The sequence below is a fragment of the Haliaeetus leucocephalus genome, unplaced genomic scaffold (assembly GCF_000737465.1).
Source record: "Haliaeetus leucocephalus isolate CR32 unplaced genomic scaffold, Haliaeetus_leucocephalus-4.0 Scaffold932, whole genome shotgun sequence".
NCBI classification, from domain to species: domain Eukaryota; kingdom Metazoa; phylum Chordata; class Aves; order Accipitriformes; family Accipitridae; genus Haliaeetus; species Haliaeetus leucocephalus.
In genome coordinates this window covers 2,465,668-2,537,756 of record NW_010973368.1, presented here as the reverse complement: position 1 = coordinate 2,537,756, position 72,089 = coordinate 2,465,668, and the positions used below count along the sequence as shown (strand labels likewise).

The window sequence follows — 72,089 nt, the reverse complement described above, 5'->3', positions numbered from 1 at the left end:
CTTGGAGGAGCCCTTGGTCAGTGCCATCAGATCTGGGGCATCCCTCGTCCCCTGGAAGCTCAGTGTCCCTGTAGGAGAGCTCTGCATCTTCCCTCAACACCCCCCCCTCCACCTCTTTGCAAGGCTTTCAGACACCTGGGCAGACCCTGCCCAGGCATTCACCTCCACCAAGAATGTGGGGAATTGCTCCTTTGCAGACTTACCCCTCTTCTTCCCACTGCTCCCTGCCTCCCCAGTGCAGACACCAGCTGGCATCGCAGCCCAGATATCCTTTTGCTGCAGTGCTTCTTCCTCCTTCTCCTCCCAAGCTGGCTTCCTGCAAGAGAAGGAAGGAAAAGACGTGAGCCTCCCCCCGCCCTGCCTTTGCTCAGCAAGCACCCCTCCTGGAGCTGGGACAGGGTTTGTGGCACCCCTGCCAGCGGGCCTGTCTCCTCCTCTCCTCCAGGCAGCCCCTTTCCTTGGGAACAGCCTGGCTGGGGGCCCTTGGGCCATTTCCTTCTCTTTTAGGTGAGGTGGGAAAGAAGAACGGAACCAACATGTCGGGTACAAGGATCCTCGTGTGCATCATCTCAGGAAGGAGCGTCTCCCGGCCTTTGCAGTGGGGACAAGCACAAAGGCTCATCCCTGCCCAGAGAGCTTAGAGTATCTCTCCAACATTCATAGCCACCTGACATTTTTGGGGAAGAGGGACAACAGAGAGGAGCAGAACCCTGCTCTGCCCTGTCCTTCAGACAGTTTTTTCCTCCCTTTATACCAGACATTTCTGTTTAAAAATAGTAGATGAAACTTCCTGCTATTAGAGATGAACCTCTGTAGATGGAGAGCTCATCTACACCACACAGGTCTATCTCGGGAAGTTACTCTTAAGTAAAACAGCATATGAGTTTCCAGTGCATTTTTTTGTTTTGTATTTTCTCCCCATGAGAACAGCCTTAGTAAACAGTACACTTATGAGACCACTAAATGAAGTTGCACATACTACTTGAGAAAAACACTTCACTGCAAAGTTGTTCGTATGTTATGAATTTACATTTTAGGAATTGTAAATAAGCTCTTTGGTACACTGTATCACTATCAAACAGATCAGGAAAAGCTGATAAATAGGATCGCTTTTCCAGTAACAGGTCAGTCACACTATTCTAGTTTTCATAAACATGGGAAAAAGGAATGGCAAGGGAGTATTTGTCATTCTGTAGCTTTGACTCAAAATTTAGTCAAGCTCCTTTCACTGAATTTAATGAATTCTGAATACAGATTTTAATGTCCATTATATGCACATATGCACACAGTCACAAAAAACCCAGAAGACTGCAACTCAGTTGTCTCACCCAGCAGAGAAACCAGGGTTGCAGCTCTGAAAATGCCTGATGCCTGCTTTTCTTTTATTAGAGCTGACAAAGACTTGCTCTGGAAGGTCACAACCTCTGCTTGCTACTCTAAGCTTGGGGTCGGGGGTTTTTTTCCTCAGAGCAAAAGCACTTTACCTTTTTCACTCTTCGCAAACAAAGCACTGTGTCCATTTTGAGAAGGGGGCAAAAAAGGCCAGAGAGGAGGAATGTCTCATGAAGCAAGGTGTGGCCACCTTTTAGCTTTTCTGTTTGAATTCCAACAGATAGCAATGATAAGCCTTTTCATTTTGCAACAAAAAGAATTTACTGACTAAAAAGAAACATGCTGTAAAATATAGCTGCTGGGAGCAGTTAAAAGGTTCCATACCATTTGCCTTCCTTTTCTGAATGCCTCATTTTGATTAAAAGTACCTCAAAAGCAAGAGAGAAAAAAAAATCAGGACAGGAAAGGGGCAGTTATTATTGCATGTGTGTATACATATATACATGGGGGTATGCTTGTGCACATGTTCATATACATGTGTTTACATTATAATATTACAGTTTTATGTTACACAAGTGCTTGTGAGGTATGATAATCTCAGTTATCATTTTATTATAACAGAACTGTATGTAGCATATCAAAAAGGAAGTGAGAGAACAACACTGTCAGTTAAACCCGAGGCATTAGAAAACTCCAATGTAGCGCAATTCTATCCACACAAGGGTTACGAGAGCCAGAGGCTGCTGGTGTAGCCGGTTTGTTAGCGGGGAGTAGAGCTGTTCCACTCAAGATTGCAGACTGCCATCTTCTGGTGGTCTGTCTTAAAGTCACACTTTGTAAGAGTCGTCTTTTGAGTAAGGTGACTTAAAACACCACCTTTATTCACACTGACTTCTTCAGAGCACATTTTGCAAGCCCATTTTTTCCACTATATTTTTTTCCTGATATCTCACAGAATGGCTCAGGTTGCATCCATATCGCTTTTCAAGGTTTGGTCTGTTGCCAAATCAAATCCAAATTCAATTTGCGTCCACATGAGCCCGTGCTCAAGCACTGGCTTGAGCCATGGGTTTGAAGACATAACAGGTAATATTCTTTCTACCCAGGGATGCTCCTACCTTAAGCATAGTAGATGGCCCAGGTGTACCATGGCTTACCAAAGGGCTCACCATACCAGCCTAGACCATCTGGTGTTCCATCTGCCCTTGTGGCAATGGTATACAGACAGTGTTACAAAAAGAAGACAGTCAGAGTGTCCCATAGTAAGAAACATCTTTTGTGTTGAGTCATAGGCAGCCTTTGCTCAGTAATATCTATATAGCACTGCGTGGGCATTATACCCATCCTGCATCCTACTTCTCACAGTGTGCGCATAGAAAGTTCAGGCAGTTTTATAGTTGAGCTGGAACCTGGTTTTGGCTCAGCCTTATAAAATGCAGTACAGGTGTAGCATATGCATAAATCATGTGAAAAAATTGACATATTTCCCATTGAAATTAGAAATGCATTACCCACAGTTTTCTTACTCCCTTCCACTAGAGTGTATTGCATTTGTTTTAATTTGTTGAAAATGACAAATCTGCTATCATTTGGCACAGCCTTCAAAACAAAATATGTTTCTGAAACATGTTTCTTAGGGAAAAAATGTTGAGATAAAAATAACACAGAAACTAAGATTCGATTCATCTCCCTAACCACTCAAAAAGAAAATTCACTTCCATATGCACATCCAGAAAGGCAAGACTAAGACCTGATTGCTCTGCTCTAAAACTACAGACTAGTGAAAAGCCCATAGCAGCAGCAGTAAGATTATCCTTCTCTATGAAATGTAGTTGCCAGTCTTCCCCCACTTAAATGAACAAAGCCAGCAGTGCATTATAATTTACTGCATTATTTCAGGCCCAAGAAAAGTAAACTGAAAACACTACAAGCTTAGATATAATGATAGACCACTTGCATTCATTATATTTTGACAAAGAGGTTTCCCAAATTACCTTTTAAAACTCCCAGGTTTTCTTCTAAAGAGTAGCATCTTTCCTGCAAGGCTTGTTTTCTACTATAGCAGTGCAGAGTTTGGTTCACTTTCACACATTTTTCACTTTCACTGTTACAGCAATCTTGTCAATCTGCTATCTCAGCCATATAGTCTTCAGCTTCAGCTACAAATTTATTTTCTGAATTGACTGCACTTCTCATATATGTGGCCAGTTGGGAAGGACTTGTATTTTTTTGACAGGTATCCTTCCCAAAGACCTACTTCTCAATTAAAAACAACCCCACCCACACACCCAAACTATCTGAAACTCAGAAGAGTGGCTGACACTGGAGTTCAGCTGAGAACACAATGTTTTTATTTGCTTCTGTTCTGTTTTATTTACTGTTATTGAAGTTTTCAGTTTGTCACTTTAATGTCAATTTTCTTAATTATTGTCCTTCTCTGTAAGCTACAAAAGGCTATGTACTTGTTCATGCTAACTCCAAGGTGAACCTAAATATTTTTCAGCAATTATTTCAAAAGATTATTTTAAAGTAAATTTTATCTACTTATTTTACAAAGGTGGAGATCTTGAAGACATAAGGAAATCAATGACATCCATCATCTCAAATTCGTGAAATAACAAACTGCAAAATTTGAGCCCCTTACTTTTCTCTCACCAGCTACCCATCTCACTGCCACTGATTGTCACATTCTCTCTCAGACTATTAAAGTGGGGATATACTATTGCTATGCAAATGTTTTTTTGACTTGAGTTGTAAATAAATTAGATTTAGTCTCATATAAACTAAAGCCTGATCAATAACTTTAGGCAAAGATCTGCTGCAAAACAACTGCAAAAACCAAAACAACTTCCCCAAATTTATAAATAAACTAGCTTCCCACTTTGCTTCAAAAAGTACCACTTTCCTTTGCTTTTCAATGGAGGTAACAAAAGATCTGCTTCATCATCATTTTGGTGGTGCATCCCATCCAAGAGTGTAAATTTTAAAATATTGAAAGAAAATGCTTTAACATTCAGTTGATAGATGTATGTAGGTAACTTACTATTCTGTGAAAGGTTATTCAAAACTTCCCATTCCCTTATTGGGCTTCAAATGGAAATATTTGCTTTGGTCCTTTTTTTATAACAAGTTATCTACTTCATTCTCCATTAATCAAACAGTGTTACCTGTTTCCCAGTAATGCGTGTATTATCAGTATTTTAAAGAGGGAGGAAAAACCTGAATGCAACTGAGGTTCCTTAGTAACTGTTTTTTTCTAACTACAGTCTATCAAAAGGATTTTCTAGAAAAAGAGAATGAAAGGAAATAAATGCAGAAACAATGAAGCTCAGATTATCATTTTAAATCCAAAAAGAACTAATATGATCACATAGCAAAGGACAAGAGCTTCTCTTAAACTGCATTTGTGAAGCAAAATCACTTTGATAATCCCCAGTATGAAAATTTACTGGATCTATTATTAGCAATGGAAGTAACCTCAGAGTTTAACACCTGTCCCATACTGGGTTCAGTAAAATTCAGAATGCCACAAATCTACCATAGTCCCTACCAACAGGGAAGTTCAAGTGCTACTGTTCAGCCTGCAAAATACAACTGCAATTTATTAGTGGAACAGTGATTCTTAGAGTCACTAATGACTCTATTAATCAATTTTTTTTAAAAAGACATAAAAGAAGTGCTATTATACAAAATATTTCTACCTACTTTTAAAAGCCTTTAGAAAATATAAAATTTCTTTTAGGTCAGAAAGGGAACTTAAAGATTTGAAGGAAAAAGGAGCTGATAATCTATTTTTCAAAGAATGCAGTAAGCTTTGATCATGCAACTTGAAATTTTCATGTTCTGTTGTGCAAATAAATTCTCCATCCACTTTCTTTAAAAACCATCTAACATGGTCCCCGAATTGTGAATGAGAGTGATGCTAAATGATGAAATTGGAAATACAACGGGACACTAGCCATTTCCTAAGCATTGTGTAATAGATGAAAAGCTCTAAAAATTTAACTCCATGCAGCCAACCATAGAATTAATAAATATTCAGTTTTTAAGTATTAAAAAATAGACCTACACCATCCAGAATTAAAAAAATTACAAGCAGAAGACAGATTACAGTAGCCCGTATTATTTAAGTCAAGTCACTCTACCAATAGTGAATGATTGCATAACTGCATCATCGTGATTGCATCTGGTTTCAGTTTTTAAATGTGAAGATAAAAATCTTTTATGTGTCCATTTCTGTTTGATGTTCAAGAGAGGTTAAACTAAAGAAAATTTACATTGAATATCACAAGAAAAGGATCCAAGGAAAAGGCTCAACTTCTCTTCATTCAGATTTAAGTTTGATGATGCACTATACATGATGAGGGTACCACTATCTCACAACCCATCAGCAGGTAATTCGTAAGGAGGTCAAAGAAAGGAAAAGGCCATAGAATCATGCATAATTTAGCAATTTCATCAATAAACAATTCTTCAGATAATAAAAAAGAGCACTGAAAGAGGCATGTGGAGAAGGAGAAAGGGAACAAAAATACCACCAACACCATCTTGTAAGCAAACTTCGACTTCGTGTGCCTATAGGAAACTAGGTAAATAATCCCCCAATTTGCATCAACCACCATGATAATCACGCATGGAAATACAGACACACGCATATTTATACTTTGTACATTTGATCCACTTGGGTAAGTGTTGTGGTTTAACCCAGCAGGCAGCTAAACACCACGCAGCCGTTTGCTCACCCCCCTCAGTGGGATGGGGGAAAGAATCGGAAAAAAGGCAAAACTTGTGGGTTGAGATAAAGGCAGTTTAATAGGACAGAAAAGGAAGGGAAAATGATAATAATGATAAAAGAAGATACAAAACAAGTGATGCACAATGTAGTTCCTCACTACCCACTGACTGATGCTCAGCCAGTCCCCGAGCAGTGGGTCTCCATCCCCCGGGCAACTCCTCCCAGGTTTTTTTGTTCAGCATGACATCATATGGTCTGGAATATCCCCTTGGCCAGCTGGGGTCAGCTGTCCTGGCTGTGTCCCCTCCCAACTTCTTGTGCACCCCCAGCCTCCTCACTGGCAGGGCAGTGAGAGAAGCTGAAAAGTCCTTGACTCAGTATAAACACTGCTCAGCAACAGCTAAAACATCGGTGTGTTATCAACATTATTCTCACCCTAAATCCAAAACACAGCACTACATCAGGTACTAGGAAGAAAATTAACTCTATCCCAGCCGAAACCAGGACAGTAGGTAATGATACCACAAAAATAAATAAAGTAAATAAATAAAAAAGAACAAGTGGGGAGAAGTAGTGAATCATTATTCAATCACCTTGGACTTCACAAACTTATCTTCAGTAACAGTCAACGTTAAAGGCACAAAAGCAAAACCTCTGAAGAGTAAAAACTCTTTACAGAAACGTGTAGCTACAATGGTCTAATCAGACCTGACATAGTTATTCTGATTCTTGAATTCTGTAATAGTCACAAAAAATTCTTCCTATTTTGTGTTGCAGTCTACCAGATATTTTTTTTTTATTGTAGTGTGGTAAAACTAATACTTCTAAAAGCTATTACTAGCATTTTATATTTCAAGTTACTGGAGAACAGAAAAGCAGAAATTGGTTTTTGATCATCCCATGGTCATGTGTTTTAATTTAATTTTAAGAAAAACTGTCATTGCAAATATATTTCTAATAAGTAATGCTCTAATGTATAATACTAGAAAGAAATATTAATATGCAACATCCTACAATGTCTAGAAATAATTTATTGATTATATCTATAAACATTCATTTTTAAACATCAGAGACACTCATCATGAATAAACAAAAATTAAATACAAAATTTTTTGAACTTGTTTTAGCTTTTATACATCTTAACTATGATGCATCTATTCCAGTCAACCTTATCACCACAGACCTTGCAGGTGCATAGTCTCATCATGCTAGACATTAAACAAGATAAGAGGATAGTCAAGGAGAGTAGGGATGAAGTCAAATGCATTACTGAGTTAACTGCTTTTAGATGTGATAGTCTGAATTTCCTTTCCACAGTATTTTTTTTTCAACCCAGATATCATAAGGTGACAAGCATAGGAATTTTTACAATGTAATGTGATATTAGAAATGCAAAAATTTAGATACCAGAACAAAGCTAGAATTCCAGTCATTGTCTATCGCCTTGACTAAACATACACTGCATAGATATGCAAGAACAGATATTTTTACAGAAAGAGCCTACAGCAATGTGTTAAGTACTCAGAGAAAATAAAATGCAATTCTTTGAGACAAAGCAACAACAACATTTTTTACTTTCATCTCCATAGCACATAAATGAAAAAATCACTTAACTCCAGGAGTACAAAAAAAGGTCAGTTATAAAGTTAAATGGACCGACGTAACTCTTTAATACTGATTTTATATAAATTAGATGATTTAATTTTGATTTTATTCTGAATTATTCTCTACTATCTAGGGATTATTCCACATACAGAACATTAAGTAATTACAGGCACATACCAGCATGTGTTAGGTCTATTGTTTTGTGAAGGCCCCTCTCACCTTTCCCTTTGGCCTTTTTTTAAGAGGAAAGTTGATAGCATTTTACATATAAACCTAACCTGAAATTACACGTACAATTCCTATACCACTGGGATTATGCATTGAAGTGCCATTTGTGCCTTTAGAAATCTTTTCACTGTATGAAACCACAGGACTGCTTGCATGCTGAATAAGACCTTAACATTCCTCTTTCTTCTCTTTTCTGAGACAAAGGCATCTGTTTTGCTTCATCCTTTTGCTATCTGCACCATACTATGCCAGACTTGGGGGTTTAATTTAGTACATGGGTAGGGCCTGACAATTTTTAAATTTTGGTCACATAGATTTACATTTCAATCTCCACGTTTAGGTGAGAGCCTGTTCTTAAGCCCATTCTTACAGTTTAGAACACAAAACTATGATCTATTACTTATGCACAAGCTGGCACAGCATAATATATTTAATTGGAAGCAAGTAGCCTCAACTATTTACTCACAAACTGAATCATGTCCTTCTCAAATTTCAGTTCTTGGTGTAGTTCTCACGCACTGCAACAGATAGACCTTGCACAATGGCTTTCCCCAACCACGTGAGTGACAGGGAATAGGAAACCTTATGAAGAGGTATAGAAGAAAGATCAGGAAGAAAGTGAGACCTAGTTAGCAGTCACAAGCATTTGGTAGCCATCTTAGAATATTTATTTCCCAGATGGTCCAGGTGACATATAATTAGCATCACTGTAAGCATTTATATCTGGGGGGAAGGGAGAGTGTACTCTCTTTTATCCTTCTATAACTAATACAGCTGAGGTCTTTTGCCTATAAATTCCTCTTCTCTGTCCTTCATTTTGCAAACAACACAATGAATTATCTCTTGACACTAACAAATAAAGAACAATCTATATAACTCATAAAAATTAAATGTGGCATTCTATTCTTAAACAACTCTGGCTAGTTTTGCACAATCAAGGTACTTATTTAGGAGAATAAAATGTGTGTAGAATATATAAAAATGAAGATAAATTATAAATTTTTCTTGCATGTCAGACTTTTTTAATTATAGGTCTGAGAAATCTGTAAATAGAACCCAAGTAGTTTGAGAACTGGTATCTTTTCACATGGAATCAATCTGTTCTTGAATGCTAATTGCTTGTTTGTAGTCTTCTACAGCCTCTTTATAGAAACCCAATTTACCAAGAATATCAGCTCTAAATTTATACATCAAGGCATCATTAGGTTGAATTGACAATGCTGTAAAAATAAGAAATAGAATGTTAGGCTTTTTTTTTTTTAACATTATCGCATGATTATAAAGAGAAGCATCATCCAAAAACTTTTGTCAGTGCTCAAATTCTCCTCCAGACACGCTTTCACAAGAGAAAACGTATTACATACATTAAGTTTACATCAAGAGGTAGGCAACTTTGTTATGTTATTTATACTTCGGGGGTTTTTTTCTGGTTTTGATGCCATTTATGAACCCCACTTTAACTTTGCCCCAACAGCAGAAACTATGCTTTCCTCCGACATACAAGCAAAATCTTAGAGAACTACTACCATCCAACTTCTGGAACATGGCAATGAACCCAGTATCTTATTCAGTTTCTCCATTGTATGAAAAGGATTCAAGTACTTGTTGGAAAGCTTAATCTGCTGTTTTAAAATTCTGCTTCAGAGAGAACATTTTTTTGAAAATCAGTCAGCTCCCTGGTCTAGTCAATTTTCACCACCTAACACTATGAAAACATTAGTCATGAAAGCCATGAAGTAAAAACACTATTTTGACAAATTTACCTGTAAAAGTAAACTAATTTCTAAAAAAAAAAAAAAATCTGAAGAGAGTTATCCTTTCAGGAAAGATGATTACCTGTGCAATCAAGTGTTGTCAAATCAAAGTCACATTATTATAATACAAACTAAACATAGCTTTAGTTACTGGAAGAAGTTTGCCTGTGTATCCAGAGTTGCTGAATCTCGTGTTAGTAGCAATGACAAAAGCAGCAATGGAGTAATACAGTTCAGCTGTTTTGAACCTGAACAAAAGCTTTGGTTTTTACTAAGATCAAGATGAAAGTTTGATTTAGTTCCTCTTCTCTATGAAACATGTCTATTCCCAACAGAAAAGCTTATGGAAGCCAAACACTGTTTCAAAACTTATTCTACAAAGAGCATGTTCATTAAATTTCATGTTTATATATAAAATAAGCTACTTGAATGCCATTTTCTAGGCACCTACATATCTTAACACATACACACACACACAAAAACTCACAAAAATTTTTCAGATGTGGTAAATATAGTATTTTCCCATTAATTTCTTGCCACAATTTCATTTAGAATGGGGCTCTGTTCAGCTGCTAATGACACATATTATATGAAACAGTTTATCTTCTAATTTACATATTCTTCCAATTTTGAGAATGGAAAAAAAACCACAATTAATTAGCATGTTTACTTTAAATTCCTCTTTTTCATCACATCATAATATCTGATCAAATTAGGCAGAAAACATACCAGCCAAAATAGACACACACTTTCTGAATCATGAAATAAAGCCAAGTAATTTATCGTCATAATTGTTAGTATGCTACCAAACATAAACATGATAGGTAAATAAAGATTACCCGTTGAAATGTCTTTCTCAGCTAGTTCATATTGCTTCAATCCATAATAGAAATTTGCCCTGTTAAAATACACTGCTGCAGAGAATGGGCAGAGACAAATTGCCTTCTCAAAGTCTTCTTTTGCTTCTTCAATATTGTTTAGTAATGCATTTGTAATAGCACGATTCATAACAGCAGATTCATTTCTTGGGTCAATTTGTAATACCTTTGAATAATAGCAATAGGCCTGCAAAACACATGAATTGGAGACAAAGTACACTGTTAAAATTTGGGGAAATGGCTTATGTACAACTTGTAAATTCCAGTTTGTTTCTTTTAGCCGTTAGTATTCTTAAGTCTTTACTCATTCTATTCAGCGTTCTTTGCGCACAGAAGAGACACAGCACCAGCACGTTTATCCACAAATAGGTCAATCACCATCCAGACAGACTTTTGAAAAGTAACAGCTGTTTATGCTGAATTGTAATTGTAGCAGAAGAAATAAGCTACACACTAAGACCAACTTGAATTAACATAGAAAATAGTTTATAATGCAACACCTATTCTTGAACTCCTTTCTTCATAATTAGACAGCCTCTGTGAGACAGTAAGGAGTCACAGAAACACAGTAAAAAGGAAGAACAGCCTACACAAGACCAGTCATGGAAGAATGATATCAGATGCATATGAGAAGAGATTATATGATCACAGAAGAAGCCATATGCAGGGTACTGACCTTGGACTCCTAAGGAATTTCTGATCCAAGTCTAACTAATGCTGAAGAGCAACAAGGAATCTAACTCAGAGAAACACACAAGAACATTAAATTTTTTTCTTACATGACCTATTTCTTGTGCTTTATGAAGTACAATCTAGGTTTAACACCATATGCCAAGTCTGTACTATACATGACGAATTCCTTAATTAACTACAAGCTGAAGTGTTTACAGATGCAACTCTAGGAGAGAATTAATTCAAGTAGATGAAATGTGCCGAAGCGTCCATGCTGGTTCTGGGTTTCCACAGCTGCTGGACCACAAAGCTCCAATCAAACAAAAGCCTGAGCCTATGCCCAGGAAATGTGACTGGAAAACCAAATAAAAATCATGGCACAGGCCTCCTCACGCAGAGAAAAATAAATGATCCTTGCCTTCAAGCAGGTTTCAGATTCTCTCACAAGAGGAATTTCAGTATCCAACTCTTCTGTATTTGAATATACCCACTGTATTTAAGCAGAATTAGGTGATTTAAAACTCCAAAGTTACTGTGGTAACAGCAGGAAGATCTGACGTCTTGATTGACGGTCATCAGCAGGAGATTCTTTTCATTCTCCTTGTTATGGTGCTATAGTGAATCTGGGCAAGTTATTTAATGTGCAGGAATTAGGCTGGGGGGGAAGTTACTGAACATTAGTGAGATTTTGGTATCTCAATTATTTACAAATTTTTGTGACGTGTATCCTAGGTGTCATGAGTCTTAGTTCATTCATATCAATGATAAAATACACAGTAGTAGGGCAACTATTTGTTATTAATTACTACAGATCAATCATCTGCTGGTGGAGGACCATGAAATTCAAAGTAAGAAAGCCTCACGTTAGTTATACTTAAAGACAGCTTTATACCAACAGTATTTATTCAAGTAAAAAAGTTCTGAAGAGAGTATAAAGACAGAGTGTAGACTTACTTGTGAAAACTGTCGATTATGGAAGTAGATATTTGCTGCATTGAAATAGGCTAATGCATAGTTTGGGTCAACAGAAATTGCTTGTTGATAGTCCTTCATGGCACAGGGTAGATATCCCATTAACTGACTGATGACACCCCGATTTGTTAGCAGTGGAGCAGTGGTAGTGAGCTGAAAGGAAAACATAGATACATTCTTACTCAGGGAAAATTTACACTTTTGCAGTAATTTATTCTGGCTTTCAAAGAAACATTTACTTTTAAAAATATTTGAATTGCACCTTCTAATCCAAATTGGCAACTATTAATGTCAGTATTGACTGGCTTCATAACAACAGGTTGATTTTAGTAATATCACTTTAAGTTAACATCTACCTTTAGTGCGGCATTTATATCTTGAAATGCAGCAAAAGTTTCACCCATTTGAAGACAGACTGAAGCTCGTCCATCATATGCAGCATGGCATTTTGAATCAATGCAAATGGCAACTGTAAATTGGCTCCATGCTCTCTGAAGCTTTCCAAGGGCCTAAAATGAATTGCAATATGTCCATAATAAGAAACATAAGAAATGTAAAACATACTAATGGTCCCACTTAAAAAATTACAGCAGAGAATGGAAGCATGCTTATATTTACAAATGCAGTTAACTAAATTTTTTTAAAAATTAGTTCAAATACCTTGTTAATTTTCAAATATCTTGTTAATTATGCAATACTCATTGTCTTTGCAACTATGTCATGTATCTGTCACAACTGTTTTAACTGCAAATATTACCTCTTCTACATCACAGAATCACAGAATGGTTGAGTTTGGAAGGGATCTCTGGAGATTGTCTAGGCCAATCCCCTGCTCAAAGCAGGATCAGCTGGAGCAGGTTGCCCAGGACCATGTACAGTTAGATTTTTAATATCTTCAACCATGGAGACTCCACAACCTCTGTGTGTAATTTGTTCCGGTGTTCAATCAGCCTCACAGCAAAAAAAAAAGTTTTCTGATGTTTAAATGGAATTTCCTGTATTTCAGTTTGTACCCATTGCCTCCTGTCCTGTCACTGTGCACCATTAAGAAGAGCCTGGCTCCACTTTATTTATAGTCCTTCATCAGATATTTATACCTATTTATAAGATTTCCCCCTTGAGCCTTCATCTCTCTTTCCCTTCTTGTATGACAGATGCTTCAAGGCCTTAATCATCTTAGTGGCCAGTATGTTCATGTCTCTCTTGTATTGGAGAGCCCAGAACTGGACACAGTACTCCAGATATGGCCTCACCAATACTGAGTAGAGGAGAAAGATCATCTCCCTTGACCTTCTGGCAATGTTGCTTCTAATATAGCCCAGGGTATCACTTGCCTTCTTTACTGCAAGGGCACATCACTGACAACTTCAGCTTGTTGTCCCTCAGGACCCCCAAGCCCTTTTCTGCAAAGCTGCTTTTAAGCCAGTCAGCTACCAGCTTGTAGCGGTGCATGAGGTTCTTTCTCCCTAGATGTAGAACTCACTCTCCTTTGTTGTACTTCATGAGGTTCCTGTCTGTCATTTTTCCCAGCTGTCTAGCACGTCGTCCCTCTAAAAATGGCAGCACAACCATTTTGTGTATCAGCCAGTCCTCCCAATTTTGTATCATTTGCAAACTTGCTGAAGGTGCACTCTACTCCATCATCCAGGTCATTAATTAAGATGTTAAACAGTATTGGACTTCCTACTGCCTGCTGAGGGTACCTCACTAGTGACTGGCCTCCAGCTGGACTTTATTGCACTAATAATGACCCTTTGAGCCTGACAGTTCAACCAGTTTTCATTTCACCTCACTGACCACTTATCTAGACCATACTTCACCAGGTTTTCTATGAAGACCTTATGAAAGACTACTGAAAGCTTTGCTAATGTCGAGATTAACAACATTCACTGCTCACCTCTCATTCACCAAGCTATTCATCTCATCATAGAAGGCTATCAGGTTGATTAAGCAAAATTTCTCCTTCATAAACTCATGTGGACTACTCCCAATGACCTTGTCCTTCATGTGTTTAAAAATAGTTTCCAGAATTATTTGCTTCATCACCCTTCCAGGGACTGAAGTGAGGCTGACCTGCCTGTAGTTCCCCAGATACTACTTCTTGCCATTCTTGAAGACAGGAGTGACATCTACTTTCTTCCGGTCTTCAGGAATGTTTACCGATTGCTATGACCTTTCAAAGATAATTGAGAGTGGCCTCATAGTGATGTTGGCTAGCTCCTCAGCACTTGTGGGTATATTCTATTAAGTCCCATGGGCTTGTGTATGTCTATTTTGTTTAAATATTCCCCAACCTGATCCTCGTCCACCAAGGCCAAGTCTTCCTTGCTCTGGAAGGAAGGTCTGGTCACAGGGACTTGGGATTCCTGAAAGCCAGTCCTACCAGTAAAGACCAAAGTGAAGAAGGCATTGAGTACCTCTGCATGTCCTTTATCACTGCACCTCTAGTCACATTCAGCAGCAGGCCCATATTTTCCCTAATTCTCCTTTTGCTACTAATATACTTGTAGAAGCCTTTCTTGTTGACCTTCATGTCCCTCACCAGATTCAACTCTTGATGGGCTATATATTAGCTTGTGACCTGAAGACTTCACATGACAATAAAATTAAACCACGAGGCTGTTCAGCAAAAGTACCTCCCCTGGATGGTCAAATGGAATTCTGGTATACTGTACATTGTGAAGGAGTTAGCACAATCAAGAAAGTGCTTAATTCTGGGCAAGTAGGCCACTTGGGATCACAGGCAAAATGTAAACCTTTTGCCTAATATATGTATTAATTAAGCAAAGGTGGAAGGCGAGTCATCTATTTCCTCACATCAAAATACTTCTCCACATGTGTCTATGTTTAAGTCCCAAAAGGTATAAGGCTTAAGAGAAGGCATCTAGTGAGAATTAGGCCTCTCAGAAATTAAGCACCTGCCACTATGTGAACTTTATGGGTTGCCTCCTGCACCTAAGATGTCTAATTCTCACCCACGTTTTATTCCTACCTACTCACCAATGTAGTCACTCCAGATTTTTCTCTTGCACAGTACTTCCCAAAGCACTGTGAAAGCATTAGTTAGAATTTAAGTGAATTGGCAAAGCTGTAAAAGGAAATTTGCGTGACACCTATGCAAGACTACCTGACACAGGCTACTAACATTAATCCCTCATTTACACTGGCAAAAAATAATCCGCAACAAGAACCATGACAATTCAAGACATTTCAGACAACTGGATATAATAAAGCACAGTAACTCAATGACAGAAATTAGACAGAGACAAAACCTGCCAAGTCATATCATATATCCCTTTGCTAATATAGAAGTTCATTTTCTATGTAGGTAAGCAGTTTTCAGAGATCATTATATGTAAGGCCTTTACCAAGGGATTTTAGCAGATTTGCTAACAGTGTAGTTTTGATAATTACATACAAGATTTTGTTTTACACAGATTTGTCAACACTTTGGCTGCTTTTTACTTCAGTAAAGAACTCATACACACAAAACATGCCAGTTCTTAATGTTAGTTTATCAGAGAACCATATACGCAAATCAAACAAGTGTAAGGTTACTTGATATTCCATTATTCAAGAGCAGAACTCCAACAAGATTGGGCACAAAAGTGAAAAGTATAATGGTCTATCCATTTACTTAAAAAGACAGAAGATGCCATAAGGTTTGTCTAAAGTACATGGATGATTTTATGTTTATTATGATTATTTTACGTATTATATAAATGTATGCATATGAGATTGATGTTATTTTGTTTGATTAAACATAACATTGACGATGAATTTTGGTGTGTTACCTTAAAGTTGTATCCTAAGCAAATTCTGGCTTTTATACACTTTGGATTCAGGTGAATTGCTCTCAAGAAATCTTTCTGTGCTTGTTTACAACCAGCCTCATGTCCATTTTCCATGTACGAATTTCCTCGTCCAACATAGGCATCCACAGAAACAGGATCTAGTTTGAGAGCCTGGTCAAATGATCTCACAGCTTCTTCAAACTCATTAAGTCTAAAAATAGAGATATTAATGTTTGCTGTTTAAAGTTTCTATAAACAAAATTCATAATTTATGAATAATCAGCAAATACTACCCCATAATGCCCATTGAAAGTAGTTCAATTCTGACTGAAAGGGACACTTTTCTTTTTTCCTTAAGTTTGCTTTCTGTATGTGCTCCCTGCTCTTTATAACATTGAAGGTAGTCTGTGTAAGACCTTGCAGACTTCAGTTTGAATTCCTTAGCCTGAGAAAGAAAACAGCTAAACTCTCATTAACTTTTGCTGGGCCAAGATTTCACTTTTCCAACAGTTGCACTCAACAGAGAGACTTTATCTGAGTCATTCATGCTGTCCAAATGTCATGACCAAACATGTTTTTGGTAGTCTTTTCAGACACAGATGTTTCAGCCATAAATAATTTACTTCTAATACAAGCCTTCTCTCTGTTTTTTCTCATTCCAATTCTTGAACTTATCCAAACGATGCTAAACTTGCAGGGTAAAGAGACGATATTCAGGGTTCTAAGCAAAGACCATGCTGGTCTAAGAGTAAGCCAAATGTAGAACTCCATTCTTAGATAAAATTTGATGCACCTGAGGTATACCAAGTAGGAGTAAAAAGGACTAAATACCTGTCAATGAACGCTAGTAAGTATCTTTACACATAAAGCAAAAACTTTAACATGTCAAAGTACAAAATTGTTTTACCAAGAAGATACTGAAAGATAAGGTATTGTTCAAATATAAGCTACACGTGTCTACCTGAAGCACAGCCTGACTTCTTTACCAAAAGAGGAAAGATTAAATATATTTAGCTAACAAATAACTTTAAGGGTTATAAACTAAATGCTTTTTAAAAGTTGCAACAACAACTGAGGGCTTCATTCCAAATTTTTTTGATAGGCAGTCATGAGGTTAGAGACTACAGGATGAATCCCAAATGCATCTTAAAATGGGTTATATAGCTGAGTTATATAGTTACTAGGGACTCCTTTTGCCAGTTGAATACAGACATGGGCACCAAAATCATAGGCTTAGTTCTTAGAAGCAGGATTCAACATTGCTGTATGAGTTCTACATCATCCAGACACTGAAAGATGGAGTCAGTTATGCCCTAAGTCCAGGCATAGTAACACAAAAAGTTTTGATGCTACAGTCCTGAGTATGTCCACCTCCACACTGCCTTAGCAGCAACAAGGTTAAGCAGTGATCAGTGGCAGAATAACTGTAGAATAAAATAGATTAGACTAAACCAATAGGTAGATAGCACTTAAAATTTCCTTTTTATTATAGGTGATATTTGTGTGAAATAGGAGCTATCAACTCCAAATGCCACTAGGATAAGTAGACTAAGATACTAATGTACATCTTATTTCTTCCAATGCATATCTATTTTAAGTGAGTAACAGATTTAATTTAGTCTTTCTAAATAAACCTCATCTTGATGAAACTACAGTTTAGAATTTCCAAATAAAAAATCCAGGCAAGGAAGACCATTGAGGCTTTTGCTTTTCTTTAAAGGACAAAAATGCATATTTAAACAGAAATTGCACCCTAACTAATTCTGAACAAACCAACCCAACTCTGTTTATCTCAGAATTCTTTGTTCTTCATTCTTTCTCTTGGTTCTATTTTATCATCCTAGTATTTCCTCCTGATGCTGTCATCAACACATAGTAGCTTGATTCCAGAAGATTTTAATACCAGTTGTTAAACTTGCAAAGTATCTAATTTTCTTTTTCCCATTCCTCTTTACCATTTTCCCCTCCCACAGTTCTCAGCATACTCTATACAAAAAGGTGAAAGGGAATATAAAGCTCAGGAATTATTTCATTTTTCTACTCTCCATCAGACAAAACTACATATCTTACCTATGATAGCAGATTCCAATAGCTTGAAAGACCTGGCTATCATATGGACTAAGCAACGTTGCTTCTTTAAAGTCCTGAAAAGAACAGATATCAAACCATGCAAACTGATATTGTTTCACTTCACCTACAACTGTGGTTTTAGCTAAACAATTTTATACTTCTATATAAAAACAGAGATGACATCTGACAAAGGCATTATACATTCAGAAGTACTGGAGATGTATTTAACTGCTTTTATACTTCTTGTCCCAGACTTTGAAAGAATAAAAATCTTCAAAGTTATGTGGTATCATGGTATTTCCTACAAAGCTGGAGGCAACATTTCCAGAAACAAAACCTTCCAGAAATATATTTTTTGTTTGTTTTTAATGGAAATACTGTACCTCAGCTGCTATTATTAAATACATATATATTAAAAATATATTGTGCTATATTCAATTTCAATAGAATTATCCCAATAATAAAATTATGTAGTTACTTTCTGTTATTACTTTGACAAATGGAGTAAACCAAACTCATATTTGCATTAGGACACTCTATGCACAATGTTCCACTGAAAGACTTCATAGGGCTTCTGACTTTTGCCTTTCACTAACATTCAGAACATTTTTCAAAATGCTTGCGGTTTTGATATATGTGGTTCAACTGTAAAAACTGTACAGGTGCTTTTAAAATCAAATACAATCATTTCAATTATGATGTAAGGAAGCCCTTTAGGCTTCTGCATGGGAAAGCAATCAGTATGTAGTAGGAGTGGTTTAGCTGATGCATCCACTGAACTACAACTTAGAAAGCATTTACTTGTTCAAGTTGCAAAAATAAAATTACGTGGAAGATTTTAGTACTTTTGGAATTGCAAAAGTGGCAAAATAATGATATGCATATATATATGTATATGTTAATATTTTGTTAAAATAAAACCTCTCTTTTGGTGAACATGCTATCATAAAATTATAGGTCTGTTTTTAAAAAACTACTGGGACACACTGTTCCCATCCAGCAAAGCCTTTCAAAGAATACCCAGCAAAGATAATGGGATTCTTCATGTGCACAATTTGGAGTATACACTCTGCTCTGTGTATGGAGCAGAGCAAAATCAGGGTCAGAGTTCCAAGGACCAGGTTTGGTTTACTTAAACCAAAGGTGCTATCCTTACAGGTAACTGCACATTTCACAGAATCAACAGGAAAAGACACTTCTATGTAGCAATTCAGATCTTATATAGACTGAATTTTAACTTTTCCTTTTTCTTCCAGTGTACCCAATTCAGGAATACACTCACTTCAAGTAGTATGTATCTGTACTTAAGTAATTACGTCCTAATTCAGCCAGCACTATATGCGTATACAGATGTACTCCTTGCAGTAAAATATTATCAGAACTGACACATAAGAAGGTCTCAAGCATATTTGTAATCACTAATGTTTTTCTTAAATAAGCTGTTATTTTTTGTGTCTGTTGTTCAATTACCATTGTGTATATTTGCCTTCACTACAATCCATTCAAAGAATTTCTTGCTCATCCTGCTGGTTCTGCCCCAGTCTCTTTCAACTGGCCTTACGTATCAGTTTGTACCACCTCAACCTCTTTTCTGAACTATTCTGATCAACTGCACCTTGAAGCATAAAAGACCAATAACACAATATTTCTACTTAAATTATTTCTGTGCAAGGTCTACCAACTGTAAAGAGCTTTTGTTGTGCACTTCCAGGTCATTGGAACAGCATTCATATTCTTTCTTCATTTTTTATTTGCAAATAAGAAATATTACTCAATTTTTAGAATGCCTATACTGAAATTGTTGCTATCACATAAAGAAGGTAACACATTTTAAAGTCACTAGTCCACGATGGAAGCAATGAATGCACCAGTTACACTAAAAATAAATAGCAATGCTTTTAAAAAAAAATAAAACTTTTAGAAAACTTTAAAACTATTTAAAATTTAAAAATTAAAATCCCTGTGTGTGAAAGAGTAATGTTTAACACTGTTAGGTTTCAAGCCTGCTATTGCTATACCAGATGGAGTCCCACGGAATGAAAGTCATCTGCACTGTGAGTCAGCATCAGAAACACATACTATTTTTTTTACATTTAAGAAAATTATATTGAGGTTGCACCCTTCCTGCCCTTTCAACAAAAATGGTCAGTTACACACACACACACGTACACAGAGGAACAAAACAAGCCCACTCAGTGAGAACCTCAATTTGTTTAGGCTTCTGCAATGAATTAGTACTCATTTGGACTCAACATAAATTACTTCAAGATTAAAAGAGAAGGAAAAATCAGGTTCTTGCTTATTAAATTTTGTGCAACTCCCATGTTTAACTCTAGTAGCATAAAACTGTAAAACAAGTAAAACTGCATTTTATTTGCATCTTCGCAGCCAGGCTGGTATTAGGTCTTGAGCAAATGAGAACTGGGCACAAACTATTTCAGAAGAATATAAAAGCTGTCAAGCTGGTCTTTATATCAGCAATGGCTTATGTTTAACAGAAAACTCTAAATTTCCTTTACTCAAAGAAGGATTTCTGTACCTCACATGCATTAGTATAATCACCAAGTTCCACGTAGAGTAGTCCACGATTAATTAACACTTTGAAAGCTATTTCCTTACTCAATTCAAGCAGAAGAAGAATTCCATAATCTTTCAAGGCCTACAAAAACATAAAATGTATTTTAAACCATAATTTATTCAGAGGGATAGGATGATACTTCAAAATTTAAAAGACACGCTTTCAAATTCCTGCAAATCATGTGCTTAAGCACAGACTTCAGTGTGGCTATTCCAATGTTTCACTGTTTCCACATTGAATTTAACTGAATTTGGAGCCTCCTGTAATTACATAGATACCCATTCCTAAAGAACGGAAGCAAAGATAATGCAAATATATTAACTAGACATAATTAAAACTTATTTTGCCATTATATAAATTTCAGAGTTAGAAATAAATCTTAATTACTTCTACTGCTAAATTTTATGTCCAAATTCTTATTAAAAAATACACAACAAATTATTCTAGATTAATTCATCATTAATTAATGTCAAAGTAAGGTACTTTTAAAATTAAGCATCTTCAAATATAAGTTATTGTTATTGAGAAATCTAAACACTAGTTGTATTAACTAAATTTGGGTGTAAATTTTGTAAAAGAGCAAATAGTGATATGATTAGGTAGACTGAAGAAGCCTCAATTCTCAAATTTATCAAAACTGAACAGTATTTTAACAATGCTTGATCTGAAGAAGTTCTAGCCCAACTCTTTTTTGACCTGAAGATTGAACTCATATAGTATACTTAAGAATAACTAGACAGTTTAGAGGTAATATGACAAAAATGTCCTTGATTGCATTATTCCATCTACTAGCCACTTAAGAGAAGTTCTATTCTTTGTCACTTCTAAACTAAGCTAGATATTAGAAACAGCTTTAAAGAAAACAACCCAGTTCTTGTTAGATCTTGTAAATTTCTTCTGTCAATAATATACTACATTTTTTCTGCAACTTCCCTTGTACTTTAAGTGGCTTTTCTGGAGAGTGATAGCAAAGAACAACTTTCATAATACCTTATTTATGAAGGAACTATCATTTTCACATCTTAAACTTCTACCTTCCGTTACTGTAATCACCTATTTTTCTTTACCCATCTGCATCATTCTTGGCCAATTAACCTCTAAGCACAAGTGGCCTTTGCCCAAGGTCGACTTGACTTGAGACATCTGAGCTTAAATACTTCAGAACTAACTCTGTCTTGGAAAACAGGCCTCATCAAAAAGACAGTTCAACATCGTTGTGTTCCCAGCCTGATCCTTCATAGGGCCTTTGTGCACCCTGTTGTGCCTTTGCTTTATAACAAAGGTAGAAAGCAGAAACGCTCAGAGGCAGCTCGCAGGCAAGTTGACAGAAGTATCAACATGTCCAGAAAAACAGGACTATGAAAGAGGGTTGGATGTAGTCCAAATCCCCATTTTGAGGTAGTCTTCTTCTGGATATAGTTCTTATATTTTCAAAGGGATATCAAATGCAATTAATATGATAGTAGAGACCAAAAAAAACATTTATTTTAAACAATTTCCTGAAGAGCACAATCATTCAGGAAGCCATTGCAAGAGGTCATAAATTTAGACTAATTGTCAATAACAGGTTACTAGCTAATACGAACAATTGAGTGCTCATGTGATGTTGAAAAAATTAATACCATACTTTTTTGAAGTCCTTTATTTGATGATAACAGACGGCTCTGCTATAATATGCCAAAATGCAGGTTTTGTTGAGGTCAATAGTTTTTGAAAGATCTTCAATTGCAGCTTTAAAGGTCTGCAAATGAAAAAACATTATGAATAAATTGTAATTCAGAGTTCATGGTACTACATATGCTTCCTCAAATAATAGCATATTGTAAAATCTTATTTCACAGTTCTACATTTTGGTTCTTCATTAGTACTGGAAGGCATCCAACCATTTCACTATGTCCTCTATGGACTACTTACTGCAGTCCTTACGGCAGTGGGAGTACTTCTTCAGAAGCTCTATTTGTGCAAAGACTGGGCAAACAAACATTCTTAGTGTTTTCTTACATCACATCCATATACTGCAATACATAATCGATCCTTAATTTTACTAGCTTACATTTTATATCTTAACCTAACATAGAAAGTATCTTTTGTGGAGTTTTGGTACTTCTGTCTATCACTAGGTAAGAATCTATTCCATGGAACTTAAGAGGAGAATAACCAGATAGATTTCCAGTAGCTTCTCCAACCCATCAATCATTTTCAGTTACACAGAACAACCAGAGAGTAGCTTCAATAGGGAATGGGAAGTATAATAATCAGGTGGAATTCCTGGTTTCCATTAGCAACACTTCTACCATTATTTCACCATTGTCAAGTGTCAAGTAAGGCACATTATAAGTTTTAAGGGAGAATGCAAAAGTACAACAACAAAGACAGTCCCACCTTATTCTGATACTTTAAAGTTCCTCGGTAAAAATAAGCTCGCGCACTGCTAGGCAGAATTTTGATCGCCTCATTGCAATTCAGAATTGCCTTAGAGTATCTACCTTTACTTCCATAGTAAGCAGCACGACTCATATATGCCTGTAGAGATGAAGACAGAATGATGACATGGTAGAAAACAGCTTTGTTTAGCATTATAAAACAAAGGTTAAATAGAAGACAGAAATTACAAGTTTATAAAAACATACATCTTACAAAGCTTGTAATTTCTTTTATTCAATGCTTGCCATGTGCTTGCTGGCAGATTACAAGGCAATACACCCATAAATGCAAAACCTTTCAGTCTTTGAACCCATCCAAAAAATCTCCCACAGAACCAAACTATCAGGAGTCTTTATATTACCTGGAAATGTGATGGACAAAGAGCAAGTGCTTGATTGAAATCTCGGATGCACGTAGCTTGTCTGAGCTGCATTCTACACAGCCCTCGCTGATAAAAAGCATCAGGGTAACTTGAATGTAGTCTGATAGCCATACTAAAAGCATCATGGGCCTAAAAGGATGACATATCATCAGGGTTAAATATGGTCTGTTTGTTCAGCTGAAACCATAGCCTAACTAACTGATTCTTTTGTACAGCTAGATATGACCTATTTTTGCAGTTGGAACCCACCGTGTACCTGCATTGTTTTTTATCACTTTCATCCATTTACTGCTACTTAAAATTTTGTAACATTTAACACCCTACCTAATGCAATCATAACCTCAAGGAGGCACAACCTAACTCATTTAATAATCTCATTTCTTCAGTGAGACTGCAAAAGTTTAACCACGCACATGGTCTTCTGTCTGTAAGAGATGAAGTAGTGAAGTTGTTTATTTTGACGGACAATGGATTAACATGGCTAGTATGCAACTCCTTTAAAATACATCCAGATACTTTTTTCCTCTACATTGTACATTAGGTTACAAAGTCATGGGCTTTTCCAGGATCTACAGCTGTAATATCAGATGTACGTTGACACAGAAAGTCACGTTTTGCAACTGTCATGTATTACCACATTAGATATCTCAGACAATTTTGACAGCCTTCTTCCAAAAGAATATCACTTTTGACAAATGGGGTTGGAAGCAGACAAGGCAAGAAATTGTTCTCTTCCCTGTGAAATTTTGTTATTTCAAATGTTTCTAGTTTCTTTCTTGAGCCTTTTAGCAAATCAAAAACTGAAACATTTATTAAAATATCAACACAGAAAACATTTGCATGAACTCACACTAGGCCTGCCACAAAGTTCATTGGTAAGCTTTCAATAGTTTTCAACAAAGTCTCTAATACAGTTAAAAGTATTGATTTGTTGAAAGAAGGGAAGTATATTTTTCTTAGGTAATGCAGTTTATTTCTTAAGTGTCATACATAAGTGCCACAGAGAACCAGCTAGGGGTGTTATGAGCTACAGTAATATAGAAAACCGTTAACAAATTACAAACAACTCCATAATACAATAAACTAGGAATTCCTTTGTCCAAGTTTACTACCAATTCACTAAGCCACCAATACTCCTACATGAGTGTTGTTTGTCTGTAAGATCTGTGAAGACATTGATAAACACAAAAGAAATTAACGTTCTTTATTCCATCAGAATGGCAATTAATGACATACATTAAAAAAGATCATAACATTAGTGCTGGAAAAATGACTCACATGTTTGCAAGACAGTCTAATGTACATCATGAATTCAAAAGAAAATTGCTAAAGGCAGTGGAGGCTGTTTAAAAATGTTGAAATAATTCGCTCAGTTATGGTGGTTGTTTACAAGCAGTGGAGTCAAAGGCTAATGTATTCTATATAATTAACACCAACCCGTAATAAACTTTTTTGTTCCATGTAACACAGGCCTGTGAGATAATACATTTCTGCAGTCTCAAATGTATTAGGCAGGATTTTTGCTGAGGTCATCAGGAGCTTCATAGCTTTTTTAAAACTCCTCACAGCATCCTGCAATACAGAGAACATTAATAGTTGTAAAGCACTTAACTGAAAATCTGCAAGATTTTTTAGACATTTTAAATTTTATTTTTTTTTTTTTAGTCTTTCTTTGGAACGTTATGGTAAAAATGACTAGTCTAGTGTTCTTTGATGTTGCTGGAGTTGGACACACTCTTGATTTCTGAATGGTTCATATTAATAACTGATTAGAAAAACAGAAATATTGCTGAGTTTTATTTATATATGACAAAGTAGCTAATGTACATGATCTAGAAATAACATCCAGTTCATTTATACCATTACTTAGGTACATATTTAATTATAATTATTTATTCATTTTACTTATATTTATTTCCTCGGGAAGAAGAGATATACCTTTTGATGGAGTCTGACAATAATGAAGTACTTGTTACAGGTTTCTTTATGTAAATAATGACAAACTATTTACTCCATAGACAACACACTAAATTTAATAACCATTAAGAAATATATCAAAAGGATCAATCCTGTATAGGTATTGAAGGAACTTAAGTGAATAGCCTCTCAGAATTTTACCATGTCTCATAGATCTGGGCAGTAATTTATGCATATTTAATAATGTTTTGGTTTAAAGGAGAGTGTAAGGAGAACAATCAAAAAAATTAAGAACAGTCCAAGATAAGCCATTCCTTAGCCTTTGAGGATTATGAAGGGACCACAGTTGAAAGTTTCAATATCAAGAAGAGTAAAAGAATTACAGCATTTTGTTTCTTAAGCAAGTCTTTCGAGCTAAAGAAGTATTTGTTTAGAAAAATCAGTTTGAATACCAGTGCCCATAGGGCTGTCTGCAAATACTACACCTGTCTCCCTAAGTTGTCGGGGTAGTAGAAGTTTTAAACAAAACAGGTCTGCATTCACTGCTATTTAAAAATCATTTTTTCTCTATACCTACATCCAAAAATACTCATATTTTAAAACGAAAAGGAACTGCAGATACTTGAACTCACTCACATATAATTCTAAAGGCACAGCAGGGCACTATAGCCTGAAGTCTGATCATCTTCCTATATCGAGAGTATTGTGTTATTCCTCTCCAGAAGAGGTAGCAATGCAAGTCCTCACCTCTGGGTGAAGCACTCTGAGAAATCAGGGAATGACTCTAACACACATCCTCTTAACCACGACAACTGAAATGAGTTGTATTGGAGCGTACTAATGATCAGTATATTTGACTTAGCATTCTTTCTATAACAGCAAAACTAGTAATGTCCCATTATGGTTTCAGACAAATAAAACACCCACGCCTAATGAAAAAAGCTGAATGGATCAAGAGGTTTTATCTGGTACAAGCCCAGGGAGCAGGAGCATAATTTTTGCAAAGTGAACGCCTTTTCATTTAAAAAGAACCTGAAAACATGAGGCTAAGAGGAAACAGAAGGACTATGCCTTTCAAACACAGAACTCAATAGAAAGGTAGATTCAAGGTTTTATGAATCTACCTGTTGCTTGCTGTTATTGTGTTTAGGGAAACAGGACTCTGGACATTTTCTATAAACAAACAGGACTGTACAAAAAGAAACAGCTAATCCATACTCCCAATTTCAACAATTCTGCAGGCCTCAAATATTGGCTAACTGCAGGACTCAGAGTAGTGACAATATTGGTTAAACCCTACAACATATGAATATTCACAAAGTTGAGAAAACACCTGTAACTATACATTATACATTCAGTTCACATACCTGAATTAAACTTTTGTACTGCATTTTATTAGACAAAAAATGCTAGACATATTTCTGTATTATTTTATTTCAAAAGAAGCAAAATCACTACATATAATGGACCTCAATCTACATAATTGTATCTTTTAATTGATCACCTTAAATGTTTTAAAACTAAAATTGTCTAATTCATGCTGAACTATTAGTGCTGTTGTTGAAAATTCTTACTCAGGTCTTCTTATAATTTAAACAATGAGGTACTCTGAAGGTTTATTTATCTATTAGCACGTTTCATAAAATCTTAAAAGAATACAGAAAGAAAAACATTGTCTTGCTTGGCATATATATAATGTAAACTTTTCTAACCTTAGTTTTCTTGGCTTTCATTTGTATTTTTCCTAAAATAACAAACATCGAAGGCTCAGGTTGAGTTGCAGCAGCTTCATGTAAGCACTCTATGGCCTTATTGTGATTTTGACAAAATGACTGAATGAGTGCTTGCTGAACAGGCTGAGACATAAAGGATTCTGGAAGGAAACCACCATGAAAAACAATAATCTCTTTTACTTCAACCTATATGTTTTCCAGTATAAAATACCTTTAAATGATATGCAAACTTTAAAATACTATTAAAATATTTGGAGTATCAAAGATTGTTTTAACATCCATAAAAATACAAATGTAAACAAAATTCCTACAAAAGTCTGAAGTTGAAGTTTATCAACGTTTATCAAGTTTATCAACGAGTGTAGTTTGATTGCTAAACATCTGCAAATATTTACCTCCCTTTCCCCACATCTAAGAAGGCTTTGCTCTGCAGAAGTATCACCATATGCCTGCTTTGTTTTTATATTCTTGTGTGCCCTGTGTATCCACTCTTGGTCACTACCAGAGACAGGAAATTAATCTTATACAGTATGGCTATTCATATGGATCACCAAGAGCTTCAGGATGCACTGAACACTGCCATTTTATGCCCAGCACATAACAAGAAACTACTGTACTGCAACATTTTTACTGTTCAAACACATTGGGAAGGTTCAGTTCCAAAGCTATTTGATATTTTGTTAGGAAAGACTGTACATAAGAACAGAACAGAATCCTTACTCAATATTCCTTTAAAGCAGAAATTACCAATATTGAAAGGTAGAAATAAAAAACAAGAACTCAAAAGATAAAGGAAATTCTGAAATCACAGGTGATAATACAGGCAATAGTGCACAACATTATTACCTTTAAAGGCTTCAGACATGCAAACAAAATACTCTAGATAATAAGTTCCTATATTTTAGCTGATTCATAGTAACTAACCTATTTGCATGCTTGAACTTAATTTTTTTGAACAATTCCTTGGTTACAGACTGTTGCCATGGTTCACAACTACCTAGGAAAACTGATGGAAATTGACATTACCTTCATCCATTTCTGCAAGTTGGTGAATACATAAACTTGCCAGCTCATCTTTCTTCAACTCCATTAAATACTGTCCCCTGTAATGAAATATTTGTTGGGTGTAATTAGTAAAACTATTTCCAGGCATTTCTTTCAAAGTGCAAATACTACTGAAATATGTTTTCACTAGTATAAAAAGAGAAAAAGGAAAAATAATGCCTTCCAATAAAAACATCCAAAGTTTTTCCCTTTTTTTAATCAGAAATATCTGAAAAATTTTCAATTTTTTCTCTCACATCACAGTACCAAGAAATTATATGCTTACCTCTCTTCAGACTATAGGAGTTAAAAAATACATTTTCTTTGGATTCCACAGATAGTAATCCTTACAATCTCAAGAATGGCAACAATAATCTTAATAATATTGTTTGTAAAATCCACCACAGACTGATAGCTGATAGATACATTCCGTTTTCAAGGACAATTTTTTGCCTCTTCAGATATCGGCATCAGTATAAGAGGTTATGCTAGCCAAACAACACTGAGAGACAAGCTGAGCAAACCCACTCCTAAAACTGGGAAAATACAGTATTATTGACTGGAACATAGTAACTAATTCTCTTAATACACCTGAGGAATAATATCCTAGCATTTCCTCCTTAGTTCTTACAGCTTTTCAGGGGAGGAAACAGGTTTATCTAGTAATTTATTTTTTAGTCTTGGTAAAGGTCACTACTTCTCACTGGGCTGAAGATGGGGAAGAAGAATAGTTCGAACCTAAATTGGCCTGGACTTAATCCTCCACATTCTTTCCATCATGTGGATTCTGCAGACAAATCAGTGAAGGACCCATCCACTTGGGGAAAACATTTAAAATTATTAAATTTTTAAAGGTTCAGACTTGCTTTTTTTGTCACGGCACCTATTTACTTCTTTTTCCCCAGAAACTACATGTACCTCAAAGAGCAGAATCCTGTATATGAAACAAGGTTCCTCCCTCCAAGGTAACGATTACGATAGTTGGGTGACACTATGCAGATTAAGTTCTTCAGGTCTGGAAATGCTATGAAAATACTACATTTTTTTAAACCCATTCAGAGCAGGTTTCAAAGAATACAAGGCTATCTCCCAAGAGCATTCCAAATGGAATTTTTTTTAGAAGTGAGGTATCTGTGCAGTTCTCAGCTAATCACTTTCCTACCTTAATATGCAAAGTTGTGATTTATTTGGATAAAGATGAATGGCTCTGTTTATATCCTTCACAGCATTTGGTAAATTATGAATCTGCAATTTATAAAGAACAAACAGCAATTCAATTGCTAATATGAACACAATTCGGAAACACAATTACTATTTCTATAAATGTAGTTCTGCAGGATGCAATACCCACATAGTAACAACTCACAAGGCACATATGCCCTCTATAAAGGAGCTCAACATGTTTTTAACAAAGGTCTGAAACATTTACGCTACAAATTTCCATACTTTCCCACAGGGTAAATCCAAACTCCAGACAGTTTCTTTACTTTTCCAAAATCCAAAGAAGAGTCTGGACTATTGGGAAGGAGACTAGGTCATGAGATCCACATGCACATATGTCCTGATGAATCTTCATTGCTGTAATGAATTTGTATTTATTTTTTCAAGTGTCTGTGCATGTGGTCCCATTCAGCGTGCATCAGATGCTAAGGAGAAAGGAGATCATTACAGTGAAGATCCCAAGGACTGATTCATCCAGCTCGGATAGCTGCTAACTCAAACTCTCACTAAAGAACAGCATTGATGGAAGGCATGTACTGAGCTTTATTTTACTGCTTTACATTGAAATTTAAAAAGAAAAAAAAAGGCCAAAAAAAAACCCCACAAAAAAACACACACACAAAAAAAACCCCTACAAAAGCAACCTGAGCATTAGTGGATGACCTCCAATATAAACTATCAGGCACAAGTTCTTAAAAGACAATATCAAAAAAAAGTATATCACTAATCCACTTAGACTCTGAGTTAAAAGCCATTTCCTTTAGTTGTAGAAGAAAAAGAACAGTATGAGCAATTTCTCAAAACATTTTGAAAACAAACTAAGCACTGTGAGACACAACAGTTGTTTGAATTCTGCCAATGAAATCTACACAACTTAGGTCACTTTGAATACTCCATTCCTTGTACTCCTGAGAGGGTCTCAAAAACCCAACTGCTAGCACAAATTATTCTCACATCCCATGCAGAGGTAGAATACACTCTGTTTCACAGTAAATTAAAATACTGAAGATGTTTTCACTTCCATTTATGGGGAAGAAAATTTGAGTTTCCTGAAAAATAAGTATTCTCAAGAAAATTCTGTTTAGAAAACACTGTATTTCAAAATATGGGGGTTTATATTTTAAAAATACATACTTAAAAAAAATAGTTTTGAAATATATTTCAAAAAAATTTATTAAAGCTCAGATTAGATGTACACTGATGTAGAAAAGATAAAATGACACTTGAAATATTTTGTGTCATTGCATTACATGGCAACAATATTCTACAATTGCAATGCATGTAATTCCATTATGCTGACAAGGACTACTTGAAACATATAGCTATAAGCAGGTTCTAACACCTGTATAGCACCAAGGCATAAGTATTAAAATCCCCACAACAACAATAAATATAAATAAAGCTATATTAAGTGGCAAACAAAAGCAAAAGGAATTTATTACCTTATGATATGCTTGCGCTCTGCATACATAGGCTCGAACATTGAGAGGATCAATTTCAATGGCATTAGTAAACTGTCGAATAGCTTCATAGCATTGATCAAGATGCAAGAGCAGTATCAAACCAATATTTAGGTAAGCAAAGATGACAGACCTAAAAACAGAATATTCTTTCCTTTTGTTATTGCACAAAATATGTCATTGTATTAACCACAGCTTACACCAGCTTCATCTACTTTTATGACATTTACCACACATCTATTTTGTGATCACACTGAGCTAAAGAACTGTAATTGCCAGCAGAGGAGATAGCTCATTAAAAAAACCCACCATTTCAGTAGCTTGAAAGCTAGAAAGCTTGAAAGCTTCATTAGAGGCTCCCTGTTCACCAAAACCAAAAAAAGCATTCCAAATGTGAATTGTGAAGAAATGATGACAAGTCTCTGTCGTAGAAGCTGGACTAGAAATAGAGCTAGCTGGTAATTTTGTATATACTGAATAGACCGAGAAATACTGAATTCTTCAACACTAAAAACACATTGTGGTTTTAAAAGACTGACAAAGCTTACACATTTGCCATCTAGCCTGTCCCTTATTTTCTATCATTTCACTTGGCTAGCTGCTAGGGAGACCTGGGTTTCCAAGATCTGCAATATCTTGTGCAGCCCACTCTTGCAGACTGTTTTTAGGCAAAGTTCAAGACTTCTTATAGCAGAACCAAGACAAAGGAAGAGCTGAGGAGTCTTTAGGCCTGCCACAGATTAGAATGGGAGCCTTTGCTCAAGACAGGACTGTTGAGGTTGCCCAAGACTGAACAAGAACTCAGTACCTTTAGAGTAAGGCAATTAATGCAGCTAACTGGTATGGGAGGCTTGTTGCATATTGTAATGCCATTTGCATGGCAGGGCTGCTACAGATATAATCTGTTTCTTAAGTATTTTTAAGTGGTAGGAAGAAATGCAATTCAGACAAACATCAGCTTCAGTCATCAACTATCAAGGACCACAAACAGCATTTTTAAAAATTTTAGTTCAGGGACACCATTTACTAGCTTTTGCTAAAGAAACCATTGTGGCATTTTCTTTTGGGGAAAAAAAAGGTAGTTTGACTTTTTACCTGCATTGTGGACATATTCCCTCCCAAAAGACTAACGAAATTATTATTGGCGTGAGTAGTCAACTTTACTTAGGACTTCAGTTTCATCTTTTGTCTGCCAGACCTGAATAATTTATTTGGCAAGTTGCCATGTAAGGCAAAATAAAATTTAATTTTTAAATATATTAATAATTATTTTTATTATACTCGGACTATAGTAAATGAGGCAAAAGATACTAAAAGAAGACATTATGGTTTTGTGTGGTTTAATTCTAGTCTATTTGCTGAATAATGGTTCTGATTCTACTTTCCTTTATTAGTACTTTTATGCCCCCCAGATAATCAGAATACAAACAACATATATTAAAATTCTCAAGTCCAATCACCTGTCCAAAGCTAGGACACTTTCAAAGTCACAGATTGCCAGGGACCATTGACACTGTTCTGAGTAAACAATCCCACGATGAAGAAAAGAACAGAAATTTTCCTGAGTGTCATTGATGAGTACTGTGGGAGAGGGAGAATAAAAATCAGCTGTTCAGATATTCACATATATTTCAGTTACTCCATGCAACTTATTTGCACATTACTTCTTACTCTAGTTTTCTTAGAGTTTTATAAAATATCATAGATAAACCGTAACAAAACATATTAGATCACAACAGAAACTGTTCATTGTGGCACGAAATACCTTCAAGACATATTTGTAATTCTCAGTTACACCCACTTGAATTGTTAAAAGTGAAGCAGAAAAGCTTAGGAAGCAGAGGCAAAATAACTGAAGAAAAACAAGCAGCAAGAGTCGATGTCTGTATTGGGTCTGGCTGAGATGGAGTTAATTCTCCCCATAGCAGCCCTCATAGCACTATGCTCTGCATCAGTAACTAGAAAGGTGTTGATAACACACCAGTGTTTTGGCTACTGCTGAGCAGTGCTGGCACAGCATCAAGGCTGTCTCTCCAACATTTTCGCCCCCCTCAATGGCAGGCTGGGGCTGGGCAAGATCTTGGGAGGGGACATAACCAGGACAGCTGACCTAAACTAACCAAACAGATATTCTAAACCATATGACGTCAGCTCAGATATAAAAGCTAAGTAAAGGGAGACAGAAAGGAGCCATTTTTGTTTTCTGGAGCAACCACTACGCGTACTGAAGCCCTGCTTCCCAGGAAGCGGCCAGACATCACCTGCTGATGGGAAGTCGAGAATAACATCATTTGTTTTTCTTTGCTTTCACTTTATTAAACTGTCCTTATCTTGACCCACAAGCTCTTTGTTATATTTTCTCTCCCCTGTCCAGCTGAGAAGGGGGAGTGATAGAGCAGCTTTGGTGGGCACCTGGCACCCAGCCAGGGTCAACCTACCACAATGTCTAAGAGCAAACTTAATAGAAATGACAAAGAGCAAGTTATTACCAAACACTGAATGACAACCATACATTTTAATGTTTGCAACATGAAATACCTGTGTTACATTGCAGTACAGTAATTACTAGTGAATTGTCATTCTTTTTAATGATAAGCATACACACCATTAAAAGAAACAAACAATACCAGAAACACTGAAGTCCTGCACAGCTTTTTTTGGATCAATTTGTCGTAGTATGCAACCTCTATAGTAGAATGCTAACCAACAAGAAGGGTCTAGATGAACCGCTGCTGCTAAGTCCTGTATTGCATTTCTGTACTGTTGCTGCTTAGCATATGCTCTTCCTCGATATAGCCTAATAAGGAAGAAAGTTTCTCTTTAAATATAATTTCCCTTAGAAAATTATACCTACAGAATGAAGTCACAATGTGAAGTCATAGACTATTATTTGTAATATTAACAGGTTGAGTCAACTTAATATCAAGAGTTCTTCCACTGTTTTTGTCATGCTACCTTCAAGTAATTATTCAGGAAAAAACTGTAGAAATATAGAATAAACATTCAATTTTATTTCTGAATTTAATAAAGCAAGTCTGAAGTAACAAAGCCTGGTAATCTATACTGTATAGGCAGATCACTGCACTTGCATAAACCAAGTTCAATATAATAGAACTCTGTATCAGCTTTGGACATCACAGAGTTGAATGGAACTCTCCAAGTTCCATAGTCTATTCATGCAGCAGTTCCTGTATGGGAAATATCAGATTTTGTTAAATCTGATTTAAAAGAAAAAAAAAACCTCCCCTCATTACTATTAAAGCTTTCTGAAAACATCCATTCTATTCTTCAATATTTCTTTCAAACAGACAAGTTAACAAAATCAGATCCTACTATTTTACACTATTCATCCCTCAAATTCAGGAAGCTAGCAATATATTTAAACAAGATAAATCACAAGTACAGGTGAAAAAGTGTGAATAGACAGCAATGGCTGTCAAATTATTTTATCAATGCAAAATGTAATATATAAAACTTATCTTTTTGTATTACTGAAGATAGCTTTCACATATTAAGCAGGTCTTATGCCACATCCCACTTCTATGTAGAGTTATCATGCAAAATATATACTAATCCTTTTTCAATCTAACACAGTAAAGTCAATTCCTCAAGAATTTAAATCACGTGCTTAACACAAACACAAGGCACTTATACTCACTAGGACTATTCACAGAGCCCACACATCAACATGTAAGCCTCAATGAACTAGTGGATTTCAGGAAGCCAAATGCAGCTTTATGTTGCTTCAAGATTTTATTTCAAAGTCAGAGTCTTAAGGAACATCTGTAAATTACTTTAGTAGCACAGGAACCTAATGTCATAAGAAAGCTTTGCATGATGCTGTGGTTCCCTGTGATGAAGGAAACATGCTGACAGGTAGAAGATACACATAGGGGAATGCTCCCCTAGCCACTTCTATTCAGTTTGGATGGGGATCAGTTCCAGAATAAGACATCTGAACTTAGGTGTCAATTTGTAGATGTCTGCAACATATGTTAGGTGTCTGACTTTCCACTACAGTTGACAGAGATCTAGTCAGTACAATCCAAGGAGATGAGACCAGTTCAGTTCATCCAAAAATATACACTTACTCTCTGTTTAGCTGAACAGATCTCCAGGCCTTATAGAAGAGTCTATATTCAGTCTACCTAAAGTCTACTAACTGTATTGATTAGACTCCTTGGTGATAATGGCTGCTTAGACACCTACATCCCATGGATACAGCAAGCTGACACCTAAATTCTGGTATCATAATCTGGCACTGAATATCTGCTTTTATCTTTATTTTACCTCTATTTTCATGAATCCAGAATAGAGTATAAAAAGAATGTAAATCTTTGCAGGAATGGTATTAAGTAGAAGTCACATTTTCTAGTAGGGAAATCATATAATTTTTTTTGTTGGTCTTTGTAAGTCAAACCTCAAAATCATTGTTATAATTCAAAAATAAAGATGCTTCTCATCAATAGTTCCAATTTTTTTTCACAGAAAACATTAATTCAGCATAATGCTAAAACTAAAAGTGTCAAGGCAACCAATGGAAATTAGGCATAGAACTATGTAATCCTTAAGGACATTCTTCACTTTGAGCATGTATTTAAATCCAGTTCTTTAGAGCAAAGCACATATGCATGTGCTTAAGTCCAACTTACTCTATATTTGCATTACTCCACTGAGATCTAAGCACATGGTTCTGTGCCTAGTTAAATTAAGGTCTAGGGACTAATCCAAAGTCATTAAAAGCAATACAAAGATTCCCCAATGAATATCATGGCCTAGAAGTCTTATTCTATTTCTATTAGACACTCTTCAGAAATGCAAGTGCTTTATTATTGTTTAATGCATATTCAGTCTTTTACATATTTATATTCTTTTAATAATCCACTTAAAATTCAAATACTTTTGTCAAACTATATATTCTACCTTGCCTGAGCATTGCTGGGGTCTTCCTTGATCACAGCTGTAAAATCCTGAATAGCTGTAGGCAAAACTGAACGGTGAAAGAAATGTATTCCATGTTTCATAAGTGCATCTGTTCTTTTAGGGTTACACTGAAAACACTATAATGAAAAATTATAATGAAAAATAGTACATTATGTTACTCCTCCTCCTTCTTATTTCTAATGACTAGAAGTCTTAACCAAGCATAAAAATAATATATTATTTTATTCTCAGATTTTCTTTTTTTATGCCTTTGTCCTTTAATGTCTATTGTCATTTCCATTAACTGTAAAGTGAAATAAAAAAGTAGTGATGCAAGCTTATTAATGGCTGATAATTTGTAGACATTCAGTAATTTATTGAATTAGCTGGCAGGAGTAACAGAAATTACTTATTTATTTCCATAGCACTGATTTTTTTTAAACATCATTTATTTGAAAGGATATCTGTTCTTCAACCTACTTACCAGATATATCCAAATACAGTTTACTTTTACTAAGGCTACACAAAGTTACTACATTATTGTAACAACACAAAAAGTGAACTTACTTTGGCATAATCATCCATGGCCAATAACAATTGATTTTCCTCAAAATACAACTCAGCTCTCCTAAAATAAATGTCATCATCTGTAGGGCTGCATTGTATTGCAGAGCTATAATTGATGATTGCCAATGTATTATCACCTTGTTTCCTGTAAATTTCAGCCATTGACAGGTATGTATCTGAAACAACCACCCAAAATATAAAAGGCACTATTCAGCAGTCCAGAACAATAAGTAATTTCTTCTTTACAGGGTAATTAACACAAGCAGTAGAAATAGAACAGTAGATTATAAAACAAAATAAAAAGAAGTCCTGCTTTAATCTGAGCAACAGAACTCAGAAGTTTAGAGCTATAGCTGTGTACTCAATCGTGGAGCCCATGCAGCTGTAAACTGATAGCTCTTGCTAGATTCATGGGTACTAAAAATCTTTGCTCTCTGTAGAGCTCTGTAGAAATGGCCCATCAAGCCATTTAGTGTTGACCACAAACAAATATAAAGAGATTTAGTTTAAATGGGCCCACGCAATATTTATCCCGCTATATTGGGTCTGGTCAGGATAGAGTTACCTTTCTTTATAACCACCCATAGGGTGCTGTGTTCCAGATTTGTGACTAAAATAGTGTTGATGACACAATAATGTTTTAGCTCTTGCTGAACAAAGCTTGCACAGTAGCAAGGCTTTCTTTTTCTTTTTCCCCCACTCTGCCCTCTCCCCAGCAAGTAAGCTGGGGGTGGGCAAGAAGATGGGAGAGGACACAGCTGAGACAGCTGACCTAAGTAGGCCAAAGGGATATTCCATACCGTATAACGTCATGCTCCGCATCAAAAAAAAAAAAAAAAAAAAAAGGTAGAGGAAGAAGGGGGGTGGGGGGAAGGTTTCTTCCAAGTCCATGTCCAATCAAAATTTCCTTTGTTGCAACCTATGACCATTGCCTCCTGTTTTGCTGTGCATCTCTCTGAAGAGTCTGACTCTGTCTTCTCTGTTACCATGAATTATGTAGCTGAGAACAGATTTCCCTCTTAGCCTTACCTTCTCCCGGCTAAGTAACTCATCTCCCTCAGCCTTTCCTTATAGAACTTAGGCTCCAGACCACTGACCATCTTAATGGATTTCTAATGGACTCTCTACAGCTTGTCTCTCTCATACCAGGGGTTCCAAAACTGGACAAAGTATTGGAGGTGCAGCATCACAACCTGGGAAGCACTTCCCCTGACCTGCAGGGTCTGCTCTGTCAACCAGGTGGGATCTTCCCCTTTTAAGCTCCTCCTTCCCACTTTAAAGAGTATGGAAGAACTGGGCTGACCTGATGCACAACAGCACACTGTCTCCATTACAGGCTTGTTATCAGCTTTCCCCATTAAATCAATGGATACAATTTCCATCAGTCTTCCCTTTTTCTTTTTTTTGCATTTTTTAAAAACACACTAAAATTAAGTACTTTTTTTTGCCTTAGAAACCCAACTTATGTTCCAAGCCTTTGAAGATTCATGTCTGCTTTATATAACATGCATAAAACAACTGACAAGGTTAAAGACATACAAAAACATTTGCAGAACTAAGGCCAAAGGCAACTAGAGAAAAAACACTATGAAAAATTAACTCTTAAGTTACACTTCAGTAGTTACTTACCTGCTTTATTTTTGCTCCATTTAGTTATAAAATTCAGGTCATCAAAAGCAGCAGAAATTCTGTCTTGAAAGAGGTAAATCAAATGTCTATGCCAGTAAGCATCAAGCAGCAGTGGTTCTAGGCTTATAGCCTATAAACAAAATTAGTAAATATTTTTTTTATATTGCAGAAGGAACTTGTCAAATGTGCTAACAACAGTACATAGGAAATGAGAAAATTTTTGCACTGAAATTGTTATTACTATTTTTTAAGAAAATTCCTAGACTGACAAACTTTAATTTAACCTAAAAATCTGAAAAATTTTACTAATGTCACTTGTTTCTTTAAAAGAATCATGTACTTACGCATATGCAGAATCAGAGTCCAAGCTACCAGAATATTCAGCACAAAATATTAATCAGCTGGGATATTATCATGCTTGATGATTTCTTTAAAATAGTTATCTGAACTATTTCTAGAAATCAGAATTCTTCTATTTGAAAGTGTGGTGGTTTAACCCCAGCCAGCAACTAAGCACCATGCAGCTGCTCACTCACTCCCCCCCACCCAGTGGGATGGGGGAAAGAATTGGAAGGAAAAAGGTAAAACTCATGGGTTGAGATAAGAACAGTTTAATAGGACTGAAAGGAAGAAAATAATAATGATAGTAATAACAATAATAAAATGACAATAATAATAAAAGGATTGGAATATACAAAACAAGCGAAGCATAATGCAATTGCTCACCACTCACCAAACAATGCCCAGTTAGTTCCCGAGCAGTAATAACTCCCACAGAGTAATATCAACATGAAAGATCTGGTTAAATCTTGCATTATCAAGCATTCCAGTACAAGGATTCTGAACCCCAAAGCAGCTGCTGAGGACTGCCTCTCCAAACACCAAATGCTATGTTAAAAGCCGAGATGTTGGTTAAGGAAAGAAGCACACCTTTTGCTCTACAACATTATATATAGGATGAAGTACTTTGGGGTCCCAATCTGCTTATGACTAGCTGTGTGTAATAAAAATGTTAAATGACAATGAAAATACTATACCGAAAGTACAACACATAACTTCTCTACCCAGGTTTCACAAACATACAGAACTATACCTTTGCTTAAAGAATGCCTTTGAAAGCTTTTACAGCTTCCAAGCTTAAATTCTAGACTTTAAAAACCTTCTTTTTATTTCTGTTTTTTTCAGCAACATTTTCATTGTTTTGGTTGTTTCTTTCCAGTTGTGCAGGGTATTGGGTGGAAGTAATGGCAGGTTTGTAGCACTATAAAGGGAACTTAAAAGTGTTGAAAAAATAAGCATACATAGAAAAACACTAGTAGTATTGTATAAAATCTTATTGTCAAATGATAGTTTAAACAGGAAATAAACAACTTTCAAATTTATTTGCTTACTATGCTTTTGCAGATATTAAAAAAATATTTGTCAGCTTTGCCAGCAACAAAACTTGAAGCAAAAGACTTTCTGTCCTTTTTGTCTATCCTACCTACAGCTCTATTTAGGACTGTTGTATCCTGAGCAAGGGTCTCCAAAGAAACATTATGGTGCTTGGAGAATACTGGGGTAAATAAACACAGTTTATTAAGAGCCTTCATTCTTGTGGGACTAAACTTGGATCATGCTATCATACAGAGGTAAAAGGTGGCAGCATTCAGCTAGTTATCAGCTCTCCTGCTTCTAGTTCTTCACCTGTTGAAGGACTCGGAAACTCAATTTAAAAAAAAAAAAGTGCTTGATAGAAGTAAAACTTGGCATTAAACTTACTTTATCCAAATCATCCATAGCTGACTTTAACTTGCCTAACTTTCTTTGTATTGCTCCACGCCTGCAGTAGTGAAAAGCTGAAGGATGCTCTTCCTTTTCTATTAGCTCAGACAGTCTTCTTACTTCTTTTTCTAAATCTTCAATACTAACTGTTGCTCCTTCAAGAAGAACAGGCTGTATTGAGTCAACTAGTTCTATTTGTACATTTGCTTCCTGAAAGTCCACCATCTCAGTTCCTTTTAGTAATTCAGTATCCTTCTCCTCAGAAGCAGTCCCACTAGGAGGGAAAGTTTCATCAAACCAGCAGTTCCATATTCCACTGACCCACATGCGAGCAGAAGTTTCTTCTGGAATTCCACCCCTCACTTTTGCAAACTTTTCAAAATCTAACAAACAAGGGATGCTGGGGCTCTGATATTGTTTGATTGCTGAAGACACCTTGGTACTGAATTTATCACGAATAGAAAGCCTTCCCAGAGACACAGACCTAAGGAAAAATATATTAACAATTAACTAAAGTTTCCCAGATATACTAATGATATAAAATTGCAATCTGCCAGTCAACAACTATTCAAAAACCTGTTGTTAGCTCTCTTGTTAATGATAATATTTTAACTTATCAGCCATTTATCAAAAACCATTACTGAAGCCGCAGGTAAGCAGAATTGTTCTGAATCATTCATGTCCCCAGAATGTTCAGCACTTATTTGCAGTTGCATGCTTATTTCCTCCAAAAGCTTCTAATTTAGGTTTACGAGGACAATACTAAACCTAAGAAAGGATGATATTTCATAGTGGACAGTTATCAGCCTGGCTAAATGATGATAAATCCTAGATGGATGAATATATCAATGATAGATCCCAATGATATTAGGAAGAGGCCATGAGAATATAAGCAGAAGCACCACCCAGAAGTGAAAGCAAGCACTTGAATTTACAAGGACATTTCCAAAATTATAATCTGGGAAAATTCGTAGCTTCCAAGATGAGAACCTTCACAAATGTTCAGTATCAACATCTGCTCTGAGATATCAAAGTGAAAGAAACTGAAGACTTTAACAGAAACACTAAATCTTTATCACAAACAATACTAGCCTTGCTAACACAGAGAGAATACCAGAAGGGAATACAGACAAAATATTTTATACATATATATATATTTATAATACTGTGTACCTAATATTTATAATATTTTGTACATAAGGATCCTACCAGGAAAAAAAGGAAATTAAATAAAAAATGTAGCAGGTCCATGCATGAGAGACATGCAAAATAGTACAAAGATGAAATCTCCTTGGTTTAGCAAAACTGGTATCAAAGCCTTAGACAGCAAAGAACATACAGTACCCCAGTCTAAAACAAGACTTTGGAAAGAGGACACCTTCTCCCTTAGTCACAGCTCACTAGAAAAGTATTTCACACCATTTAAGTATCTTTGATTTTCTTAAGAATAAACCTACTGAAAGGTGCCTAAAAGCTGAAAAAAGAAGCAGCTGAATGGAAAGCTGGCCTGAAGGACCAGGCCTGAGCATCAGTGTAAGTACAATGTGGACACATATGACTGTACACAAAAATAGACAACATTTGAGGTTTTTTTGCAGGTCACACTTCAAGCATAAGTATTTAAGAAATATCAAAAATCTAGCAAGAACATGAATTTCTTTTCTTTTTTTTTTAAATACTTGAATATTTTCTAAGGTATCCCATATCTGAAGTATGTAAATATTAAACATTCACTAGGAAAATATTTAGAGTGATACACGAAAACAAAAGGTAAAGAGCAAACTACTTGTTTGATGTAATCTACAAATTTCATGGTACAAAGGAGGTTAGTCCAGCCTAGCATTTTGGTTTCCTAAGAACTTAGAATTTTCCACTTGTCTTTCAGAAGCTTGACAATTTAATCATGCATTTATACTTAGATAAAACTTTTTCTGTTGTTGCATGAAGCAACACCATTTCCATTTAAAGTATAATATATACTAAATGTTCTAAAGATACCTGAGCAGTAAGTATTTTTTCTTTGCATTAAAAAAAAAAAATTATTCCTAAATAACTAAATTATTATTACTTAATTTCAGAGCAATATTTAATATTAAAAAAAAGATAAAACCCATCATTAGATAATACAGCCACAAATTAAAAAACATTCTTTAAAAAGGCAATACGCTAATTAAAGAAAACCTTTTAAGAATTTTTGGGGGTTGACTTAATTTCTTAATCACAGCTTCTAATTTTCTAGGGTTTATTATTTTCTTTGATTTCTTTGTTTTCTTTCTTCTTGGGAAAACAGTGTATTTAATCCCAGCCTTTTGAGATCGCTCCACAAGAACAATGTCATTCTCATTATCCTCTTGTCCAGTCAAAGCAGGCGTTTTTTCTCCTGGCATGTCTGTCTGCATTGACTGAGGATCGTCACAGATTTCATTCAACAGATGCTTGGTAGGGGACCTTTTCCCGATCTCTGTCTCAGCCTCTGACTCAGCTATCCGTTGCTTCATAACTTTCAACTCTTTCATGCTGGTTTTGAAATTAGCTGACATATTTAATGTAGTTTCATCTTTGAAAGCAGTCATCTCCAGAGCTGAGACTGATCTTTTAATCAAACTTGTCTGTTAAAAAAAGGAAACAATTTATTTAGATGTTCATTTGAAATAAGATTTATATATCACATTTCCTTAGTTGTAACAGACTGGATTTTATTTTGTATAAAATTGTAAAGAAAAAAAAGAGCAACATAGGGACTACACTGCTGAAAAAAATTATAGTATTTAATGGGAAAAAAGATCTGCATATCTCAGGATATATGTCAAAGCAAAGAGATCTGAAATATTAATCCAAAGTTATTTGAAGCTCATGAAGGGCTAAAATCAATCTTCTCTAAAAAGTATCACAAGAAATTTGAATTAAATACCCCTAGTCCTTGTAGGAAAGTTAAATTTTAAAATCAAAAACGTATGTCACTGGTGGTGACATTTACAAAAAGATGAACTGAGACATATTCATGAACTCAGAAGAAAAGACAGGAGGACTCTGTATAATGTTTGGAAATACAACTGTATTACATGGAAACACAGTTAATATCTGAATGGAATTATGCACCCTCATACCTTGTGCCCCCATCCCTGAATTGCCTGATGAAATCAAAACCAAAAGAATAACTATTATCCTCTGGTGTTTAATTGTTATTAATTACTAAGCAAATACTATCTGCAATAACAAATGTATTGCTTCTTAGTCTTTCTGTTAATTCCAGTTCACTAACTTGCACTATAATACTAGGCATAACACATCTTTGCCAAAGAAAATAAAATGCAATTTCATGTCTACTGCCTGAAATTTACAGAGAGAAACACTTGTTAGTAATAAATAAAATAAATGAAAAAATAAATGAAGCATTTAAAAATGTTGAATAATTTTTAATTAGACTCAAAGAAGCACTTTTTCAATGCTTGGTTACAGACATCTGCTAAGAATTATTTAATTTGTATATTCATTAGAAAGACCCTGCATCAGCCTTGTGGTAATGCATTATACCCTGTGGAGTTTTGAAAAGATAAAAAAAAATAATGTCACAAGTGTGCCACTTTTGTTTAGGAAAATTATATTTTTTTTAAAATCTAAGCTTCATACTGATTTATTTAAAAGCTAACTCAATGTAAAGCTATCATTTATCACTACATGTATCCATCATTAGCTGTCATCACCAAATCAAATAGTTTGATTGCAAATTGCATAAATATTGAATTGTTACTTGATAAATTCTTTTCATGAACTATGCATAGTTTTGCTAAAGGATGGCTAGCTGAATTCAACAAGACTACTTCTATTTGAACATGAAACTAGTATTTTAAAAATCAAACATCAATGCTTAGTTCAAGTTGCAAATCTGGTGTTTAACTCATAATTGTATTTATCATTGCATACAAACTGCTGCCATGCTTCATGTCCGTCTTTAAAACAACATGGTCACAACATTTTAAGCAGGTCTTTATGGACTATATAGAAGTTTTAAATAAATACATACTCCTCAAATTCTTACTCAATATCAAATTTGTTAATAAAATATTACTTGTATAATGCTACCAAGGTCTTCTTTGCATAGCTGTAAAATTTACATGGTTTATTGCTGCTTTATGTATTTTGTGAAACAGCTAACATAACGTCAATAGCCATAAAAGTACATAGCACTTTACAGATTGGAAACTTGACAACATTGATGCCCTGATACATCTGAAATCCAAGGACCTAATACTGCAAATCTTTACTCAGATATGTTGTCCCACTCATTTCAGGTTAGCTAGAGTACAGAGTAGTCACACTTATCTCTATCCAAATGCCTGTAAAGTTAACAGGGGTTCTCACTGCAGAGCTACGTTATCCTATTTAATGTAACCAATCCACCTGAAAAAGACCTCTGAGACTCTCACTTTTGCATTTAGTAGGAAAATATTAAGTTCAATTCAGTTCAGTGGAAGAATTTCTTCCACAAAATCACAGTTCAGGAACAAATACAAGTAAATATAAAATAATATAATACCTCTGAGCTCTCACTGTCAGAAAAGTCAGGCAAGGATTGGCATCTTCTCAGTAAACTTTTTGTCTATAGATAAAACAAAAAGCAAAATAAGTCTGAAATAGTCTGAGCCTAATATGAATAAAGCTTTCAGATACATTCTGCTTTTAAAAGCAGGGATTGATGAAAATAGAGCTAATGTCCAAACAAATCTGTATTTTCACAAAAAAAAACCAACCCCACCTTTGCCAGAGTGAAGTGAGGACTGCATTTCCCTGGATTTCTGGATATCTTAAGACCATTCCACTGCCAGATGTCCAAAATTCTGAGACACATTCAACATGCTCATATAAATTAATGCTAAAGAGCAAGCAGTCAGTGGACATAGATGGTCCAGTGCTGTAGATGCTCCAATCCCAGAACACACTGTGAATATGCCATACTGTTGAACACCTTGTTAATTTACTGCCTGTATAGAGAGGTCTTTCCAATGAACATTCTGTAACTGGAAAGACCCACACTGCAACTTAGAGCCACACTTAAATCTTTCACTTGCAAATCACCTGCATAGAATTGTTTGCCTATCCTTTAATATTACATTCACAGAAATTCTAGATTAAAAAAAAATCACACACTTGGAAACATCTCTTTACCCCTATTCTGCTTCTTGACTCTTGCAGCTTTTTAGATGTCTGGGCATAGTGCAACATCCCGTAAGCCGCTTCATTGAGATATGTCATATTACTCAAAACCTGTTATTTATAATCACAGGCCCGCCCCTAAATCATCACCTAGTGCTATAATAATGCAAAATAAGAAGCGTCTTTAAAATATGCAATGACTCCTTCCAAGCACAGTTTCAAATTTCAGAAAGTGAGATTTAGCATTTTCTAACTATTAAAAAATGAACAAATACCATACCTAACATAAAATTGTTTCTAGAAGTCAACTACATAGAAATGTTTCGTCTTATGACTAGATCTTCAAACTATGAATTGTTTTGCTAATCTTATTTTTCAGTACTACGTTAAAAAAAATTGTATCATAATACACACCAGCCCATAATCATAGAAATCATGATCATCTTGCTCAGCTTCTAACTCTTCATCATGATCAGTGAAAAAGCCTTCAAATACAACATCCTCAATAGCATTGCTCTGAAATATTAATATATTTGCATATTTGAGTATGTGCAATACTATTATTTTAGTCAGCTATAGAAAACATAGTAACAGATAAATAAAGCCTATAACATATTTGAGCTAAAGAGTAATGATGAGCAAGACCAACATCACAGAAGCCATTTATCCTAGGCTTCTGATGGAACACATTCTTTAATGTGATCAAGAATTACATGGTGCAAAAGGGGCAGAGACCTGAGGAAACCGATTATTGCTACCTGGTTCTCTAAAGTTTTTATCTTTAGCTTTGGTAATTTATGTCAGGTCGCAGTAGTCCATACAGTAATAACCACAGCTCTCAATTTGGTCATTGTAAGGCTAGGAGATGGGGAACTATATCAGGTCTATTCCTGCTATCAATTAATCCATGCATAAGTGTGCTTTATCTCTTGCACAGGAGTGTGAACTGGTCATGAAATGCTAGTTTGTCTGTAACCTTTACCATATGAAGGTGCAGAGTGCTACAAATACAGGCACACAATAGGCATGCTCTTTTACATGAATGGCTCATCTCTCGCAATAATGTAATCACAGTGGAGATTTTACATTCAAAATATTTCAAAACGCAAAAATTTTGGCATTTTCTAAAATGGACTTTGTTAAATATAAGAAATATTTTATTACATTTTAGTAGAAATCACTGCCAGCATAGCATAGCAGAAGAAAAACTATGCAAAAGTATCTTTCAACATAAATGTGAAGACATTAAGCAAGATAACATAATAGCACATGGTAATTAAGAATAATTACTACCAGAAACTTTACTATTGCAGAAAATGAAACAATACTAATCAATACATACTATTACAAATCGTACAATGACTTATATACTGTGATTACAATACACAAACACAAGAGTGCTAATAAGATAGCAGCATAAAATACAACTGTTACAGTTAACAAATATAATGTTAGAAAAAGATGTATATTTCTGCAAAAGATAGGAACACTAAAAATACTTTTAAATATTTACCTCATACGTAGGAAATAAAATTTCCTTTAATGAAGAAATTGGAGCAAAGAATTTTGGTGGAGCTGGAGCCCAAAACATTTTTAAAGCTTCTGGATAAATGGAAACCTTCAAAACCAATACAATGCAGTTATCAACTAACATAAACCCAGTTTATAAATGTCTGTACTGAATCTGAACTATTAGGTGATGAAATGCTGTTTTCTGCTAACCATGGTTTTGTCAAAAACAACCCCACCAAATATAATGAAATCCTATGAGGTATAGGGCTCCACAGCCTGAATTAACTACCTGGTTTGCTCTTTTAGTGTTTTTGTTTGTTATTAATCAGCACATTAGCATATTCTATTACTTCAGAGAAGGAATTAAGAACTGAGACATGAGATTTCAGAACAAACCTCCCCATTGATGAAAAACTCCATATACATTTTAATATTGCATATTGTCAAATGTTAAAAAATCAGCAGAACTTTATTTCCAAGGTGTTCTGTTCTTTTGTTGCATAACAATTAAAAAAAAAAAAAACACTTTTTTTTCCCCCAGATTTTGTGTCTTCATTTGTAGGACTGTGCATATACAGCACACATTTATTAAAATTATTTCTTACTTTCTCTCCTAACAGTTGCAGTTGTGGCTTTTTAAGACAATATTCAGCAATTTTTGGGCATTCCGTTAGACTTTTTGATGTATGAGGGGGAAGAAAGTGAATCCCATCTGTCCGATTATTCTGGAATTGCTCTGAAATAGGAACTCCTTCATAACAAACTCTGCAGGAACATAAAAGATGAATAAATTACTCTGATTATGTGAGATAATAACAGCACAGAAATAGCTTAGTTGTTAAAGACAAAAAAAATTAGGTAAAGTTTAAATCAAATTAGAAATAAATTATGAATAAAACTTTGTTTTATAAACTAAAGATTGAAATTACATACTATACAATGGAAACCTGGTGTCAAGCTTGTAATTTTTTTAGTCACACACCAAATAATTTTAAGAAGACTTTCAGGATCAGGTCCATGGTGTGTATTATAGAAGTCACAAGAAAAATATAACACTAAGCTCTAAATTAGTACAAAATGCATTACATGCATAACTTCATGCATGGCAAATACACCACACAAGTGCTGTGCTTAAACTCAGATATACTTAAATGCCAAAAAGAACTGATTTCACCAGGAATGTCTGGCTGGTTTTGAACAGCACCTTATGTGATTACTTGGGGATTGGATTCTGATTTTTTTTTTTTGTCCTTTTTTTAAATAAATCTGCCTGTGGCAAACACCTCACAAAAGGAATATTTCACTTCAGAAAGCTGTAGTTTGAAGTAATTATACATCCCAATTTCCTATCTATCTACAGTTTCAATTTCCAAAAACAGTGAACACTTTTACACAACACAGTAACTCATAAGTATGTTTATATATGCATGTGCATATATATATATATATAAAAAAAATCCTGTAATAACTGTTCTACCTCTATTTTCTTTGTTCCTGGCACCTCTAAAGGGAAATTCAGATTTGAAGGATCTATTACTACTACCAAGCTGGCAAAACTATTTTAGATATTAGTAGCAACAACTATTAACACTATCACTTGAACAGATATTTTATAGGATTTATATATAAAATTATAAATGAATTTTTTATTTAACGGAGAGAAGGTTACAGTTATATTTTTTGCTATTCTTCTTGTAGCTTGTTTTATAATACAAGAATTAAGTTCTCACTTATATAATTCTTACTATACTACCAATTACAAGCACAAAATGCAATAAATGGTGAAATATGTAATGTATATACAAAAGAACGAGAAAAAACACTTAATTTCATACATTCAGGTATCCATATAAGTATGTAAATTAAAATGCACATTACATGGAACACACTTTTCTCAACACATTGGCATATGTCAACACTGACATCTACTGGTGTTAGTCAGGTTTGGGGTAGTTTTTCTGCAAACACTAAACAATGAAGTTTCTCTGTGCATTCATGGAACTAAAGTGTGTAACTTCTGTTATTTGCAATTTCACTGTTAGACGTATATCTGCTATATTGATTCTCATTTATGCTAATTGCAATGTACTTCCATTTTAAGACCTATGTAAATTATCAGAATACTGTATAAACGGGGGGGGGGAGGGTCCTCAACATAACTGAGAACCAGCCATTTGATTTAGCAAACAAAATGCCTTCTGAAGTACATTTGGAGGTTAAAAAGGAATCCTTAAAATGTAGCACTAGCCCAGAAGCTGTAGTTCTCATACAGAGAGAAAGATTATAGATCTGGGAGTAGTTCTTGAACTCCTTCTGGAATGTTCCTTTCTTCAAGTGGAAGCTTTGACAAAAAAAACTATTTCTTAAAGAGAAGAAAAACAGGAACTGAAAACCTAACTTTTGACAAGTGTTTAGCCTTCCTAGTTTTTCTTTACATCTAAGTATTTGGTGGTGAATTGGGCTTCCATGTCAAGGCTTTGGTAGTGGGGGGGCTACAGGGGTGACTTCTGTGAGAAGCTGCTAGAAGCTTCCCCTATGTCCCATGGAGCCAATGCCAGCCGGCTCCAAGATGGCCCCACCACTGGCCAAGACCAAGCCCATCAGCAACAGTAATAGTGCCTCTGGTATAACATACTTGGGGCAGGGGGGGGCGGGGGCGGGTGGAAACTGCGCAACTGCAGCCAAAGAGAGAGAGGAGTGGGAATATCTGAGAAAAACAACCCTGCAGACACCAAGGTCAGTGAAGAAGGAGGGGGAGGAGGTGCTCCAGGTGCCGGAGCAGAGATTCCCCTGCAGCCCGTGGGGAAGACCATGGTGAGGCAGGCTGTCCCCCTGCAGCCCAGGGAGATTAACAGTGGAACAGATATGCACCAGCAGCCCGTGGAGGACCCCAGGCCAGAGCAGCTGGATGCCCAAAGGAGGCTGTGACCCTGTGGGAAGCCTGCACTGGAGAAGGCTCCTGGCAGGACCCATGGATCTGTGGAGAGAGGAGCCCACGCTGCAGGTTTGCTGGCAGGACTTGTGACCCCACAGGTGACCCACATTGGAGCAGTCTGTTCCTGAAGGACTGCACTCCATGGAAAGGACCCATGCTGGAGCAGTTCATGAAGAACAGCAACCTGTGGGAAGGACCCACATTGAAGAAGTTCATGGAGGACTGTATCCCGTGGGAGGGACTCCACGCTGGAGGAGGGGAGGAGCGTGAGGAGTCCTCCCCCTGAGGAGGAAGGAGTGGCAGAGACGTGTGATGAACTGACCACAAGCCCCCTTCCCCATCCCCCCTGTGCTGCTGGGGGGGGCAGGTAGAGAATTAAGGAGTGAAGTTAAGCCTGGGAAGAAGAGAGGTGTGAAGGGAATGTGTTTTTACCATTTGGTTTTATTTCTCATTATCCTACTCTGATTTGACTGGTAATAAATTAATTTCCCCAAGTCAAGCCTGTTTTGCGTGTGATAGTAATTGGTCAATGATCTCTCCTTGTCCTTATCTCGACTCACGAGCCTTTCATTCTATTTTCTCTCCCCTGTCCAGCCGAGGAGGGGCAGTGATAGAGAGGCTTTGGTGGGCACCTGGCATCCAGACAGGGTCAACCCACCCCAGGTGGTTCTGACTCTTCAAGGGGGGTGTCTCCACAAAGGAATGTCAAGTGAAGTTATACAAGATATAAAAAGGTAAAGCAATCAAAATATTCCTTAGCATTTGGCGGTTAAGAGTGTTTTAAGTGAAAAACATAAAAAGAGCCCTCTTTTAGGGCACTTTTGCCATAAATAGTATAAACTCCTTGAATTGAAAACTAAGTAATCAACTGTGATTTGATGCAAAACAACATTCAGACTTTTCATTTCTGGAAGAGAGATGCATCATGGAGGAAAGCTCCAAGTAATAATAATACTGATATAATCGTTATGTTTCCATCTGCTGGTAAAAAACTGTAAAATCAGAATGTCTCAGGGAGATGCAGGCATTCCTGCATGAAGGAATCTTAACAAACATAACATGAAGCTACAAATCCTGTTAAATTTTTTGTAGGATATCTGCCAGGAACAGGTTTGACTATCCATATATACCTTTCATAAAAATATATTTAGCTTAATACTTGTCTTCATGGCTAGAAAAGTAGCTTTTTTAATTCTCAGATAACTAATGCCTGCCGAGTATACCAAGATTAAACACGAGTGCAAAAGCAAGGCATTTTTGCTATCTGATGAAATAAACTTAATACAGTCAGTCCCAGGAGAGAGTTGTACCTGACCTTGGGAAGTTTACATCTTGATAAATTGATACATCCTGCTCCACAAGACGTTTTTTGCAGACATCAATGAAAAGTTATATCTATTTTTAAGCCTGTAGATATTTTTCATAGTGAAGACAAGACTTTAAAGCAAGAAAATTATTGCTTTCTTGATCTGATCTACCATAAAACCCTACCACTGTAGGCTTCTTGGGACTTTGTTACAGTCAAACAAGATTCTTTCACAGAAGAACTCAGAACTAGTAAAAAAAAATAAAGATAGATCTATTGCTATTTAAACAGTTGACAGTCATTTGAATTTTACTATCCACAACACTGAAATCATGCTGTTGTGGTTTAACCCCAGCCAGCAACTAAGCACCACGCAGCCGCTCACTCACTCCCCCCCACCCAGTGGGATGGGGGAGAAAATTGGGAAAAGAAGTAAAACTCGTGGGTTGAGATAAGAACAGTTTAATATAATATAAAAAGAAGAAAACAAATAATGATAATGATAACACTAATAAAGTGACAGCAGTAATGATAAAAGGATTGGAGTATACAAATGATGCGCAGGGCAATTGCTCACCACCCGCCGNCCGACACCCAGCTAGTCCCTGAGAGGCGATTCCCCACCCCCACTCCCCCCAGTTCCTATACTAGATGGGATGTCCCATGGTATGCAATACCCTGTTGGCCAGTTTGGGTCAGCAGCCTTGGCTGTGTCCTGTGCCAACTTCTTGTGCCCCTCCAGCTTTCTCGCTGGCTGGGCATGAGAAGCTGAAAAATCCTTGACATTAGTCTAAACACTACTGAGCAACAACTGAAAACATCAGTGTTATCAACATTCTTTGCATACTGAACTCAAAACATAGCACTGTACCAGCTGCTAGGAAGACAGTTAACTACATCCCAGCTGAAACTAGGACACATGCTTACCCCTACATAGATCATTTGCATTTGTGAAATTAGCTAAATGCAGGGAATAGGTTAGTAATGAAATGTGAACAGCTTAAACGGACCTAAATTAGTGTCAGGTAAATGACACCTTTGACCTTCAAGGCTCACATAAGGCAACGAGTTTTAAAAATTAAAAACAGAAGAGGATGGTAGAGGATGGTGCCACTAGATGGCAGTGCTCCAAAGAATTTCGTTTTCTAGATTTTGAGGACTAAACAAATTCAGCAAGGAATTTTGGTATGGGCTTCTTTTTAAACTTTAACTCTCTTCATCTCCGGGGAATGTAGCTATCAATTTCCTCAACCTGTTGGCTACTTCTTTGAAAACCAAACCTTCCTCTTCTTCAAATCCCATCCTCCCACAGTTTCTACAGTTCATCTCTCCTGGTCCCACTCCCATCTAATTCCTTACACTTCCGGAGTATTTCAAGAGGTTCTGTCCCTTACTCTCTTCTCTTCTTCCTCTATTTCTAGTAATGTTCTAGTCAAAGACCATGTACAGTTTCCCTCTCCATGGTAATGAATCAGAGCATGATTCGTCACTGTGTTCTGCACCAACAAAAAATCAGATGATCTTCCTCTTAGGGATGTGAAGCTGCCAGTGCTAGTTCAGCAACGCTGAAAGATAAGAATCTTACGAGCCTTTCCCTTTTCAACCTTCATGGCCTCCCCACGACTTACTTTCTTCATCACTATCACTAGCATCCCATCATTCACACAGACTCAGAACACAGGTATCATTCACAACATTCTAAAATTAAAGTATTTTTCTAATCTCTCTACAAAGCTAAAGTCTGGTATCTAATTTCATATCTCGCTTACTGCAGCATCCATTTCTTTAGCCTATACAAGCATCACCTTGTTCTGTTCACATTCATTCAAAGCACTACTGCAAAGATCATAGTTGCTTGCTTTGAACGTTATCCCATTCTTTGAAGTAATAGAAAAAGAGAAGCTCATTCAAATATAAGATGCTCCTCTGCTTTCAAAGCTTTCACAGCCTTTCCTTTTTTCTCTCTAGATCAGTAAAGCGATAACTTCTGTTTTTGTGACTTCTAACTCCAACACTGACTTCTGACTCCATCGCCAGTTTCCTAAGTTTGAGGTTTTTTCCTTTTTGAAAACCTTTTTGCCCACCCTCTTGTTGCCTCTCACACCTGAGAAAAGCTCACTACAGCCATCGATTTATTCTCTCAGGGTTTCCTTAAATCCTCTTCCACCATGACCTGCAAAACAGTTAATGGCTGGGTTACTGGTATGCTGAAACCCCTGCTTACAATGCTGATCAGTGTTCTTATTCTCACTGAGTCCTTATATTCTCTGTCTGTATCTGTCCAACAGACAGAAAATGCTGCTGAATCAAAAGCAAAGACTTCAGTTATGGCCATGAATGATATTCATATGCTACCCAAATTCCTGACAGAAGCAGAAGCTCACAAAAACCAAAGGAAAACATCAGGGCCTAATCGTATACACTGAAACAATGCCATCCTTGATGGTTAGAATGATCTTGACTACATCAAAAGAATTCAATGACTAAAAATTTTCATAAGGTAATCTATGGATTCACATTTTAAGGTCAGAAAAGAAGCATCGTGATTACCCAACCCAACCTTCTAAATAATACAGATAATAAAATTTCATCAGTACTCCTGCATCAAGCTCACAATTTGCTGGATGAAACTCAAGATATACCTCAGAAAGAAATCCAGCTTTGATTTAAAGGCTGTAAGTAATGGATAATTTCATAACCTCCTACTTTCATTGCTATACACTGAAATCTTATAGCTACTCTCAATTTGTCTAGACTGAAACCTCAACTACTGGGTCTGTTATGTTTTTGTTTAGCAAATCCTTTTGCGTCAGAAACTATACCATGCAGGTAACATATTCAAACCATCTCTTGTGTAAAACCAACATGATGATCTTTTAAAATGTCTTAATACAGAACTGGTATTCAAGAAAAAGAGAGATCGCATACAAGAATCAACACTTGTGCTTGCTCCCCTAGAATGGTATTTGGAACACTCTGTTAAGTGCATTAAGTGCACAACATTCCTACAAACCTTCATATGGAAGAAGAATCACGGATTTAGCCAACAGGAAATCTGCTGCCCCTCTCTGGAACTTAGATTTTTTTCAGGGGCTGCAGGCAGAATTTTCCCTCCATTTCAAATCGAGAATACAGAGCCTTCTTCTAAGGGTGGATGCATCCATTCTTTCAAGGAAGGGCAAGGTGATTTTTTTTTTTTCTTTTATAAGACAGGGAAAAAAAACCAGAGTGGTGATTTCCACCTCTCTACGATAATTCATTACTGAAGCAGAGGGCCAGGAAATGAAAATTCATTGCTTATCTGAGGATTCAAACCTCACTCACCATTAGATTATATGACCATTCTGAGTACAGGAAGTTGAGCTGTTGAGCAGAAAAGAATGCAAAAGTCATGCAGCCAAGAGACAGAACAAGTGGTGACATGACTATCTCAGTTGTTAGAGCACTTAACTTGGAACAGAAAAGCTCTGTATAATATTTCTAATCCCAAAACTTTTTTTCTATATTATTGCTAAGGTCTCACCTCCTTTATTTTAAGGTAAACATGTTTAATTTAAAGTTCAGAGAGTATTACACAGCCATCTTCTGTTGCTTATCTTTCAAGACTGTAAAGCTCCTTTCAGAGTTACTGCTTTTCAGGATGCAATCTCCCCTTCTACAAAGGATGACCCTAATTCTCTATTCTTATCCTTATGACCTTGCATTTGGCTGCACTAAAACGCATGTTTTTCAAGTGAGCCCAGGTTAACAAGCTACACAAATTGCCCTGTAAAACTGACCTAGCCTTATCCTTATTTACCACTCTACCATTCTTTAGATCACTACAGACTTTATGAGCAATAATTTTATATTTCTGGAACCGGTGATACACAGAAACTACTAGTAGCAAATGGCCAGTCTGAAAAACCATCAGGGAAAACTTGGAGTATTAAGGCTCCAATTCTGAATCTTCTGATGTTACTATATAAACTAGAAATGCACAAAAAAGCAAAAATGTAACCAAAGTAATAAGCAATGAAAAAAGAATACGCTTCATATCCATTCCTATGCACAATATTTTAGTGCAAAACATGTCCAAAAAAAAAAAACCACCAAAAAAACCCAAAGATTTAGGAATTCACTACCATCAAATATAAAAATTGGTAACATAATAACATGATAAAACTGAGTAGGCTTATTGCAAAATCCATCTACATGTCCTCACTACTTCTTATAGAACAAATTTTTTTTGACAGATCTCTTTTTACATGCTGCATCAACCTCAGAAAAATTAACTATTATGCATTTTGTTCTACTTCAGCTCCTCATTCATTAAAGATGCAGGATCCTGCAGTTATCACATGACTACCTTTTACATATGCAATGAATACTTTTGACTACAAGTTTATCTAGGTCCCAGTTCTGTATGTGCTTAACTTTGTGCATGTGTTGAGCTCAACAGAACTACACTCCATTACTTAAAGTTATGTTTGTTCCTTGTAGAATCAGGATTGAGGTAAGATTGTCTCTGTGATAAAGGGCTAGTGGGTGTGTACTTTAAACCTTTTACTGTTGCAGAATTTTATATTCACAGCCTACTCTATTTGCTCAGTGTTTCTTGTTATTTCAATGGGACCTCTCGTGAGTAGAATGAAGTATAAAACTTCATATATTTATAACCTGAGTTGTGACATATAACTTAAAATATGTCTGTAAAATGCAATTTATTTTAAAAGCAAATAATACATTTTACAGTCTAAGCAAGCTACAAGCCTTTTAGTACCCTTGTTCTAATTATTTTAAAACACATCTACCAAACAAGGCAATTTTTTTTCAAATCTTTTTCTTTGCCACCTCTTTGAAACTACTAAATACTGAAACACCATAAGTTATTTCTCAACATATAATCCTTTAACTTACAAAATTAATTAAACCATAGTAACTGAAAATAAGTAAGTTCATACCTTTTCCTTTCAGCTTGCTCTTTCAAATAAATACATTTGGAACACATTGGTTCTTCCTCCTTATTGTCCGTGTCCTCTGCTGTAAATAAGATATTGTGACCTCTTCTGTCTAACGTATGATAAACTCTAGAAACCAGTTGTAAATAAGGAGGCAATATAAAACTAGGAAAAGCGGTACATAGACGATGAATGCTTGGATAATGTTGACCTCTAGAAAGGAAAACAAAGAAATCAAGAACCTTAATATCCATTCTCTATATTCTAAAGTACATAGTTTATCAAATACTACATCATGACATACATCAGACCATAGTATATAAATTGCTAACATAAATACTTGGTATAAAGTGCCTGGTGATTTCTACTAAAAGTAGAGATCACATTATTTAGAAAAGAAAAACAGGTAAAAGCTAAAATGTTGGTAATAATTTTGAAGTAAAAAATAAGTGCAGTAGTCACAATTTTACTTTCCCAGTTTAAGTAGAGCTTTCACTTGGTGCACTGAAGACTTAAACCAAGTAATGAAGATTTACAGCTTAAATTGGGTATGTGAATAAATGTTATGTTAAAATGTTACACATATGTTCATCTGCAAATTCTCTCCCATGACAGAGTACCTTGTAAATACCCTTGAAACTTTGAATTAGTTTTATGATATGCTATCAGTTGAACTTCTTCCTAGCTTTTCAATTCAGCTGTTGATTTGGAGGAAACACCGGGTCTTTGACTATGTTTGAAAACTAAAAATTCTACCATTTGACCCTCCCATCTAAGTTGTACTGAAGATGATGAAAGTCTACTGATTTCCATAGGCCATGGATCAAATTCTAAAAACAGTCTCTGGCTACTGTATGAACTTTAAAAAGTTAATAAATGTCTAATGGGCAGACAGTTACAACGTGAAGAGCAATATACGGAAAACGTCTGAGATGTAAAAAAAACTCAGAAATGGCTCCCCAAATATATGCTACTTTTAATTAAAGTTCATAAGTGCCTTCATATTTTAAGAGAAAATCCCAAATTAAAATAGTTAAAATTCCACTTTGAAATTACACTGAATAGTTTTCAGGTTTAACTATTTTTCTGATGTTTTCCCGAGACAATGACACTTTCAACAACTTGTTTTTTTGTTTTACTGAGAACTATGCCTTACTGTATGAACAGATATTATAAAGGGGAAATCAGCGAGAACTACAAAATGAAGTAAGGAAAAACACAAGATTGATTCATCATGCAATACATATTCAAGTTACAAAAATAGTATTTTATATTTGCTTAAGTTTTCTGAAAAATAACGACAGCAAAAAAGTAAAAGATAAAAATCACACATGTAAAGAAAAAAAACATGAAAATCAGTGTAATATAACAGAAATTTGACTAACATTCAAGAAATTATCACATCAAGTATATACCATATATATATCTGTTGCATTAATATAGTTTGAGTCCCTAAGTTTATAGGCACATGACAACCCAACAGGAAAGAATGCCAATAAATTTTTATTTTAATTAAAACTGGTCAAAATAATTTTTTTCAAGCCATACAACTTTAATATACAGAAAAGAGCCTAGTTAATTCATGCTTCAACAAAACAGTTTCACCAGATCTTACAATCCAGTCTCTACTGAAATCAGTGGTATTTTTGCCTGAATGAGAACAGGGTCAATGAAATAAAATGTGAAAGTTAAACATAAAAATTAAATATCCAGTTTGAAAAGCAACTCAATCACACAATCCATGAGACGGATTAGGATTTAAGGCATGCTTACAGCAACCCCATTTAATGCAAAGGATTTTTTTTTTTTTTAACTAATTGAATATATTTACAGCATAAATGGAAGTAAGTAACTGTTTTGGAGTGTCAAATCAGAGATCAATGCTTTAATAAGTAGATCACATTAATTTAAAATTAGAAATAAATATTTCACACTGGTTTTTTAACTTGATAGAGAGTATATAATCTTCATAAATGTTCTTAGTAGTTTACCTCAGGATGCTCTAATACAGTTCACTTTCTCTGCAATGCAATTACCACACAATTAAAACAAACAAACAAAAATAGAGAGCAAACAGCTTAACTTTGAACTTATAACATTTGGAGTGATTTCTGTAAATGATGGCAGGCAAAATAATTCCAAAATTCTGTAGGAACTTTTTTCTTAAGTTTGTCATTTAATTTAAATAAATAAAAACAATTTGAATGTTATTTTTATTGCATTACCATTACTGCTCTTGTATAGAAGTTTATCATTTCATTGAATGAACTAACTGAATGCTTTATCAATGTAAACTGAAATATTTGGGGCATGCTGCAGGTAAAGGTGAATGTTTTTACAGCACACACTCTCCTAAAACAGACTATTTATCATTCTTTGAAAAAAGGGGACATGAAAAAACAATACTATGTGTGTGGCCTACATTACCTTCACTTAATGCACTAAATATGGGGGTTTTAGAAAATCGTGCAGTTTCTGCACCATTGATAATCTGACAGTAAGTATTTATTGAAGGTAAAACACTCATTGTCTGTTGACACTATTTGTTTTAATATATAATCTTGCTAACCAAATGATCTTTAAGCAATGCAGATAAGCAATGGCATGCAAAGGGTCACTTAAATGCCAATTTGACTGTTTCATAAACTTAAGCATTCTTTTCCCATGACTATTCTCAGCTACTTAATTGAAAGTATTATCCATTTACAAACTTTAGGCCTGCCATAAAAAGGCTCTCTTCTGTATCCAATAGACCTTTCAGGACCCTAAGAACAACAAAAGCTAATAATTAAAGCTTCTTTTTTTTCCCCCCTTTTCTCAATAGAGAAGTGAAGAAGCAACCTATGGTACATCTAAACAAAGCTATCTATAAAGATCTTATTAGCAGTGAAGACCATAAAACTGAAGAGTCTCACTTCACATGGGATGGACAGGATCAGTTAAATTAGGACATAGTCTGTACTACTTTTGTAATCTGCACTTCTACTACAGAACGACAGATACAATCTATGACAAGAGCAAGGTAATAAGCAGTTGTCCTTAAATTACAGCTCTCCATGTAAAATCTCCTGAATTTCAGACAAGCACTGACTGTAATACAAATTCAAGTTAATGAATTTTTAATACATCTTCTCTATTTAAAGATGATGACTTACAGCTGGCATTGCTTATATTAAATTTGTGGTATTTTCCATTGTTTGTTTTTAATTATTTTGATTAGATTATGCTTGGAATTGTATGGACAAATTCAACCCCCACATAAGCAACTTCAGTTTCTGCTGCAGTCAAGAGAAGTTTCATCTGCATACAGCAGGACTGAATAGGCCCTCTAGATTTTAAAAACCATAAATCAGAACTATTTCAAGGAGATAAATAGAAAATTAAAACTAGAGATACCAAACTAAACTTGATAATTTAGATGAGAAATTGCAAGTTTTCAGATCCAAATTTGGGGGGATGGCATTGTTTCTTCTCCAAACTTACCTCTCATGCTATACACTAATAATATATTTTCAGTATTTTTCTTATAATAATGAAAGAAGATTAAAAAATTACTTGACATTTGAGGCCTGAGGAAGCAAAGATTGTTGCAAGTCGTGTTCCTCTTGTAGCTCTTTCTGAACTTCATCTGGTTTAATTTTTGATATTGCTTTTCCTTCTACCTGTAGCGCATCCGAGGCTGGAGCCTGAAAATGTTCATGAACAGAAGATAAACACAGTGTTACAAACTGATAAATTATATGGATATTATTATTATATGGATATCCCACTCTAGAGTAGAACAAGGAGCAATGGCACACAAGCAACTCTGACCACCAGAAAACAATTCAATTAAACTAGAGTACTTTAGAACTGCTGTCACTACACAGATCACAGCAGCGCCCACAGCTATTCAGGATATAGAATAAGCAGAAAAGTGTGATAAAAATAAATTTCCAATGTGCCCTACCTAAGCTGCATTTCTGAATAGTGTATAAGATAAGTGTATGTCAATATATTACAAAGAGAATAATCAAAAAAGCATAAAAATCATATTACTATTCAGACCTATTAAACTTCGAAGAGCATGAATACATCTAAAATTTGTATTGTATTTTTAAGCAAATTCTAACAGATACATATAGTTTAAAGGATGACATTTTTAGAAAAGTTTCTTCAAGGCTATGTTTATTAAATACAGGAACTTCAGCAGGAATACAAATGTAAGGAATTCCTACTGTTTCCAAGCACAGCTGCTCATTCCTATTTATTAGAGCACCACCTGCTTAGTTGTGCCAAAAATTGTTTTTCACACTGCGAAATAGATCAGAAAACTGATCCATGTTGAAAAAAAAGTTAAAAAAATGCATGGAGGGAAGGTAGAAATTAATCTAGATCTCCGATTCCCTTTGTAGAGAGTTCCTACATAGAAATTTTGTCGGGCACAGCTCACTGTAATCCAGGAGTGAGCAAACAGCAAGGAAAAGGAACTACCAAAGTCATCATTGCTGCCAAAGTGTCTGCATCTGCTTCACAAACTCAGCTTCGGAATCTATACCCTTGTGCTGCGTTTTCCATACTGCGATGACCTCCAGAGGTCCCTTCCAACCTCAACCATTCCTCAATTCTGTCTCCTGCAAACTGTTAAACATCCTCCTAAAACAGACTAGAAGTGCCATCAATAAAAAGGATTCTTCTGAACTCCACTTAAAAGCTTGCATACATAACACAACAAAGCACGTTCCACAAATTAAAGTATAATCACAACATAACACAGACAGAAACAGAACAACACAGTGGGGAAAACAAATTTTAAAGTGCTTTGTCTTGAAAAAATTTTCTCTCTAAATATGAAAAGTAAGTCCACTTTTTTGCCCAGCTCTTCCTGATACACCATGGTAATTACTTCTGTAAGACTGGCTAGCTTAGTTTATAGGAACCCAAATAATACAATTGTTGTAACCAAATGCTTTTCTAATTAAGATTTTCCATCACATATCTGGTTAAATGAATCACAAAGGCATAAGATTTTACTCTTCTTTGTTCACTCACATGCTTTATTTATCCCAGAATATAAGTCGGCACAATGTTTATGTCTACTGATAACTTCAGCAGTATTTAAGTTCTTAGCAAAAATCACTGCATGAAAAAATCATGGAAGTTTATAGTTCATCAACAAGCATATTAATCATCAAGTAAAAGATACTAAGAACTGCAGAAGATACCTAAATGAGTCACTACCTTCCGAAAAGGCTTACTCAAAATTAAAATGGTTTCATATATTGTTAGTTTATTTTTGAAACCAACACCACTCTTTATATCAGCACATCCATGAAAAAATATGAAGGACCGAAGTCAGATATTTGATGTTTACCAAAGAAACTGGAAGTCAATCAAAATTTTACATAGAGGAAATAGGCTAACAAAAATAAGGAATACAGAAAAGTCTGAAAGTAATATGTCTACCTGAAAATGTATCATTAAAATGAGCCAAATATAAGACTATGATTTTTGCTTTTGAATGTCAGGTAAATGTTTCTGTCATGATCTCTTGTCCAGTTTAAAGAAAAAAAGTAGCCTGATTGGATGCATTGTCATTACCAGCTTTTGGAATGCCCAGATACTCGAATAATTTGAAAAAAATGCCATGTAAATGATATCCAAAGTAACAGAAGATACTCAACAACACTTGTCGATGTCTTAGACACCAATATGGCTAATGAAAACCTCCAAAACTAAAATTAGAGCAGCTACTATTTTAAAATCATAAGCCAAAGTTCCGTGACCTCATCCTTTTTGTGAAACAGATCATAAAGGGGGACTTTAACACACTCTTGCTAATGAATTATGGAGACTATACTAAGTAGAGGGGAGATCCTTTAAGCTGAAAATCAGAGAACATGAGCCAACACACTTACTATTAGATGGACATTTTAAATGTATGTAATCTCATATTTTATTTCATTTTCTTTGTAGAAATACCAGTGAACAAACACACAACTTTTTATTCAAAATATTTATGTAATTCAGTTACAGATGTAACATAAAATTACAATAACTAAAGCAAATATCTGTTTTTTCATCTAACTGCTTTGTGTGTCACCAAATTTGCAAGTTCATCTGCCCGGTCAATCAATTTATCTTGAAGTTGCATGGGCCCTGCAGCCCACTAAGCAAAGCAAAAGATGTCACAAAAACATGCCAAAGAATAGCGTTCTATAGAAATACTAATATACAGTACATTGCTGTTACTCTGTATAGAAATACTTCTGCTAAGGATACGATACAGCATTTAGCTAATACATATGGGTTCTTAAAACCATTTCTCTTTCCTTTTCTAAAATTTTGTCTCCATTATTTTTTCCATGTGTAAAAGTGAAAGCATGCACTTTCAAATTAAATAATATATTTAAATTGCGTAGTAGGTGTGTTAAATGGAACCAAATATGTGTTATCTTTTCAGGTGCCAATCTTGCAAACTGTTTTGTGGTAAGATCACTGAACACCACTGATGGGTGTCGTTGCAACAATACCACCAGTGCATTACAGAAATGGCATGCTGCCCAAAATAATACTAAAATATCTAAAAAACATCATCACAGTACCCCAGTACTGTTTAAATAACTGGGAAACTGTTGGAAATAGTATATAAATTAGAAGTAATAAATAATCTTACTATATTCTGGAACATTATAAAAATTACCATCAGTGACATTGTGCTGTGTATTGTTTACACATCATTTAGCATATTTAGTTTAGTAACCAACAGATCAACTGATGTTGCAGAGTATACTCTTAAAACTACCTGCAAACACCATTATTAATATTAATTATATAAAACATTATAGCCAAGTACAGATGGCACATGAGATTTCAGTTACCAAAGGATTAGAAATATTTCTAAACTACAGACAGACAAATATCATAAGGAAAAATTCAAAACACAATATTTTTTCTAATTTAGCAGAATTTTTAAAAAGTAATATAATTTCATTTTCATCCATTTTCTTCAACAGAACTCTAACCCATCTAACAGAAATCATTTTGCTACCACAAAAGTTGCTAGGAAATATGAATTCTTAGCCATAGAAGAATGCCTGCCAACTGGAACTGCTCAGGCCAGCATTACCAGGCTACTTAGGGCTCTACTTCATGTCCACTGTAGACCCATTGCAGAATGCAGTGCCAGGACTGATGGGGAGTTTCTGTCACCTCCCTGTGACTCATTCCCAGAGATCCCCTGTCCCTTAGCCCTTCAGGGTAAGCTGTGTGCATCTTTGGTTCTTGGCTATCCTAAAATTGATCAGGAAAGTTGGTTGCTAATGCTCTGGAATTCTAGGCGTGTGCCTACCTCTCTCTATTCCTTTCTCCATGCAGCTTGAAGGGACACAATCAGGGCCAAACTACAGTCAGTAGGAGGAGCTGAAGAAGCAGCTGAAGCAAGGCCCTTAGACATTCAGAAGGTTTCTTATTTTGGCTAGACCTCTGGGTTATGATGACTAGACCTTGAAATAACATACTCGCAAATATCGGGCCATCAACAAGCATCTCACATGGGTGTCTCTCATCCTCTTTTCATTTCAGTCCCTTTAACTCCTTATTTTCAACACCTGTATCTGTCTTCCCATGCAGCTTATCCAACCTTAAGATGATCTCATTTATTCAAGTTTAGGCCAAGGCTATCTGGTACCTCTACACATAACACTGCCTCGTGGAAATATATCCCATTCTTGGTTGTCCTTCTTATTATACCATTGTAAACACAAATAGTGTTATTCTGTTTTATGATAAGCATATATAATAACTTTAAGGCAAAGTAATCATTTACATTGAAGCTGCAGAAGGAACAAAGTTAGCATTTTATTTCAGTATCTGGTTATAGCCTTGCAATACCAGAATGCTAGAAACTGACAACATAGGGGAAAAGACATTATTTGGTCTTAGCAGCAAATTTTTCCTCTGTGGTAGTCTCTATAAACTTGATACGTGTTCACTACTGAAAATCTAAGCTTTATAGAGTTGATATTTTAATGACAGTTTTTGTCATGTGTGAAATATCACAAAACCAAAAGGATATTGAGCATTATGCCATTTTCCAGGAAGGCATCCACTTGTTAAATGTAGATTAGGATTCTATTTATACGTTGTTTCATTTGTAATCTTCTTTCCAATCTCATAAAGAAAAGCCTAACCCAACATCTGACCGAATGAACCTTAATTTGTTTTTTCCTCTAACCTTAAGCTGCAAGACCAGTATGAAGACCTGTTTTATAGAAAATCTTCTTTTAAAGGGCAGGTGGTAAAGAAACAGCTTGCAGACCTCTGTATGCTCTAAAGCATCAAAACCTTAAGCATGCGAAAACTAATACTATCTCACAATAGTACTAAACCTGCTTACCTGCTTCACCTGCTTATTATATGTTAACAGCTCATCTTTAGGCTGAGATTCATTTTTTGCTAATTGAGATTCTTTCTGAACTACTGGTGTCTTCTGAGGGAAAGGGGGAAAAAATGTAAAAGGTGAATGTACAACATTTTTTTAGACACTTTTGTGCTCCCTGAAAGGTAATTCAGTACAATATTTATGATATGCAATTATTCTTTCATCATCCATGCATTTTATGAAGCACCTAGAACATTGTATCAATTTTCTCTTAAGCCAAATATTTCCTCAACAGCTAACTAGATTTCCAAAAATAAATATAGTAATAGGCAAAGGACCTCAGAAATTTATATCAAGAGATCTATGAGCCTTTAAAGCAAATAAATCATTAATGCCTCTAAACATTAAGCAATCCCCCAAACATATCTAAGTTTAAATATTTAAATTTTAAAATCAGTTTGAATGAAAGGCATAGAATGATGGGCACTAATACATGTGACTATAGATCAATGTCTTACAATTCCATTGCCCTAATCAGCATGCTACTTAATAAAAGTTAAATTCATTATATCCAACAGTTGGAGAATCAAATCCCATAAGAAAAGGAATGAATAAGACACAAAAGGGAAAAAGAGAAAAATAAAGGTATACTTGTGATTTATGAAGTACCAAAATGTTTTTAAGGACAATTTCATTTCCTTCCCAGTTTTATCAGTTTAAAATATGAACTACCTATCTTAACAACTCTGCAAGCAAATAGAAGCACTATTAACTTATTATATTTTAACATTCCTAGATAATGCAGAATGTTACCAGGCTTGCTTGGTGAAAACTTGGCAAGACTTGAGATTCAGTTTTTATTTCCTCATGTTCAATTGGTGCCTGTTGTATAAGCAAGAGAAGAAAACTAGTGTCAAACAAGAATGCTAAAAAAAAAAAAAATTATTCATACTACCTTACAGAACAAAACAACATCAAAACAATATATATGCATAAATTAAAGTTTGGGTCTTCATTACACAAATTAGTCTGAGAGCAACAAGTACATTCAGAGACAAATGATCTTAGGCTCATCTTTTTTTACGCAAACATTTACGCACATGCTTAACTCTTTACTATAAATAACTTCTCCACAGAACTACTTATAGTAGAGAAGTTTAACAGCTGAGTGCAATTTTCAGTTAATCATTTTCTTCACAGGAGAAAATTATAATTGCTTCACTTGCAGAAAAGTTACTGCAAAATTTGAAATCGTTCTTAGTTCCCAGACATACTATTCTTCCTCGTCAAAGGAACGGTTCAACAAGTCCCCTTTGGTTACAGTATATCCATACAAAAAAAAAGCAGAAATAAAACGCAGCAACAACTCTCTAAATAGATGGTAGTTTTAAGGACAGTGTGCTTTCTAAGCACCTGGTTAGCATATATGTACGTAATCCAGCACACACGTACTTTACCATACGTGCCACACGCTGGCTTGAGGAACCAAGTTTTAAAGAAAACAGTAATAAACAGAAGTATCACATCTAAAGTACATTTCATTTTTGAATAGAGTTCTTTAAAACCGCTACAGAAATGTTAAATATTTCTAGGGAAAATATTTCAGAGCCACAAGCTGATGCAAGAATGGATTAAAGGTATCAGTTGAATACGTGTTAGAAACAGTCTGTCACGTCATGAAAAAAATCCTTTGCTGGCACTGCAAATGTCCATTTGCTCTTTGAATGTAAAAATCTTCTACACAGTAGAATTTTTATTCCTTTGAGTGTATTGTCCACCTAACAATCTAAAAATATTAATTTTTTTTAGTGCCTAGGACTTTTTGCATTTAACTTTAATACCACGTAAGAAGCATACTCTGAGCTGCAACAATTTTTTCCTTACATATTAGAAAATTAAAAGGGAAAAAAAAAGGAGTCTCCAGGACAACACAGTTATAAAGGTACATACTACCGCAAAAATGTAAACTATAAAGCAATAAAAAGCTACGGCCTTGCAGAAGATTGTACATGTTGATGTTTTGCTTTTAACCAAAGCCTTAGTAATTTATCTACCTTTGACAGAAAAGACAGCTTAAGAAAAATACAATTCATATTACATTTTTTTTTTCATCACCATGACAGCAAGGAACTAAAATAGAGGAATGTAGTAACAACTCAGACTAAAAGGAACAGATTCAGCATTATCTTCTCAAGCTATACCAAACAACCTTCCTCCTCTTTGCAACATGTGCATATTTTCAAACATGGTGATTACCATGCACTATTAATTACTACAGTCCATCTTAGTCAACTGTAATTCCTTTCCCATGCAATTTATTATCCAATTCATGGAATCAGAGAGAAATTTTCACAAAGCCTTTCATTGAACCAGACTGGATCAACTTACTTTTCTAAACTATTGCATAATATGTAAATTACAATTTTACATACTAATTTTCCTGTTCTGTCAAAACCAACAGAATTATATGAGCAAATATTATCTTAATTTCATTTTAGACATCTGTACATGTTATGTGATTGCTTTCCTTTGTTGGGTGCAGTGTTTTCTCTTTTGTCCACTCTCCAAGGGAGAATCACAGGCACAATGCCATTCTGTTATTTTAATAAAATTATGTGTACTGTCTATATATGTACTGTGGGCTGTGTGTTTGCATTAACAAAAACAATGCCAAAGAGGTGTGATCTAACTTTGGAAAACAAAAGTGTTGAGAACTATGGCAACTCTTAATTGCGGTGGAAATCTGTTCTTGAGTGTTCTGCCCATTCTTGAGGAAGCTGTTTCCTGCACTGATATTTTAACCTTGTGATAGAAACTTCTACTGTGCCTTTTTAAAGCTTTATTAGCCATAGGCTTCCTCCTGCAGGTGTAGAAAACTATTTAGGTACCCAAGCACCTTGATAATTCACTAGAAACTATTTTAACATTTTCAGTCATTTTGGTATGTCTGTGGTATCCTTTGTAGCTGAAAAGACTCATTGCGAGTCCTGACATACAGAAAATTAAGTTGTTGTTGTTGTTGTTGTATTTAAATATTTTCATCTGGTATTTCTTTGATTCCTCATTTGATAGTTACATGCTATTAGAATAAATTATTTTCCTCTCTGTTCTGACAAGTCTCTATCACCAGTGCAGAAAAGACCCTGATAAATGACAAAACAAAGTCAATCTACGTGTGTGAACGTACAAATATTTTAAAACATGATTTTAACATGGTGAATTTATACAAGTTATTTATACACAAACATAGCTAATCACCCTGTACCCCTTTGACAAAGCTTGAAATTCTGGGAGATTACAATCTATCCGATAAAAACCAATTTGTTCTCATATTATACAGCAGCTTACTGATCTACTGAAGATTAGTCTCCCATTTTGTTAGACTCCAGGGCAAGATAGTCCTTGCCCCATAAAGCCTGTAGCATTTTTTAAGACAAGTATAAATGATGTGGGCCTAAAGATCATAAGGAACTGGAAAGTGATTGTTGATAAAATGTAACAAACTGCACAACTGGATTGTTCTTAATTAGTTGCACTGGTAACTGTGAAGAAATAGAGAGATTTTAGAAGTCTACACATGTAAACCATCTACCCAACATCTCTCTCTAGGCAGTTTCTTGCAACATTATGAAAATAAAACATCTTAAAAAAAAAAAAATCTAAAGTAATACGAGTTAACTGTTCTAGAAAAAAATTTTAATGTATCCAGGAGTGGTAGTGTCCACCCCTGAAGACTGAGCAGCTCCCTTCAGCGAGTGGCAGGAAGTGCCATAGCCTTTGCCATGATTAACCTTATAATGTGTACTTCCTGAAATAGCAATGTAATAGCAAACTAATAATAAAAAGCATCATGGTCTTGATTTAGCTACATTTTAATGGATGCTAAGACTGTGAGAAGAACATTCCACAAGCCACCTGTAAGCAGAAAATAAGAAAAACAATAGGAAGAGTTAAGGTTTTCACCACTTAAAGAGAACTAAATGAAATAAATTGAAGTCTCTTGTTCATTTCCATGACACTTAGAATACACCTTATAGCACCTAAGGGGGGAAAAAAAAAATATTTTCAATAAGCCTCTTAAAAATAGTTTTATCAGAAAGCAGTAGATAATCTGTTTATCAGAAAGCAGTAGATGATCTGTTGCATAATTTTCATATCAGCTAAAATATAAAGAACATATAGAGCAAATAATAAGTGAGATACTGTAAAGTTATGAGCAAATACTTGTTTGTATTTGCCGATAGATAGAAAGCAAATACAAGTCTATCTCTTCCTGAATTTTAACAGTAATTAGTCTCCATCAAACCACTTTAGGGAGAGTATTAATGCATTACAGAGAAAATCTTCTCAAGGCCTCACTATTGAGATTAACTGACAAGAGCTAGAAATGTTTTTTTAACAGTACAGCACATTTTATGTTGGCTTGCTGCTAGTATGGTGCACTGTGTAGTCCTTGTTTAATAGAAGTATTCAAATTTGATGTTATTTTTTGAGAACAAAAATGTTGTTCATTTAGTTACCACCCTCACAAGCTCATCTGAGGTACCAAAGAACTGATCTGCTGAAAACAGTAACTAACTAAAGATGAGCTGCAGGTTCATCACCAAGAAAGCTGCACTTCAAGCTGAATACCAAGAAAATGCATTTCCGAAATGAATATAAACACCCTCCTACGGATACTAAATCCAACATGTAACTTAGTAACTCAATATACTTCAGGGGTAGCAACAAGCCTCAGGGCAATTAAATTACTCCGGGCATTGGAAATTATATTATAATAAAAACTCTACTTTTTAACAGAAAATGTGGTAGGAATCATTATTCATAACTGATTTCCCACAAAGGAAACAGGGCTAAGTACTAACGTCCCACCGAGCTGGCATTCCATTCCCCAGATAATGCTCTTTTCAACGGGGAGAGGGAAACAGCGCTCAGCCTCCACAGCAATATCATAAGCTATCAGTGCTAACAAGTCATTAATGCAAGTTCAAGAATAAGATAAAGAGAACAGAATATTTTTTTTGGTAAGAAATGAAAAACACATTTAATTCTGAGAGCTTTTTTCATTTTAGTAGTTCTGTTCATTTCCTAGGTATTTCTATTTCATTTAAAAGAATGCATTTCTTACTTCATTAGAGAAGGCAAGCCTTGAAGCTCAGTGTAAAGTAAATAAACCATGCATAATAATAATAAAGAATTGCTAGCGTCTTCATTCTATTTATGAGGTCACAGTTCAAAAGACACCTGCTGCAAATGCCTTGGATTAAAAAAAAAAAAATGTAATCAGCAAGGGTCTCATTCATCCTCACTGATGTCCATATGTCCATACCTAAAAAAACATTAAACAACAAACAACCAGACCAGAAAGTCATCACCAAGTTCAAATTTTCATTTTACTTTGAACCTGATTGATGTAAGTTTTAGAAATAAAGAATTAAACATCACAGTACTCCAGAGGTCAGATTTTCAAAGCTCAGAGCCCAGCAGCTCCCACTACAAACAACAGAAAATCAGTTCTCTTCAATTTTAGAATATCAGGACTTGCTAAAGGCCAAATTTTGAAAAATCTTACCTAGAACATAAGACATGTTTATAAAAGCGTAAGAAAAACCATGCAACTCAGCACGTTACTGACCACTAATAATTATTTCTGGCAAGTTGAACAAGAAATGGTTTTCCAGGTCCAGGTTCTTCTCTAGCCCTCTTCCCATCTGCCTGAAGTATTTTTGTAACCAAATGGCGAATTTCAGCCAGACAAAGAGAACAGTCCCAAATAATTACACTCCTAAAATACAAGTCAAGCAATGAAGAGGGGTCATCTCAATGCTGCCACACTGAGGAAAGTCTTCTCTGATTTCAATCCCAATTGAAATACACCAGAAAATATACAGAGAGTGGGACACACTGTGAATGCCTCAACCACACAAACAGCTCTCAGAAGAAAATCAAATCAGAGGACATAAATCTAGTAGAAATGCAGTTTCAGACTATTGCTGCTCATGGACTTACACATTTAAATTAACTCAGTTCAGGATTCTTTTTTCTCCTAATTTTTGTATTTAATCAAAAGACAGTCAATCTCACATTAAGGGAATATAAGGTACTACACTTACTTTCTACGAGAGATACTCTATGATCATAAAAGGTAGCATTTTGATAGTTGTGGGAAATAATGTTCTTTATCACCTCACACAGGTTCATATGCTTTTCATCAGTCTTCCACACTTCCTTGCAGAGGCAGTTGCTGCTGAAAAGGAGTAGTTCACCCTCCATGGGTCTATTCATTCCATGGCATCCCTAACAAGTGCTAGCATGAATACCAAGCGTGATAGTGATTTTTGTGACATAAGTTTCAGCCCTCTTCGAACTAGAACAAAACTATCAGTCTTGCTAAGAGAGTTCACAGAGCCATCTGATAGTAAGTTACTAGTCTTGTTAACAAATTAATCAGCAACCCTCTGGTGAAAGTGTGGGAAAGTTTTCTGTAGCATCTACCTGATGCCTACTACTACTGATATCTACTGCTGTAACTAATTGAAGGGACTCTCTTACAGCTGCTTACACAATCTACCTAACTGTGAAAATAAAGAATTTGTCTTATCAAGACTTCACAACCTAAACAATAACTAAAAGAAGCAATACTTCCAACATTATCCCAAATGCATTTAATGCACTTTTTCATCAGTCAGACTGGAATATGTAACCTTAAAAAAGGGAAAGAAGAGTAAAGAAAAAGGTGTATTAAACTATAAGCAGTATAATAAAAATAATATCCCAGAAGAGTTTATGTTTTAATATATTTTTATACTGGCTCATTTTCATTTTTAAGGGACATCAAAAAAAACTGGCAGAAGAAACAGTGAAGAATATTCTGTGATACATTAGTGTCTTTATCCATTTGTTTTGTCTGGCTTCCGTGTTGTAACACATTGTAGGAGCTGGAAAAAAAATATACAACTCTTATAAAAGCAATATTTACCCAAGAGAAAAATATTGCTTTTGTTCTGGTTCACCTACTTCCATTTTTATGTTGTAGTTCTGGCCAAGAACACTCTCCAGGAGTTCTTTGATCGTCTGGTCTGAGGGAGATGGAGAAGTAGACTGCAGGGAAGCAATTATTTCACCAATAGACCTTGCAACCACTTTCACAGGCAATGCTGGTGTGGAAATAGGCTCTTCAGGTTTGCTCTGCTGGAAGTTCTTCTCGTATATTTTTGAAGTGTCTGGTCTAGTCACATCTCTTGCCTCCTCCAACTGTTCTCGAGCAGACCTCACACTTGGCTGCTTGCTTCCTTTTCTCAGCACTCTTCCCGATTCAACACCTAAATCTTGTTGCTTTGCTTTTGAAATCACTCTGCTTCTCTTCTTAGAGCTTTCCCTGGTTATTTTTCCCTTTCTTGAAATACTTTTGTTTTTATCAGAATCTGTAGAGCAAAATTCATCACTACCTTTAATCACAGTACCTATTTCTTCAGTTTTATCTCTGTTTAAATTCTGGAGATCCATCTGTAGCATACACACTCTATCCTTTACTTTACTAACAGCTTTTGTCTTTTCTAATGGGATTGGGGAGCTATTAACATGAATATTAGACCTGCAGTAACTTGGCTTCTGAGGTGGTGCTGGGTGCTTGAGCATTACAATTTTTTTCGTGGTACCTGCAAATGATGCTATTACTGGCAGTTTTACAACTGTGCTTTCATTACTACAAGTGGCATTTTCTCTGTTAACTTTTTCAGAGCAACTTCTCTGATTTTTGTCAGCAATATCTTCTTCCACAGATTTATTTCTTTGAGTCATCACCCTGAGATCAGGAGTTTGCTTTTTCATGTCTCTTACTTCAGAAGATCCTTACTTTCTGTGAACTTCAGAACACCCAATGAATTAATTACGAATATTTTTATTTATATTCATGACAGGCTTATGTGGACTCTTTGACCTCTGGGGAGGATAATGTTCTTAACTGGTGCGATTGATCCAGTGTTAAATCTTCCAATAAGGGCTAAATGCTCACATTTCTAGGAGCAGTAACTATTGCTTATTTGATCTTCAGACTATCCCACTGAGATTCCGTGCATATAGTGTCATGTTCCTTAATCAAATTCAGCTCTTCCACATAACTCAGTCCAAAGTGCTCATACCTTCTAGCAATTTTCTCCTACTGTGTGCAGCCTGTAAATTCAAACAGAAATGAGTTT

General features: G+C 35.5%; 2 protein-coding genes across 2 annotated transcripts in view; both read right to left on the bottom strand.

Moving 5' to 3' along the window:
• The window catches only part of LOC104841944 (tetratricopeptide repeat protein 6-like), a 25,311-nt gene extending 2,176 nt beyond the window's left edge, over window positions 1-23,135 (bottom strand). Inside the window, exons 1-10 of the mRNA XM_010583992.1 lie at window positions 23,001-23,135; window positions 22,246-22,359; window positions 20,580-20,699; window positions 18,041-18,114; window positions 15,971-16,181; window positions 12,533-12,685; window positions 12,159-12,329; window positions 10,494-10,719; window positions 10,106-10,109; window positions 204-316 (exon numbers count right to left, since the gene is read on the bottom strand). Coding sequence (XP_010582294.1) covers window positions 204-316; window positions 10,106-10,109; window positions 10,494-10,719; window positions 12,159-12,329; window positions 12,533-12,685; window positions 15,971-16,181; window positions 18,041-18,114; window positions 20,580-20,699; window positions 22,246-22,359; window positions 23,001-23,135 — 1,321 coding nt within the window. The remainder of the gene's footprint in view (window positions 1-203; window positions 317-10,105; window positions 10,110-10,493; window positions 10,720-12,158; window positions 12,330-12,532; window positions 12,686-15,970; window positions 16,182-18,040; window positions 18,115-20,579; window positions 20,700-22,245; window positions 22,360-23,000) is intronic.
• A 1,851-nt stretch (window positions 23,136-24,986) lies between these two features.
• Window positions 24,987-71,397, bottom strand: TTC6 (tetratricopeptide repeat domain 6). Its single transcript, XM_010583991.1, has 13 exons — window positions 70,909-71,397; window positions 64,705-64,773; window positions 63,907-63,999; window positions 59,085-59,215; window positions 39,680-40,166; window positions 37,919-38,048; window positions 36,290-36,465; window positions 35,723-35,859; window positions 33,427-33,596; window positions 32,260-32,380; window positions 30,782-30,932; window positions 29,281-29,363; window positions 24,987-24,996 (listed from the first exon to the last, which is right to left on the bottom strand). Exons 1-13 carry the CDS (start codon window positions 71,395-71,397, stop codon window positions 24,987-24,989), a joined length of 2,247 nt encoding a protein of 748 aa, XP_010582293.1.
• Window positions 71,398-72,089: the final 692 nt, after the last annotated feature.

What these genes read in the sequence shown, in the direction of transcription:
- TTC6 (XM_010583991.1), bottom strand. Translation starts at nt 71,397, where the DNA reads ATGGATCTCCAGAATTTAAACAGAGATAAAACTGAAGAAATAGGTACT. An exon ending in GTTTTCACCAAGCAAGCCTG is followed by an intron (nt 64,000 to 64,704) that starts GTAACATTCTGC and finishes CCTTTCCCTCAG; the next exon opens with AAGACACCAGTAGTTCAGAA. An exon ending in CCTCAGGCCTCAAATGTCAA is followed by an intron (nt 40,167 to 59,084) that starts GTAATTTTTTAA and finishes ATTTTTCCTTAG; the next exon opens with GTCTGTGTCTCTGGGAAGGC.